The sequence below is a fragment of the Lipophrys pholis genome (genome assembly GCF_963383615.2).
Source record: "Lipophrys pholis genome assembly, chromosome: 11".
In the NCBI taxonomy this organism is placed as follows: domain Eukaryota; kingdom Metazoa; phylum Chordata; class Actinopteri; order Blenniiformes; family Blenniidae; genus Lipophrys; species Lipophrys pholis.
The window spans coordinates 21,340,419-21,395,678 of record NC_137631.1 but is presented as its reverse complement, the minus strand read 5'-3'; the positions used below and the strand labels follow the sequence as shown (position 1 = coordinate 21,395,678).

The 55,260-nt window shown below is 40.4% G+C and overlaps 5 protein-coding genes across 11 annotated transcripts; 1 reads left to right on the top strand and 4 right to left on the bottom strand.

Moving 5' to 3' along the window:
- Window positions 1–4,895: 4,895 nt before the first annotated feature.
- LOC308116866 (CD81 antigen-like) lies at window positions 4,896–14,564 on the bottom strand. Its single transcript, XM_080475320.1, has 8 exons — window positions 14,351–14,564; window positions 12,727–12,841; window positions 7,737–7,834; window positions 7,538–7,612; window positions 7,153–7,266; window positions 6,932–7,030; window positions 5,704–5,787; window positions 4,896–5,576 (listed from the first exon to the last, which is right to left on the bottom strand). Exons 1-8 carry the CDS (start codon window positions 14,414–14,416, stop codon window positions 5,517–5,519), a joined length of 711 nt encoding a protein of 236 aa, XP_080331446.1. The 5' UTR covers window positions 14,417–14,564; the 3' UTR covers window positions 4,896–5,516.
- A 1,070-nt stretch (window positions 14,565–15,634) lies between these two features.
- kcnc1b (potassium voltage-gated channel, Shaw-related subfamily, member 1b) lies at window positions 15,635–26,191 on the top strand. 2 transcript variants are annotated; one of them, XM_080475302.1, is made up of 4 exons: window positions 15,635–17,177; window positions 20,255–21,170; window positions 21,791–21,964; window positions 25,761–26,191. In XM_080475302.1, exons 1-4 carry the CDS (start codon window positions 16,614–16,616, stop codon window positions 25,868–25,870), a joined length of 1,764 nt encoding a protein of 587 aa, XP_080331428.1. In that variant the 5' UTR covers window positions 15,635–16,613; the 3' UTR covers window positions 25,871–26,191. The 2 variants fall into 2 exon arrangements, with proteins under 2 accessions (XP_080331428.1, XP_080331427.1); XM_080475301.1 differs by lacking the exon at window positions 25,761–26,191 and adding an exon at window positions 23,147–23,867.
- A 1,261-nt stretch (window positions 26,192–27,452) lies between these two features.
- sergef (secretion regulating guanine nucleotide exchange factor) lies at window positions 27,453–36,359 on the bottom strand. Of its 3 annotated transcripts, XM_080475318.1 has the most exons (12): window positions 36,274–36,344; window positions 35,892–36,030; window positions 34,609–34,761; window positions 34,376–34,470; window positions 34,191–34,251; window positions 33,992–34,105; window positions 33,824–33,886; window positions 33,293–33,451; window positions 33,024–33,190; window positions 30,877–30,913; window positions 30,698–30,718; window positions 27,453–28,506 (listed from the first exon to the last, which is right to left on the bottom strand). In XM_080475318.1, the coding sequence occupies exons 1-12, from the start codon at window positions 36,313–36,315 to the stop codon at window positions 28,334–28,336; spliced, it is 1,224 nt and encodes a 407-aa protein (XP_080331444.1). In that variant the 5' UTR covers window positions 36,316–36,344; the 3' UTR covers window positions 27,453–28,333. The 3 variants fall into 3 exon arrangements, with proteins under 3 accessions (XP_080331444.1, XP_080331443.1, XP_080331445.1); XM_080475317.1 differs by lacking the exon at window positions 30,698–30,718 and having other exon boundaries at window positions 36,274–36,359; XM_080475319.1 differs by lacking the exon at window positions 30,698–30,718 and having other exon boundaries at window positions 27,459–28,506; window positions 30,881–30,913; window positions 33,069–33,190; window positions 36,274–36,327.
- A 686-nt stretch (window positions 36,360–37,045) lies between these two features.
- tph1a (tryptophan hydroxylase 1 (tryptophan 5-monooxygenase) a) lies at window positions 37,046–42,223 on the bottom strand. 4 transcript variants are annotated; one of them, XM_080474331.1, is made up of 11 exons: window positions 41,995–42,223; window positions 40,118–40,252; window positions 39,777–39,960; window positions 39,591–39,691; window positions 39,438–39,505; window positions 39,158–39,354; window positions 38,926–39,061; window positions 38,707–38,833; window positions 38,508–38,603; window positions 38,153–38,286; window positions 37,046–38,028 (listed from the first exon to the last, which is right to left on the bottom strand). In XM_080474331.1, the coding sequence occupies exons 1-11, from the start codon at window positions 42,082–42,084 to the stop codon at window positions 37,854–37,856; spliced, it is 1,443 nt and encodes a 480-aa protein (XP_080330457.1). In that variant the 5' UTR covers window positions 42,085–42,223; the 3' UTR covers window positions 37,046–37,853. The 4 variants fall into 4 exon arrangements, with proteins under 4 accessions (XP_080330457.1, XP_080330459.1, XP_080330458.1 ...); XM_080474333.1 differs by having other exon boundaries at window positions 40,142–40,252; window positions 41,995–42,181; XM_080474332.1 differs by lacking the exon at window positions 41,995–42,223 and adding an exon at window positions 40,811–40,995.
- A 5,687-nt stretch (window positions 42,224–47,910) lies between these two features.
- saal1 (serum amyloid A-like 1) lies at window positions 47,911–54,888 on the bottom strand. The gene is made up of 13 exons (XM_080475323.1): window positions 54,763–54,888; window positions 53,789–53,988; window positions 53,562–53,663; window positions 53,196–53,279; window positions 53,011–53,090; window positions 52,853–52,912; window positions 52,665–52,780; window positions 52,114–52,279; window positions 51,910–51,992; window positions 51,641–51,826; window positions 51,360–51,517; window positions 51,187–51,279; window positions 47,911–50,117 (listed from the first exon to the last, which is right to left on the bottom strand). The coding sequence occupies exons 1-13, from the start codon at window positions 54,764–54,766 to the stop codon at window positions 50,040–50,042; spliced, it is 1,410 nt and encodes a 469-aa protein (XP_080331449.1). The 5' UTR covers window positions 54,767–54,888; the 3' UTR covers window positions 47,911–50,039.
- Window positions 54,889–55,260: the final 372 nt, after the last annotated feature.

Genomic DNA, 55,260 nt, shown 5'->3' with positions numbered 1-55,260 from the left:
ACATTTACAGTGAATTTCACAGCAACTAATCCTGAAACATTTTCACAGTAAGTCACTTGACGATGGGTGTTAGCCTCACACCTTCTCACAGTATTTCACCATTATCATGAGTCTGTTTCTAGTTATATGAGGTAACCTTGTTTTAACTGGAATATGGAGTGCTGTGTGAGTAACTGTTCACCTGTCGCAAGCTCCAGAATGGACTTTGCACTTTTTTTTTAAATCACACTAGACATTTATATAACCGTGTTTGACTTGACCTTACACGAGAAACTGCATGAAAACACAAGTGTGAGACGTTTGTCCACTTTGATACTGAATAGAAAAGAAAGAGAAAATAAGATCCTCCTGTATTTCCCAAACAGTGAAACCCCCCGCAAGCTTTGTTTGCTCCACAAAAAACACCTTTGTTCATAGATGTAGAGATTAGAAAGTTAAACTTGAGTTTGCAAAGGTAAAATATAGATTACATCGAATAGATTGATGTTATTATAAAGGGACAGAAAAATGTGTTACATAGCTTTTACATGACTTTTACAGAATTTACTGGAAATATTTTTTTCAACACCTTTTCATTTTTATTAGCTAATCCATTAACTCACTTTTACAGTTATTATTACCAAAAGTTACTGTCATTCTACTCATGCCCAGAAGGAAAAATCACAAAAATACTCACATCACTGTAATGAACTAGCATTTTTAGGGTACTATAGTTACTTTCAAAGCACTCTCTGCTGTGAGTGCTTGCTAACTTAAATCGATATTCAACACTCTCTGCCCCACAGTCTCCTTACATTTTCTTTTGAAAGAAAACAAATCATTCTTCACATTTCCATTAATTTTTCATCATGTAATCTTCATATTTAATGATTAGATGTGGGTCAGTTTGTTTAGCGCGTCCTCTGTCAATCGCAAGGTCGCAAGTTTGATCCTTCATCTGGCTTTGCACAAATATTGAGTGTCCTTGAGCAAGTTGAACCCCGATCCTCATTGGTGTGTGTGTGTGTGTGTGTGTGTGTGTGTGTGTGTGTGTGTGTGTGTGTGTGTGTGTGTGTGTGTGTGTGTGTGTGTGTGTGTGTGTGTGTGTGTGTGTGTGTGTGTTCTAGTTGGGGAATGGGGGCTCGCCAGCACAGTATATCAGTATATTTCAGGTGAACACATGCTTCGGGGTCAGACTGCAGTTAGGATCCAATTGAGGTTAAAATTAGAGTTGAGCAAGTGTGTTACTTTTCTTTTCTTCTTTTTTTGTTTCACTTTTCCGTATTCAGTTAATCTCATTATGACACACGTTCTAATTTCACCTGTTAAAACACAGAACACAAGTTTATATAACATTAAAGTGACAAACAGAAGAAAATGACGTATAATAAATATTAAAAAGAGCAGTGGAATGATGTTTGCAATATATCTATATTTTAATGATCGTGAATTGTAAGTATTGCATTGTAAACTTTTGTTCTGTATTGCATTGTATTGTTTTTACAATGAATAAACAATTTGCTGCTTTTCAAAATGTTGCCTTTTTTAAATGGACTCAGCTGTTTTCATACACATGCTATTTCATGTCACATGAAATAAGATCGCAACTGAGATGTAGATTCAAAATGTAGTTCCACTTGCTTGTTTGATTTTGATGACTTTATCTATTCATATGTCAAAATTACTACACAAATAATGGTAACCTTATTCTCATATTTGCCTTGGTAGGCTTCCTGTGTTTTGCCATGCTCGATAGAAGATATGTCAACAGTGAGGCTTATTGACTCAGCGAATTATCCACCAACTGTCGAAGGGGTTTGATCAAATAACATTTATTTTTATCTCAACACACACACATGTATATATATATTTAAAAAAACAGTTGAATCCACCAGTTGAGAATCACTGCTCTGAATCACAGACTACAATGATGTGTCATAGTCATTATAGTAAAATGTGAAGATTCCAGATGTCACTGTCATCAAAGACAACAAGAATTGAATATTTCAATTGCTTAAGATTATATATTTCTAAAATTCAATTCAATTTGCACTTTTTTATCACTTTGGAAATAAAACCATACTTTTGCCAACTATACAAATTGGTTTGAGGGTGTTCGATCCCCGATGTGCAAAAGTTGTGCCCAAACAATATTTGATATGTCTGTAAGTGGTTCAAGAGGACCTGGGGGGTCTCCTAATGTCAAACAACTAAAGGAGAAAGAAGGTGGCTGCATGCTTATCTCACTGGACAGATTATAAAGATGTCTGAGTGATGCCAGAGTAGGTGAGAGTGATGTTCTCCAGGGAAACCAAACAGCTTGAGTTTGAAGCTCAATGAATTAGACTGATTTGTTTGCCAACGTTCAACACTGAATTTAACCAGCCTATATGTGATTGATGATTGTTGATCAGAACCATATGTGTTGACTGAAGGTATTCCTATGAAGCCTGAGGCATTGATATGTCTCTAGAACAGCCTCCCGCTGTAGGGATTTGCTTCCATTTGCCCACAGTAGCGTTAGTGAGATCAAGGAAGGTCCAGTTTACAGACGACCCTCTATTTCAATCCATTGTTCAGAAGAGCATTGTTCTCAGTAAAACAGGAAAGGCGGCTTCCGGATGCGTGTTGTTGTCTGAATTTATCATTTTACACTGTAGCTTCAAGATTTCCTTCAACTGCAACCATTGAGTAAAGCTCAAACTCAGGCACCATGCCAACATCAGGTCATAGATAACATCCCATCTATTGAGCAATGTTAACCCCTTATTGGGCAAGTGACCATATTTGGTAACTTACACACTTCTTCCTGCTTGCTCCCACCTATATGTAAGTTGATGGCATTGATTGAAGACATGATTAAAAGATGGCGCGAAACGTTGAGATGGTAGGATTTCCAGACAGCCACCTTACTGATATATTCAGGGACGATTATGACAGCATGCTTGATCACAGTGAACACATAACCCAAGTCTGTGTGACGGTGCGCCAGTTATTATTCTGATGTCTCGTTCATCTAGTCCATCACATTGAGAGTTATTTTGTTTTATGGTCATCCGCATTATGTTTCATGACGATTCAGTTATGTAATGGATGCGGCAACAACAAATCCATACAATTTTTTCAGAAAAATGTGTGATCAATACTCATATACTCAATAGTTATAGATCAATATTTGGGTAGAAATGTGATGTTGGTGAACGAGTCAGTCGTTTGAATGGCTCTTTTAAGTGAACCACAGTTGCGAGCTGTTCGTATGCGCGAATTGCATTCGTGTGTCCGATGAGTCTGAGTTGCCCACGCTGCCTTCGCTTGAACGACAAAAGACATCTCTGAATTTGAGTTGTCTACAGTATGATCCATTCATGTGAATGCAGCTATGTATAAGTGCAGCTGGAGAAGTGACTAGAGAGTAGAGCAGAGCTGCGTTTACTTCTTTATCAGGTAGGAGGAGATATTAGTGGTGGAAAAAAGAAAAAAACAAAAACGTAAAATGAGCCAGAGTCAAAGGAAACGTTGCAGCTTTGGGATGCACTTTTCTGGGACGACACCCACGGCAGAGCACGATGACATTATGTCAGCAAAAAAAAACAAAAACCGCTCTCTTTCAAGTCTGGGTCAACAAGGAACTTACACCGCCATATGACAACTCAGCACCCAACAGTAAAAATGCCAATATGTCAGAACTGTCAGTTCCTCTTACAATGATTTTACTTATTCTGCTTCCACATTAGAGATGTGATGTTCGCGAATGAGCCATTTGAATGGCTATTCCAACTCTCTATATATGGGTGGTTGTTTTTTTGTGTGAGTGTGTTTTTTTCCCCCCAAATAGCTGACACTAACCTCAGTGGGTTGCAAACTTCCATTTTGAAGTATTTCAGTTAGCACTCTATGAAAGGATCTACTAACACAATAGAGCAAAGTCATTGGAAGCTCATAGGAGCAGCCGCCCGTTTCTCCACCTGCGTGTCCACCCATCCCTGCCCATGAAGACAACGCTTGACATGTTTGAGCTTGTGGAGTGAGTCCTGAAACAAATTCAAACTTCGTCGCATGTGGCGTCATTGCGCAGTTTACGCACACACGCTGAGATGAGACCATGAAGCTGTTTTTCCTGGACCAACGTGTTTCTGGGTGTGTCTGCTGCTGCCTCCACCATGCTGGAAATACCAGTCTGGTGACTTTTCAAGAGGATCCGCTGTGCTGCAGCCTGCCCCACACTGCCCCCAAGTGGTGCCAAATTGATGCTGCAGGCTCTATAATGAATCGCATGGACTTGGTACAGATCGAAGTTTGGAATTATGTGTATTCTGCTTCTTTGATAATCTCAAGAAACAAACCTAATGCTATTAACGACTTGGGACCCATTCTGTGGAGGGTTTGCATGTTCTATCTGGCCATATGTATTTTATATTTGATACTTGATCCACACATATATGCGCATATATTTAATTTCTTCTTCATGGTTTAGTTGAATGTATTTTATATTGCTTGAATCTTTAACCCATTTATATTCTAAACGTATTGTGTTGTACCATCCAGTGGGAGCTGTGGGATCAATCAGTATTCGATCAATCGATCAATATGTTTCCTCCCACATGTGTACAAGGTCAATAGATGACTCTAAATTGCCGGTAAATGTGAATGTGCTTCATGACAGACTGGGATCTTGTCCACAGTGTCCCTGCCTTCTCTACACCAGCTCCTCACAACCATAGGTTGGATGGTGTGACATAAAAGATGTGAAAAATAGAAAAATGAGACATTAAAACTAAATCGTGACATAGGACTCTTTTCAAGTTTTCATTTTTTTCTGCTTAATTTTGCAAAATAATTAGATTGTTCAAAAATAGCTATACTATAATAGAGGAGAAATTGATGAATCTAAGGAAACAAAAATCAGAAAACAGTGCTACAATATAGAAGGCATAATTTATTAGCATTCTTAACATCTTTTAGGAGAGAAAACAGTTTTTTTTCCCCGTACATCAGGAGTGTTTCTCTTGTTAAACAAAATAAGACAGCACGAGATGGTTCATCAGACTCAAATAAGCGATAGGCAGCTATAAACATCCTCTCCGACTCCTCTTCCTAATCATTATTAGAGCAAGACAAAACAATTTCCTACACCACTAAAGCCCTGACACTTAAATAACACTATCACTGCAGAGCCGGATGCTAGAGAAACAACCAAAAGGGAATACTTGGACTCTCCTAAGTGTTATTAACACTTGACAAGCATCTGTACAATTTATACATCCATAAAAACAGAATTAATCACCAACAGAGAACCATTTCACATCATGTATAAAAGATTCATCTTGCTGTATGATTAATAGAAAAATATCTCACCGCGAAAAGTTACTTTTGAAAAAATGATAATGATAGAATAACAATATCCAACTAAAACCCTAACCTAAAATATTGAAGAAATCTCCATCTCGTGCTGTAGGCTTGAAGAAGAGGAGCCGCTGCATAGAAAAACAATAAAATAATCCCCATACAGGCTCATGTTGCTGCTCATTTGAGTCGTATTATACAGGGCTGTTCCGGATCCCACAGCAGAGCACCATGGTGAAGATCATCTCAAAGATCTGAAGGTTGAAAAAGGAGATTGCGGCCATTATGCCTTTGTTCCAGTAACCATGTTGCATCATTTCCCTGAAGTTTAATGGAAACTTAATGTGAAACATCCATCTGCATTTTCAGTCTGACACTCACCATTATGACAGCGACCACCAAGGCAGCCAGACCAATCAGGTAGAGCTTCTTGGAGAACAGCTCGATCAGTTTAAAGTGACAGCTCTGAGGGGGAGACAGAGGCAGAATGAGGACACAGGCCACACTGCTGTGATGAATAACACGTTCAAACATTCACACATACACAGGAGCGAGCGGCGTGTAACTGAGAACAGAGGCTGCTGTCAAAACGGGGTGCTAAATGTCTGCTGGTCAGTACGTCTCTGAACGATTCTTCACATTTTATGATATCTGACAGCAACATGAACACAAACGACAGGAGAAGAAAAAGAAAAGGAGAAAAAATATTTGGGTTCCACATAGTGCAACAGTGGTTTTATTATTTCTGCCAACACTGTGTATGAGAAAGTGATAAATCGATCCTAGTCCATCGAGATTAGGTTTGTGATCATAAACAATCTTTGCTTTTTTTTGTAGCTCGCATTCGGACATCTGCAGTCTCAATACACAACTTTGACTTGGAGTAGAAAATGCATCCAAAAGATGAACGACAGTCATAATAATAACACAAGCTTTGTCCTATGTAAGGTCAAAGCAGACTGGTGAAAGTAAATGTGGGACTTTTTCTAAACCTTTATAAATATGGGACACTAACGCTCTGATGCTTGGTGGCCGTAATTCTGTAAAGCAAACTTAACAGTTTTTTCAACATAATACAATAATACAGTGTGTTTTGTCCTCCGTATTTAACCTTTAGCCATCAAATTGAAGGAGCAATGGGCAGACACCGTGCAGCGCAAGGGGGGCATTTGGGCATCAGAAAGACCCAAAGTGGGATCAAGGCCGTGGCTTTCACTTTCTCCACTGAAATCACATGCCACTCCAATGAATTGAACTGCTGGTTACAAGCCAACATTATAAAGTTAAGAAAGTATTGTATCACTGTTAGACTTAATCGCTGATATTTGTCATACTTCATATGTATTTTCTGTATTGAGCTACATATAGGGTGCAGATAGATATTGATTAAATATGACACATTAACAATAGTTTTCCTTCTTGAAACATACTGATCTTTTTTCTTAAGAATACTGGTGTGTTCATAAAAGTGGTTGTTTAATACCAATAAGTCAAAACAAACTTGTATGTTACACAAAACAAGAAAAATTATTTTCATACCAAAAATTGTAACCAAAAATGAACTTATTGACTGTTTTTATTGTGCACTACACCAAAAATTTGCGTGTACTTGAGATTTCAGGAAATCCTCCGCCGTCTTTCGAGGACACAAAGTGCCGGTGACTTGTTTAAAGAGCGGGGTGTCGTCTCCTTTTCCACAGCAGTCAAGCTGATGAAGAAACCATAGACCAGTGATGTCAATCACTTCACAACATGAATGACTAATATTGTTTACAACTACTTACAATCACAACAACTAAAGTATCCTTGAAGGTTTTCATTGTGACGTACCGTCGTGTGGAAAACCTCCAGCACCTTGATGGCGGCGTCTTTGCTGGGAGACCCTGAGACATCCACCGCCTTGATGTATGCCGAGTCGTAAAAATTGATCAGCTCTTTGGAGATCTGTGGACGGGCAGGAAACAGGCAGGTTTTTGAGAGATGCAACAACAAACAGAGGGAGTTCACAGAGCAGTGGTGGAACATCAATAAAAAAACATCAAACATGCAGCGAGCTGTGTGTGTGTGTGTGTGTGTGTGTGTGTGTGTGTGTGTGTGTGTGTGTGTGTGTGTGTGTGTGTGTGTGTGTGTGTGTGTGTGTGTGTGTGTGTGTGTGTGTGTGTGTGTGTGTGTGTGTGTGTGTGTGTGTGTGTGTGTGTGTGTGTGTATTACTCACAGTGTCCCTGTTCATGAAGCCCCAGATTGCTGCAGCCACTTCACATGCAAACAGGATCACCAAAAAGAAAAAGAACTACAGAAAAAAAACAACGAAAAAACCCCATCAAGAATTCATAGAGACCTTGAGATTAAATATTTAATTCATAAGGAAGAGTTGCCTCTTTTTAGATTAAAGCTGCACAGTTGAAAATACTCACCGTTCCCAGCAGGCACTGCGACTCCTGAATGGCACCAAAACATCCGAGGAAGCCCACAAGCATCATCACTGCTCCAACAGCTATCAGTATGTACACACCTGCCAAAAAAAGAGTGCAGAAAATTGAGAATCAAAAAAGCACCTCAAAGAAATGTGGCTCTTCACCGCAACAATGTGTCCTAAGCACCACAAGGGGGCAGCAGTGTAACCGCTGAAAGTGAGTTGTTGCCCCCGCACTGATCCTAACATTGTTTGGTAATGGACTTCCTGGATGTTTTTCCTGCTTTCCATGTAGAATGACATGACAGTACTGACATCCTGAAGATAAACAGCTCCCGGATCCTGAGTGAGGGAGGTCCATACAGCAGACCCCAGGAGGAAATGCCTCCAGGATGCCCCCCCTACCCCAACAATACCCCTCAGAGCTGACCTCTGACCCCTGGCATTGCCTTTTCCCAGGAAACAGAAGGGATCATGTCAATCAATAGTCTCCCTCCCTAAACACACACACACACACACACACACACACACACACACACACACACACACACACACACACACACACACACACACACACACACACACACACACACACACACACACACACTTTTATCTGACAAAACAACGTCTCAAGCTATTTCCTCCCGGTTTGACAGCTACTTTTGCCACAAACAAACTGACTTTTTTTCTGTCACACTTGCAGTTATTTTCCAGTTTAGCAGCAAACAGAAATGTGAAAATGTGCTACAGGCTCCAATTCAGGAAAACGTCAGTGAATGGTAATAAAGCTCTAGTTACAGCGGAGGCCTGCGTCACAGCCTCAGCAGCTGAGAGCAAAATGGTATGAACTCCGCAAAATAGCAAATATCTTTTATACCAGCAATCAGAAAAGGGAAACGAGCTTTCATAAAGTATAGTAGTTTGTTTCTAAAGGAGTTTGTCTTACAAATACAGACAGGTTTTATTTTTAGCCTGCTGACGTGAAGCCCCTTGTTTCTAAACTGTATCCAGATGGCGCTTAAATCTTGAAGAATGTATCACATTTTCTGGACACTGCATTTGTATCATGTATACACGCACACACTCCTTTACACTACTGGTTCTCAGTCTGAGAGTCAGCGGATAATCTCCCCAATCGCCAATATGACCAAACATTTCAGTGAAGCCAAACATGAGTGGACACACTCATTCCTTCAAAAGCAGGAGGCTTCAAAATGAAACGACTGGTTCACAGATTTGTTCTCCATTCTAGAAAGTGTTTTAATAATTTTGACCACCTCAGATCAGGCAAAGAACACAGCCAGCACAAATTCCTGCAATGTAGTGCTTTTTGTTTTCATTAGAGCAAGTACAGGAAAGGTTGGTGAAGGACAGATAAGAGGTTGTGTTGTTCCACTCAAACAGAAAATAAAGAAAAAGAATGATCTGCATGATTTAAATGATTGAAGGAGATACAGTTCCCCGCGGACTGTGGTTTGTTTGAACACAAATCACATGACTTCTACCCATTAACAGTTTAACTTAAACTGCTTACAAACAAATCCATCAGTAAATCGCTCACATTCAACTCATCTGCAGCTCTGTTCTGTTCAAAATGTGGTGAAATGTAATACTTGATTTACACTGGAGCACAGACGCATTATTAAACACCAAAAGAAGACTTTTCCACCCACTCCGTAAAAAGTACCTCATTTTGAATTATACTGCAGATATTTCTTAAAAGAAAGAGGCTCTGATTGAAAAAAGTGACTATGTGAGCTTCAGTCTTTAAAACTATTGAACATTTTTGCTGAGATTCTTCTAAAAATTTTAGAAAAAATATACATATTGTCTGGCATCAATATCTATTTATAAATTGATACAATGTCATACTTTTATCATTCGGCGTATTGCCTATATTCTAAAGAAAACATATGGATAAGATTTTTTTTTTCCCATTAACCACTACAACTTCAAGAGAATATTTCCAATTAATCTGGAACTCCTTGACTAAATGACCTGACAGTATGTAACATTGTGTGCTAATGTTTCCAACATAGTAAAAGATGTGGTTTTGTTTTCTGCCACTGCTTTTAGTGAGATGATCTGGGAACAGCCCCTTACTGGATTTTCTGTTCTTGTATACACGCAAGTAAAATGCACGAGGAGCCCCTAATGTAGTCTGACAGGGCAGACTGAAAGGGACAGACAGTCAGAGGCTGTGACTGGCCCTGCCCCTGCTACTGCAGGTCTTCAACACCTCACTTTATACCTCATTTATCACCCACAACCATTCCCCATCCATGCAGCTGCACTCCCTCTGTCGCTACTCGACACCCCCAACCACCCTTTCTTTTTCAGGACTTTGTTGTACTGAGAAACGGCTACGAGGGCCAGCAACCAGGCAATGCGGCAAAGCAGACATTATTTCCACTGCCTACCATTACTATGACAACACCCTTTGAGGTTTGAAGGCTATTGAGACCTTAAGGGAGACGGACGATTTGAAGCCCCCGGGAAGTTCATTTATTTCTTGTCTCGCAATGTAATCTCCAGAATGGATCGGGGGTGGGGTGGGGGGGGTGTGGGGGGTGTGGGGTGTGGGGGCTAAAAGGCCTACTTGGACTTCTCCCTTTGCTTCTCAACCAGAGTCTGTAAAGAATAAAAAAAATAAAGAGCCATGTCTACACTTCAGGCTGCATGGTTGAAGCTTGACACCAATAAACTGAGATGAATCCGTTCACCATGTCCAGCAGTGGTTAACTGAAGAGATGTAGATAATGAACTCCTTCATTATTTATTCTTCTTTATGATTATTAAGTATTTGTATCTACGTGTGAGTGGCACAATGATAATAAATTATATTCTGACTATTTAAAAAAAAAAACTGTAAAATCGTCTGGGTGCGTTTGCCCTGTGATAGACAGGCTTCAGGTCCTGTCTGCACCCTGCCTCACCTCGCGTCCATCTCCTGCCATCCTAGATAAAGCAAAGTGAAAAACAGACCAGACTAGATGGATGAGATAAACACAAACTGTTTCCAACCGTTTTTTTCATGCTTGTAAAATATTTTAAATAAACTGTGTGAATGTCCCTAACCTGCACCTGGAATTGTGTATAGGGAATAAAAATGATAATTACATATATAAATTCTATTGCAGTTTTTCTGAGAAGTTTTGTTATTTGCAATCTGGCATTGAAAGAGATTTGTGTTTAAGACAAAATGAGTAGAGATGGTTGCCAACAGAAATAATCATGTTCCCTTATCTGAGCTACTGGAGCCCGGCAGAGGGTATTTATTAGCGACAAAATAAACAGTTAGAATGAATGAGATTTTAATACCCCACTGGCCTTTGTTCGCCAGCTTTCCCATGTGGGCGACTTCTGTTTAGACAAAGCTGAACAAGTACCAACAGAACAGGTCCCAGCAGATGTGAAGCCAGGAGCAACTTCATTTTCACAGCCTTTTAGCTGTTTGTGTTTTTTTCCTTTTTAAGATTGAGTAGAGTCAGTGCATTATGCATACAGTGTACAACATGTTCTGTAACTCACTCACTGCATCTCCTTCTGTAAGTGTGTTACAAGCTGCCCAAACTGACGAACGCCAACAATAATGGTGCAGAGGTAGGAGCGTGTGTATTTTCAGTCTTACATAAATACCACTTTGGTGTGCCAGCATGCTAAAAACATCCACTCCAAACTCTAATTTGAAGGATAATGTGCAGATGTACGAGCTTATTTGAATTATGCGTGGGCGTATGTTCAAGGGACACAGAGGAGAGAAAAAAAAATCCCCCTTGATCTTGCTTGGGTGGGCCTCTCCTGCCGCCCTGCCTTTAAAATCACAAGTGTGCCTTTCCTCTATAAAAAGCATGGGCTTGCTCTTGCTCTGTATACTTACCAAGGAAAGAGTATAGGAGAGCAGCAGGAGCCCAAATGTAAATTAATGGGCTGACTAGAGTTCACCACCACAACAGACCAAGAGGATTGCCCTTTGAAATGTTGAAGTAATATCATGTATTGGAGGCTTCTGTGGCCGATCTCTGGATCTATGAGGGCAGTGAAGAGGACACGAGCGTGACCTATCATTTCAGTTCAAGTTGTGAGACAAACACACACAAAACCGACACACAAAACCCAAGCTGCAACACACTATTGCAGAACTGCTGAAAAATGGTTTTCCCAGAGCACGGACACATCTGTCTCAACATCTGCCTGAAACATCTGGCCTGTGGCTTGAAGAAACATTGATGGTAGACGTTTATGTCATAAACAGGTATATTCATGCAATCTGGCCTACAGTGTGTGGTCGTCTGTGAAAAGGTGACTCCTCAACTCTGCCGCGGATTTACGTAGATCCTGTTTCCTGGTCTTTTCTTCGAGTCACACCGTGCCTACTATTTCTGTTCGTTTCTTGCAGGTGAGCAGGTATTTCCATGAATTGGATAACTGTCAGTGCAGTGCTTTCTGTGAACTTGTATCACATGATGAATAAGGAATAAAGGGGAGAAAAACATCCAGACGTGAGATCAGTCTCAAGGAAAACAGGCACACACAACAGGAAACAGGAGGGACACATAATTATATATGAGCAGCTTACAGGAGGGGGAGTCAAGGGACAAAGACAAAGTTGTATAGCAACTTTATAATAAATCCTCATTGTGTTTAGAGTATGATCAATGTTCGTAGGAAGTTTAACAAAAAGATGAAGCTTGGGATATCTAGAGTCGTTCTGTGCCCGTTGTGTTTCTTGTTTTGTTTTTCTCTTTTTTTGTGGTGTGATACTTTGCTGGATGCTGTGTAGGCTGAGATGGTAATCTGAAGTGGTAATGGTGGAAATCTGTGCTTTTTTAAAACCTCTCTGATTCTAAACAGACATAACAGTGAATAAACAGTGATGTCATTGATCCACAAGGCGGATCTTGCTAAATTAGTTCTGTGTATGTTATTATCGACTTCTGACCGACTTCAACAGCAGCGAGAAGGAAGGTCACTGAAAGACTGATACTCACTGATATAGAAGGTGTTTGGTGCCTGGTGGCCTTCAAACTGAAGTATGAGGAGGTTGCTGGTTTGACTGTCATGGCGTAGCCACAGGGCCACTCCTAAGATCACGCCTCCGGCCAGCTGTTCCACAGAGAAAAAAGTTATTATCATTATTCTTTGATGAAACCTTTAGTATGATCACACTTCTTTATTTGTTAGAAACCCCAAAGAAACTGAGACATAAATATCAAAATAGGCTACTAGAAAGATGAAAGACTTTTTGAAATGAGTCATTGTTGTCTTTTTGATGTGACGATTGCAGAGAGTAGAAGGTGTCGCAGTTGTGGCATTTGAGAGGAAAAGAAGAGCAGATTCTACAAAGATCAAATCAGTCTTCCCCTTTCTACCAATTTTTATCTCTGTGTCTGCTGCCAAGCAAAGAAAGGACATCCTGACACCTCGGTGACCTCCACCAGAGACCCTGACCCTGCTCACAGCTTTGTTTAAAGCCAACTCAACAACTTTGTTGTTCAACTTTACCTCCCAGACAAAGCAGAAATAACCTGACAAGTGTTATCACTCGAAGGCTGGCGGACCAAGAGGCCAAAATTGAGTGTAGTTTTCTTGTTCTCATGCCAATGCCAATGTTTATATGAAGGTATCTGCACATTTTTTTTACCCTGACTGCACCCCATTGTTCTCATAGAAACCGGAAACTGAATCCTTGACGTGAAAAATAGCTAAATGAGGAAGAGAGTGCTCAGAGTCTCTTACAATGACAAGCACAGCCGCAAAACCAACAGAGGAAACGTTCAATCATGTGTGGTGTGTCCAGGATATGGTGACATTTACCTAAAAAAAGAATAACGCTTTGGAATCGACAAAATACTGATCAAAAGTACAAAGTCACAGATGAATACAAAAAGTGATTGACACAGCAACAGGAAACCACAAGCCATGAAAGGAGGCGTAAAAACTATACAGCTGCAGCTGGCTCCTCAGTGCTGCTGCATGTTCTGTCTGCAATGTACAGAAATAATATACCGCCAAAATGTGAAGTGGTGAACAAGGATAAAAGTAGCAAACAATTGGTCCATGTGGGAACAAAGGAAATGTCAGGGAACCAGACCTCCCCATCCCCCATCAAAACTTTTCAATCTGTTTTTTCTTTCATGTCCATTAACATGGATTCAGGTCCTTTAAGCAGGGTGGTTTAATTTAGTACAGAGGAATCTGATTTGTGCATAAGTTCAGTGAATTTTATGATGGATGCAAAATTAATATGAAATAACCAGAAGGTTTTTTTTCTTTTTCAAATTACAGTTCGTCCAGTGCATTTTGCCCCCAGCAGCACTTCCAGCCCCTCACACTGGTGCTACCGTGTTGAGGAAGAAGCATGTGCCTGTTGAGAGGATGGATGCTCCTGTGCTCCCCAAACAGAGCAAAGCCAGACAGAGCAGCATAATTTATACAACAGTCAACTCCTCCAGGGTTTATTATTTATGAATCTTAAGTTCTGAGCTGCACACATGGGTAAACATGCAGCTGCGCACACAAAAAGACAAACTTTTTTTTTCTCTAAACGAAGCAAAAACAGCGTTCAGCCGCCAACGCAGACACAAATTCAGAGTGAAATATGTTCAAACTCACCCAGAATATAAAATTAAAGAAGAATAACATATATTTAATGCATTTCGTGCATCCTGCCACAGCCATGTTGTCACTTCGTTATCAGCCCGTCCTTGTGGATAATTTGTGAGAGCAGTCGACCTCCTGGGATCACACACACAGTCCTACCAGTGGAGTCCGTTATTTCAGGCCAGTTGGAGTATAGACGCGTCTATACAGCAAACTCCTCCTTTATAATGAAGAGTGAAAACCGAGACGGAGAACTGCCCACCGACTGGCGCACAGGAGAGGGATGAGGGCGCAACAAGCCCCCATCAGAGTGCTGGGAGCGCAAATACACCTCTGCAATGTTTAAAAAAATTAGAAAACATTGGAGGATGTTAGATTATACAGTATTTGGGCAAATTTAACTCAGCGCTGTTCTTGAATTTAGTGAAAAGAAAGAAAGAAAGAAAGAAAGGTTCTATTGCCTGAAAAATACATCCAAAACCAGCAATATAAATGACCATGAGAAGACATCTTTCCTCTTGACACCAAACCAGTGACAAAATCTAAACCCAATGAGTAAATTTGAAAAGAAATGTTCCTCTTTTTCTTGAATTTATTTTGTTGTTTTTATGCAAAGGCACCAAACTTTGAGTCTTGAACGGAGGAAAAGTTACAAAATCCATCATAATTTCTTCACTTCAAACGAAGAGAAGAAGAAGATAAAGCATACTTCGCTTTTTTTTTTTCACCAAAGAGATTAAACACTTAAAAAATTTCTGTAAATGTTTTTTTCTGGGTTGTTTATCATATTTAATGAGGAAAAAAAGTGGCAAGCGAAAAACCCCCCCAAAAAACTATGACAAAAACCAACGTCTTAGCACTGAAACCAAAACGCTCTCCAAACAATAATTTGGTGTTATATTGCACCGATCAAACAATCATCAACAAATAAATGAAAAGTTAAAGTTGAGATAATGTGTAGAAAGTAATTGCGCCCTCTGCTGTTAAAAAGGACGAGAGCAGCGGGCTCGTTGGCTCATAATTACACAGATTAAATGAAGCACGGAAAAGAGGCGCAAACATTAAATTGTTTCAACTCCTTGTATCAAAGCATTGGAGTTTTGTGTCCTATCTGAGAAATGTCGACAAAGACACGACACATTGCATTCATTCATCCGTAAATCACGAGAGTTTGAGAGGGTTGAATGATGACCGTGTTTTTGATGTTATGGGCGGATCTGCGCCTTCATGGCTCCAGGGTCACACCTTCCCCAGCCAGCTGTGCGTAAAGATGATGAGCCCCCTCCTGTGAGTGATGCAGACGATCAATCGACCACAGCCCAACACAGTGGGACTGAGACGGAGGACAAGTATGCAGCAGTGACAATTTCTTAATTGTGTTGGTTTGACAGGCTGTTTTTTTAATAGACGCAGGGTCCTCCACTGGGCATGCTCCATGTGATGTGAGAGGAGAGGAGCTGGGCGAACAACAGGCAGTTGTTTGGGCGTTTTTTGGAGGAGGTCGATCTCCCTCTCATCTCTCTCATTCTCTTTGTGAGGCTGCAGCGCAGAAAGCAGGACTGTCTTTCTCCTCAGACCGACATGTATGACTGACAGGGGTGGGTCTGTGAGTGGGTCACAATCTTTCTGCTGAGACAAAGACCTGCTGTTCAGCGTTAGAGGCGGTGAGGGATCAGGGCTGAGTGTGAAGGAGGTGAGTCTGTAGGCAGCAGCAGCAGCAGCAGAAGGACGGAGGCGCTCCGAGTCTCCATCAGGCGCTGTCCGCTCAGCACCACCGCAGTCACCTTGCTGTGAAAGTCATAAACCTGCTCAGGACTCAGCTCATCAACCGCCGCAACCTGGTGAGTCCAATGAGCTGGATTTATCTCAGTGTCACAGAGAAAACTGCCAGCATTATGTCCCTTTATCTCGACATCTTGGGTTTACCGACGATGTGACGTCCATTCTTAATGCCATGCCATTGGCTGCGATCATTTTGGATTTCGATTATATACCATCCAGCGAGTCTGGCAGCTGTACGCTTTCAGGAGCCCTCAGTCGTGTGACAGGTGCTTGCAGAAATCACAGGGTATAAAGGGGGTGTAGCCTGATGCGTAATCAAACAGGTCTGATTTCTTTCACAGTTTGGTGAGAAACGACAGGCTGCTTTGAGCGCTGCTCTCCTTTTGTAATTGTCGCCGTCAATCTGATCACTTGTGTGCATTTAGTTGCACAGTGCGCCAAGACTTACCATTGCGATGAAGGGAACTTATTGGAGAAATGCCTAAGGGACGCAATGGGCCTGAGCGACGACAAGGATCGCATTGTGATAAACGTGGGAGGGATCAGACATCAGACATACCGCAGCACCCTTCGCACCCTACCTGGCACCCGCCTGTCCTGGTTGGCAGAGCCTGATGCGCCCAACCACTTTGACTATGATGCCAAGACCGAGGAATTCTTCTTCGACCGCCACCCTGGCGTTTTTGCACATATCCTTAATTACTACAGGACAGGTAAACTGCACTGCCCGGCTGATGTCTGCGGGCCCCTCTACGAGGAGGAGTTGGCCTTCTGGGGCATTGATGAGACAGACGTGGAGCCATGCTGCTGGATGACCTATCGCCAGCACCGGGAGGCAGAGGAGGCCCTTGATAGTTTCAGCGGGGGTGGACTGTTAGACCTGGTGAACGACGATGCTGAGCCAGAGGTGGAGCATGCCGAGGATGATGTGGATGAGATGACAAGGAGGCTGGCACAGGCAGACTGTCATGACACCAGGAGCGGGAGCCTGTGGAGCCGCTGGCAGAGACGCGTCTGGGCTCTGTTTGAGGACCCCTACTCCTCCAAATATGCAAGGGTGAGTAATTTTTTTTTAAGATACTCTCTTGTGCTGGATTATATAAGTCTTTATCCGGTTTTTACCAAAGAGTTTGGTTCTTTATTCATTTTTTTTAAAATTAATTAGCTCAAAAGTATCTTAAAATCATTAACTGGTTTGAAATAAGCCAAGCTGACTGATTCTCCTCCTTTATGGTGGAGCTATTGGTGACCTTGAATTTGCACTCCCAGGGGTCTCCACAGCAGGTCGATATGATTGCATCAAGAAAAAGGAGGGGGGATCAACCAGAGTCATAGGTTGTAAAAACAAAAAAGAAACACATGGTAAACATTAAAATCAACCATCTCTTACTTGAGAGAGATGACAAAGAAAGGCAGTTTGTCTCCCACAGGTCTTGGGATTGATTTTTATAGGACATAAGGTTCCCAGGTCTGGCTGGCTCTTTGCTTAAATGGGCCAGCAACACATTAGGAAACCAGATCTTTGGCACCACCATCATTGTTATGGCAGACCTCCAGAAAAGAATGAGGTTGCTGTTTGAGGTGACATTTTTAGTCTTTGTCATGGGCACTTTTCCATCCAGAGTAATGTAACTTGTTGGTGACAACAAAATAACTTTACACCATTTGATTTCTTTTGTTGTTGCTTTTTTAAGTGACCCCCCCCCCCCCCCCCCACCCCCCACAAATACCAATGTGCTGCATGCTGCTTTAACAGCTGTAGCAGTGTGACAGTGACAATTTGCTATCAGGCCTCATCCAGCAACAGTGAACATTATCGAGTCTCACTATTTGTAGCAAACATAAGAAAAAAAAGAAAGAAAATATCCCACATTGATCATTCAGAGTTTCACCTTCATCATGTTGGAATATAAAACCCACATACACCACAGCCGTGCCCTACATTTGAAAATGAGCACAACAAAAGCAGAGCAAGGAGGATTGACAGAGCTCCACCAAGACTGGCAAGGAGATTAATTAGAAGTGAGCTTCAGAGTTAATTACAGACTCTTTTCAGTAGATACATCAGTGGAAAACCCTTGTCACTGCATATCACTGTAGGCCTGTAGTTTGCCAGCAACAGTGAAAATTAGCCAATAATGAGCAAACAGTCTTCGCCTGCCACCCTCCCTCCAGACCTCACTGTCACAAAGATACATCATTAAGAAGGTGGTCTGATGAGATACAGCTTCATTTCAACAATTTGAAAGTTTGTGTATAGGGAGCATTAACAGTCACCACTATAATGGCTTAAAACAACGACTGGAATGTGAGTAGTTTTGATGTATGTTTATTTTCATGTAGTCAAGCCTATAAAGCTATTTGAGATGTGGTCTTATATTCTGCAAAAGTCTTAATGATTTATTTCACCATGTTGAGATGTTTTGTCCAACTGTAGAAAAAAAGTAGAAAAAAACAACAACTATGAAACCAGAAGGTGATATAAATGACTGTTATGTGTTGTTTGTTGCAATCAGCGTTTCCAGTGTGGTTGAACAGAATAGCATGATACTGCAAGAAGCCCTTGTTATTTTGTACAGTGCACACTGTAGAGGGGGTGGAGAAAACAACCATATTACACAATCTGTTGAAAGCACCACTTATTTATGCTCAAAAACCCTCCTGAAATCGCTCTTGTATTTTGCCAACAAAACCTGGACAGTATCAACCTCCCAAATGCTTCAAAATGAACTTTGATTTGCATCAAGTATTACTGTTATTAACACACTATCTTAATGTTGAAATGTTGAATCTGAACACGATTACAGTCAAATACTACTGTGCAGTGATCTATTTGCTGTTAAAGAATTTTCATTTTTGGGATCCTCATTATGATCTGTGATGTTGTCTGATCTGATCAAAGCAGACAGCCCATCTCGAGTAAACATTTAGTTTCCCTTTGGGCCCTCGTACTGACTTAAAAATGAAGCAGACATTCATAAAAAGTTATTTCCTCAATACAAAGCAGTGAATTGCCATTGATGAGCTGTTATGATGAGGGCCTGTTTTCCCGTTGGTGCTGCACGCCGTCGTCAGCGACACACTGTGAATGAGCATGACTGACAGGGACGCAGTGTTTCCTTGGCTCAGTGGAATACACAGATTACTCAAGCCCAGACCTGCCCTTTCTTAACTTACAACGTCTGTGATGTTGTTTATTATTCCTCCCTGATGTTTAACAATGCTGCGCATTAGTTTGAGAGGGAGTGCAGTCCCTCTCTTAAAGACTTCGCCATGCATGAGCGAACTACTATTGATCCAACTTCTGCATTTCATTGAATGATTAAGTACCTATCCTCGCTTCCTCACTGCTACTCTGTACACCATCTCTGATCTATTTACCTCAGATTATCATTGAAGATAGGCACATTTCTCTCCTGCTGAAACTACAGTATGGTCAGAGGAACATGCATGCAAGACTTCAGTCAACCCAGGGGGAATACTGTCTCTGTTACACCCATGTAGTGCGCATGAGAAATATCAGAAGCTAAATGTGATGAAATATGATCACCTAATCAATAGACAATGAAAGGTAAAGTACTCTTTTTGCCATTAAGGGAAATGTGGGTTTCTCTCAGCTCAGCTATCCTGCCAGCTTGCTGTTATTCCCAAGAGTTGATCATCTGCACAGCATGACCTTGTGTAGGGGAAGGCATACAGTTTTCATGGTGCTGAAGGGAAGATCCCCTGCTAAATTTAGTCAACAGGGTTGACCCTAATGGCCCGTTTGCTCCTTCTATTGCAGGCTCTTTAGAATTCTGCATGTAGCGTACAGTTTAGAAAAGCAATGACCTTGAGGTACAGTAGAGGGACAAGAAGGAAGCTGACATCGATTGTCCCTTTCACAATGACACTTCAAAGCCAAGACACAGAGAGCGGGGCATGGTGGTGCTGAGGCGTGTCTGCTGCTGACACTGTCAGACTAGATTCCATTTTCACATATAATAGATTGAATTGCATTGTGTCTTTCTAGGATTGGCTGCTAGGCCATCAAGTTTGATGACCTGCATGCATTTCTGTGCTCATTCCCCTCTCTGTCCTTCTCCTCTCTTCTCTCCATTTCTGTGTTTGCACTCCATATATTATCCTCCTCAGTGGGTGGCTCTGGCCTCGCTGTTCTTTATTCTGGTGTCCATCACCACCTTCTGCCTGGAGACCCATGAGGCCTTCAACCCCATCATCAACCGCACCGAGGTGGAGCTGGTGGACAATGTCACGGTGGAGAACATTTACCAGGAGACGGAGACTGCGGCCTACCTCACCTATATTGAAGGCGTTTGTGTGGTGTGGTTCACTTTTGAATTTCTAATGCGAATAACTTTCTGCCCAAATAAGTTTGACTTCATTCGGAACGCCTTGAACATCATTGATTTTGTGGCCATCCTGCCCTTCTACCTAGAGGTGGGCCTCAGCGGGCTCTCGTCCAAGGCAGCTAAGGACGTTCTGGGTTTCCTGAGAGTGGTCCGCTTTGTTCGGATCCTGCGTATTTTCAAGCTGACCCGCCACTTTGTGGGGTTGAGGGTGCTGGGCCACACTTTGAGGGCCAGCACCAACGAGTTCCTGCTCCTCATCATCTTCCTCGCCCTGGGTGTCCTCATCTTTGCTACTATGATCTACTACGCTGAACGAATTGGAGCTAACCCTAACGATCCTCGAGCCAGTGAGCACACACACTTCAAGAACATCCCCATTGGATTCTGGTGGGCCGTGGTTACCATGACGACCCTTGGCTATGGAGACATGTACCCTCAGACGACCTCTGGTATGCTGGTTGGAGCCTTGTGTGCCCTGGCAGGCGTGCTGACCATCGCAATGCCCGTCCCTGTGATTGTCAACAACTTTGGAATGTACTACTCCCTGGCCATGGCAAAACAGAAACTACCAAAGAAAAAAAACAGGCATATCCCACGGGCACCCCAACCAGGTTCTCCTAACTTCTGTAAGGCAAGCATCAGCTCCCAACCCCAGAGCCCTATTGCCCATGACGACGTTTTCGAGATAAAATTTCAAGGTAAGAAATACGTATGACACCATCTCTGATGTATTGTTGAATCATTACCTCTCGGTCCTCCAGAAACAGGGGCATTACTATTCAGCTGTTTTATTCTCTGTCTGTTCCCATACTTCAATCAGCTGATGATTCAGGCACAAGATTAAACAAATGAATTTCCCACCGAAAACAATCAATGAAATATGTGATGAAAAGATAATTTGATTCTGGATAGAAGAGTAGAGAGATTGAGGCAGACCGTGAGAAATCTTGCTATTGATTTTGTACTTCTTAACACCGTGACTCACTCCTCCTCTCACTTAAGACTAAGCGAGAGTATGTATTTGTAACGTTTAGAACTAGGTAAGTAGATACTTAGAGTCACTTGATGCCCCTCTGGTGCCATTAGTGCAAAGACCTTCAATTTAGTTTCAAACACGCATAACACAACAGAGCATTCATAAAACAAAAAAAACATAAACATGAGACAACTGCTGTTGAAATGTGTGTCAATCCCCAGGTGTTTTATTCTGTATGGTCAGTTATATCAAAAAAATGCTGAATTGAATTAACAAAATAAGCTGTGTATGAAACCAGTTTTCTTGTTTCTTTTTGGTTTCTTTCATTGATTCTCTATTTAGATTCCAAGCTGAATGGTGAGGCAGCTAATGCAGCTTTGGCAAATGAAGATTGCCCCCATATAGACCAGGCCGTATCTCCAGAGGAAATCTTCAGCCCCAGCGAGAGAGAGCGGCCCTGCTTCCTGGTCACCACTGCTGAACGCCCCAACCACACAGGGGGCAGAGTGAGGAGGGGTACGTACAGTAACAGCCAATCACAGGCCCCCCTGAGACACTGACACCCTGTAGCCCGATAGACAGGACACTCTCCTTTATGCCTATTTGCTGAGTGTTACACCTCAGTAATTAACAGGCGGGCACACACACACACACACACACACACACACACACACACACACACACACACACACACACACACACACACACACACACACACACACACACACACACACACACACACACACACACACACACACACACACACACACACACACACACACACACAACAACAACATCAACAACAACAACAAACCTCTTATTACAAATTGCACACACTTTAACAGCAGCTGCTTGTCCTTATTCAGTTATTATGCTGGGATCTGTACATATTTCAACTCACAAAAACATATTGTTAGGACCAAGCACAACCAACCATAAATGTCGAGAATTGTCCACATCTACATAATATATTTTTTGATACCATTAACCTTATTTATTTACTAGTAAGAAAGCTATTTTCGAGATTTATATGATCTAGAATGTGTTGTTGTCTTACATGAGTAAGAAAGTATTTATGTGCTACATGTGTACCATGTATGTATATGTGTTTTAAAGATAAATATCATGCGGGATCCTGACTTATGAGTACATTGCTCTTGACCATAACAGTGCATGAAGTGTCTTGCTGTTGGGTGCTATCAGTATGGTGAAGGAGCACAACACAAATGGATGAAGGAAAATGTTCTTAAGATTAAATGTCAATTACTGATTTACCAATTTCTACACTTTAATGTGGGATTAAACTCATTTTTATGCCAAAATATTTAATATTAAAATTCAAAACATTCCTCTTAGAAAATCCTAAAAGCCTCCAACTGTGTGCAGTAAGTTGTGCACAGTGTGAATTTCCTCCTGTAGCTGAAATAACATTCCCTGCCTGAGGTGCCTAACTTTCTTAGTCTTTCACAGTGTTATACTCCGAACCATTCCAGTACCACCCGGTGCATGCTGTTGTACTCCTGATGCACTCAATGCATGGAGAATAATAATCTGTCTGAAGTCTGTGTTGACCTGTTTCTTTGGAGACAAAAACAAGAAAGCAACAGGTGTAGTATTACCAGTGAGGACCACCAAAACATTCTGTCATGGATTCAGTGCTGCAGTGTACTCAGAACGTTCTCTGTTTTTCAACTGAAGGTTATGAAAAGCCTTGGAGCCTTAACAGCATGTCTGGCATGAGCGGGGATGCCTCTGGAGTGTCCTCAGTGTCCGCCCTGCCCTGCAGCCCACCCTGTCTAATGCAGCACTCACATTCTCCCATCCCATCCATTATGTAGCATGGTTGAGTAGCAGACACAATGCCATTGGAAGGCCAGTCCACACTCTTCTAAACGTTACCGTCAGACTTTGCTTTTACACTTGCCTTCGCACCTGCTTTGTTTTTTCATCTTTACTTTATTTTATTTTTTTCCTGAAAAAAAAAAAAAAAAGATTGTACTTAACTGTGCTTATACTCAAGCTTCCCAAGTGTTTCTCCTTGGGTGTGTCATCATATTGTAGAGTAGGAAGCATTGGGACATGCCACTCTGCATGGGTCACCTCAGATGCAGACAAAGCACTGTTCTACTTTTACCACAGGCTAACCCTTCTCTTTTCCCTGTGTTTATATCATTGCCTGTTGCTCTGTTGCTTTTGATCTCTCATACTCCTCTGCCAGTAACCTTTATCTCATTTGCTTTTTATAATTTTGTGAAAGAAAATTTCATAAAATGTAAACCCTGCTAGTGGTATGCTGGACATGGCTTTTAAACATATCCTGAAGCTGTTAAGGGAACTACTCTTAAAATGCTTTGCAAAGTAGAGACGTTATCATTCTGAAAGTGCAATCCAGACTCAATGCTACCTGAGGGACCATTGGAAAAAAAAAAAGAAAAAAAAGAAAGAGAAATTGAACGTCTTGTTCACGATTTCCAATGCAATATGGAGATGAAGACGATTTCTTTGAAACCAGTGATGACTACATCTAATGTCAACTGAACTAAAAGTGTTTATTCATTTGCATGCACTGCATGAGAAATTATGTTCAGCGAGAAGCTAACTGTATTGCAGTATCTGTAAAGAAGCATTTTACTTTGAAAAAGCTTTCAAAGCTTTGTCATTTTATGCATTTTGGAACAGCTTTACAAGAGACTCAGTCACAGCAGAGATGTTTATGTAGCCACCATTTTTTGCCTTTCCCCAAATTCATATATTTATTTTCTTGCTATTATTTGACTGGGGCCTCCAACCGAAATTGATTTAACTTGAAGAATTATAAAGCCAACCGATGCTGTTATGAGCATAAATAGTTTTTATACAAATATATTTACTGGTAGTTTTTAAGCTGTTTAAATAGTCTACAGCAACTTATTTTACTGCTGTGCTGCTAAATTAAGATAGAACTCATGAATTATGAAATATGGTGCCTTCATATCTGGTGAGGCAAAGTAAAAGCGAGGAATACATTGACAAAATATTACAGAAGTGCTCCTAGTGTAGCATTCTTACACTTTATACCATGCTCATAACAGTGTAACAGACACTTTATTTTAAAAGGGGCACTTTGAATGTTTTGCAGCACCCTTGAATACTTAGTCATATTTAAAAAAAAAAATCCCTCTTAATTATTGATCTACCACTGAACACGTAGTACAGTATAACATTTAGATGAGTAGTTACATACAGCACAAAGAAAAAGAAAAGAAACACCAACCTCAGATTTTTGTATATTAAAGCACAAAATATTATGAATGGGGACCAAGCTGAAGCTTTCCAGAGCCAAACTATAACGACTTATGATTAACACGAGATGTCACAATGAATCCTGCAGTATGTATGTCTATTGATTTAAAATATCAATACTGTTACTGTTACATGTATTGATCTTAACCCAATAATTATGCACAAGATTTTCAGGGCACTTTAACAAATTTCAGAAATGTTCATTTCTAGAAAAAAGATATAGTAATTATAGCAAGTCATCTCTTACATTTTGTTTTGATTCTCAGTGAACAGTTTTACATTTTGAGTCATGTCTCTTGTGGTAATTAATGGTCGTTATATATTTAAGGAAAAAAAAAATCGTGTGAAGATTTGATGTGAAGAGATGCAGGTGAATTATATGCTCATGCAATTCAAGTGGAAAAAAAAAACAAGTACACTAAGATATAGTGTTGTGGTTCTACTTGGGGAAAGGTAAATGCATGTATTTTACATTTATGCAACAAAAAAAGTATTGAAATAAAATATGTAAATATAAGTCCTTGCATGTAATAAATTTTATATACAATGAGTGTTTAGACTCTGTTTTTTTTTTTCAACAGCACTGCATACATACATCTTTCCTTTCCCACTAGCTCATGGCTAGTGTTTTCAACTGCTGTTTGACCCTTTGTGTACCTGTGTCTGGGTCAAAGAGAACGTTAGAGAACGAGTTGACTGTGAGAGCATGAAGCAAAGTTTACAACCGCATGACAATGACTGATATACTGTACATCAACCTGTACAAAACAGCATGATCGGGCATGTTTGATTAACCTACTCAGAGTCCAACATCTGCACACAGACAGTACATTGGTGTCTGACGCCTTGGCTAAGCATGGGAATTACATGGTAAACCCAAAGTTTACCATGAGGAACTAATGGAGCACATTTTCTTTACTCTTCAAGCTCAGTCTCATCTTGCCTCTTCCCTCATCACCGTCATCATTTCCACCGTCACATAATTTGTGTAATAATTTATTTTTGTTATTGTTTTTTTATATGTTTATAGAGAACCAACGACAGCACCGGAGCAGACAACCAACAGAGTCAGTTTGTGTTATGAACCATGGTGTACCAACCACTATGTGTATGACCCATAATGGCCCATCACCCACCTGATAGTGCTGTAGCATTGTTTTGTGTATACTTAGCATTTTTAAATGGGTGTGACAGTGACAACCTGTACATCACAAACTCAGCATAGATGTAGCACTGAGAAAGTTTTGTTGTCAAGCCTTATGTAGCTCAGTATCTGTGACTGGTTACTGTGTTGTAATTTGTGTGCCTCTTTTTGGTGTGTGCCAGTGCTGTAAATATGCTTTTTTTTGTGTGCTGAAGTTGTGTGTACCAATGTTTTGAGCGATCATCAAATATCTGTGTGCTTCTTCTGTTGAAAGGAAAAAAAAATGTTGCTCCGACTCGATACACATCCTCTCCAGCAAAAAACAAAAAACAAACAAAAAAAATTGCCACTTGTCAGCCAGACTCACTAGTTGGAAACAGATCGATAACTTTGCACTGTCATGGTCACATTTTTGTAGACTTTTTGCACTGTTTTGCACCAGTGAACCTTTGACATTCCTTTGGTATATTTTCATGCATTAAATAGATAACTTCCACAATAATAATAATAATAATAATAATAATAATAATAATAATAATGGAAAAGGGGTCCATCTTCAGAAAAGACCACTATAACCTTATTATCGCTACATTACTATCACAAGTTGTGCTGTTTGAAATTGGTTATTAATGTAGATGAAATTCAGGATATTGAAAGAGGAATAATAGTCATCATTGTTGATTGTTGATACATCTTTACAAGTAGCTATACTTTGTTTCTACAAAGACAGTTTATCGATCAAATACATAAATCCATATTAGTCAGGCCATTATTCTGTTGAACAGAAGTAATAGTTTGACAATCATTTTTAATTGGATTCTTCGTTGTGCACATGTAAATTGGTATATGAGTATGTCATACAAACTAATGCCAAATCATTATAATCATCATACTGGACAAGTGCCTCTGTTATGCAAATTCTTGTTACATTCAGGAGTATAGCTTGAGCTACATTCTAAACCAATCTACATGTTATGTTAAATTAGCCATTAGCCACCAGCCACTGACAAAATGATGAAGCTCAGTAGGCAGAGCAAATGAAAACGGGAAGGACCCCCATCGGGATCAGCTTCTGAAAGCTAGCGATGAGCAAAAATAATCAAAACAAATGACAACTGAGTAAAAGTTACAGATCCAGATTGTTTGCGTGGAAAAGTTAGTGAGAAGGGACCAACTTTTTACCAAACACCTGCAAACACACTGCCGACAACTTGCTGAGATCTGCATGCAGTCAGGTGACGCAGATCTAATTCTGCCAATAGAGCTGAGCACAAAAGGGGGGGGGACAGTGTGCCTATCATTGTCCAACACAGATGAAATAAAAGACAACAGCAGCTACTATCTTGAAACGGATTCAATAATGCAACTAAGAGGCAACTACTGTGTGCCATTTAGTGAGATTACAGAGTGTGTGTTTTGAACACCATGCATTTTGTGGTTAGTTATCTCAATAAGGTGTTCAGTGATCGTTTCAATTGGTTTGTTGTTTAGGGAATTTTTTGTGTCTTTTTTGACCAACCGAGTTCAGACTTGTACAATAAATAGTGATAAATAAAAAAAACACAGAAATCAATTTTTCAACGAGTGCTGGTTTATTTATTTTTTTGTTCCAAACTAATCAAGGTAAAACCTCTTTAATTTACCTAACATAGAATTTTAGCATGTTTTCCCACATTCGATTTGCATAAACCACAGTAATAAAATTATGAACCTCTAAAATCAAGTAAAGCAATAATAAGCCAGGAGCTTTCCTGAGTCTTGACATTGTCTTCGACCAAAGCCTGAGCTTTACAGTTGCAACCGGTCCCCAGGTACTGCACTGCGGCTGTACACCACTTATAAATATGTAGGCTGGGTCACCTACTAGAGTCCCCTTTCATTATGCATTAATGAAGTATGAAAGCACATTAAATAAAGTGACACACTGGCTACATATAAAGAGATGGACAGGTGAAATTTGTATGTGTAAGGGGTAAATCATAAGATGACAGATTTTCAGTGTGATGCACAGAGATTGACGGCCTCCTGACACCCAGGATCACAACAATAAAACTGCTGACATGTGAAGATAGAGCTGTAGCAGCAGTCCAGCCCATCCCTCACAATTTCTAACAGCTTCATCCAGGAAGACAAACATCATAGTTGAACCTGCAGCCACTGGTACGGCCATATCAATTGCCCTCATCATGTCCATCAAAGTAACGAGCGGGCCAGAGAAATGACCTCTGGCACACGCAGCATAACTCAGCCTGGGTCCAACAATACATACAATATTTATGACAAATACAGCCTGTTCAAGCAGCTTGGATGATCTTCTTTATAAGGCGAAAGTTACTGGACACAGTTAAGGATACTTGATCACAAGGAAACAGAAATATGTTTATCCTTCAAATAATCATTATTTCTTATTTCATAGTGTCTGATTGCTACGCTGAATCAAAGTCAGTGCTCTGCTTTATTCAGTTTAATCCTGAGCCTGTTGTCACAGCGCTCACTGCTAAGGAGTGTCCGGCTCCACAGCCGATGAGGAGAGGTCTTAGACCAGACACGAGCTGTGGATGGAAGACGTCTGTCTGGAAACTGTCTCCACACATGCCGTGTTCATTCCAGCCCCACGAGAGGAGACAGCCTCCTGAAAAGAAGAAGTTTCAGGGGTCAGTGAGGCTGGCAGGAGAGCATTAGGGCTTAGAGGCTAAAATTAACAGCCTAGATTAAAATAAAAAAAAATTATTTAAAAATAGGAGATCGGTGCAAAAACAAAAAGGAAAAAAAATAGAAACATGCTATCGTAATCACGCACGCACACAATCTGTTCCCAACGTTGACAGTTGACCAATAATGAAGAATCCTTGCTCTTCACAGCTGGGGAGCTTGTTGGTGGGTGTGGTCAGGTCTGCATCACCGCGGAGACACGTGCCATGGCAACACAGTTACCTAATAGGCTCCATTGCCATGGCAACAGAAGCGAGCTTGCTTTCTCAAGGGTAACACATCTTCAAGCTTTCCCTGTCCTGCAGCCGTGTGCCTTTCATGCCATCGTTTCATTTATTTCATCAAGGGGTTCCTTTGTCTTCCGTCTTTTCACTGTCAGTCTCTGAATGTCACGTTGGGATTCGACAACAGACATATGTTTTCAGAAGGTAACAGACCAGGATATCATGCCAGCAGCTTATGTCGATGTGACAGTCTGCCAGATAAGGCACACGCATTATAGACACACATGTTGCCTTGTACTTAATACTCTGCATATATTTATACCTGAAGTGTTTGACTCAGTTTGAACTGTAAAAGTCATTCAATAGTGACATTTTGTCAGTAAGAAATTCTTGTTTTGGTGCTCTGCTGTATTCCATGGACTCACTGACTGAAGTAGTGCACATCAGTGTTTCCATGGAAACCAAGTGCCTTCACAATATTCTGCACACCAAATGGAGATAAACACAGAAACACAAACCAAAAATCCATTTCTTTTGTAAATAAATCCTGCCATTGTTTCTTCACCGCTTGACAGTTTCAAATTTCACACCTAATTATTGACACCACAGAGGGACACAATCTGTGGGAGTTGGCTTTTTTTTTTTTTCTTCTTTTAAATAATGGCATGACTTGCATCATTCCACAAATACAATTTAAAGTGAAATCTAATCTGAAGTTTTTGTGCTTCTACAGTCCCCACTAAGTGGAAAATGTTCACATAAACGCACATCTCTCCTCAGATTGGATGAGCTGTGCCCACAGAGTCTTTGGCCCATCTCCCACTACTGACCACCAGTGATGAATTTCAAATATGAGGAACCCTGTCTCAGGTGCAAATGGGCAAAGGCTGAGGAGGCAACAGATATCATGAGCAGCGTGCAATGCTCTCCGTTCCTTTCCGCCTGACCTACTTCAGCACCAGAAATAGCAGCACTCAGGTCTCTGCTTCCAATCCCGTTTTGCTCTTTCACTGCTCCTGCCACCACGCTGGAGACAGGAGGAGGAACGGAGGAGATCCTGGTGAAGGAGCAAGATGTTTGAGGTTCACAAGCTCTTTCTTTACTGATTCCCCTTTCTCATCCAGTAACTTTTTTTTTTCCAGTGAGACCCACGTTTTGAAACAATTGGCAGTGTGATGGGCAGTCATTATAATTTCTTAATTATAATAGCATGTCCGTTATCCTTAAATTATTTCGTCAACGCATGACTTGAAAGCATGTACAAACAATGAGGTTTTCTCTGATGGAATGCTGCGCTTTTATTTCAGTGTTGATCTGCGATATTTATATTCATGCTGATGTTAAAAAAAAAAGAAGAAAAAAACTGGGTCAGTGTTCAAAATTTAATGCCAAAGATCTTACTTCCAAATGTTTGTACAGTTAGTTGGCGACAATAAGAAAGTATAGGACTTTAGGCACAGCAAGAAAAAAAGCACAGTTAACATCTCTGTAATTCCAGGGAATCGAAAAGATAGTTTTGTCGTTTAGTTTTCTTCGGGATGTGCACAACTACAGTGTTTTTGCTTCGCTCTCTTTTTGGTGGTGGCGGGGGGTATGAGGAGATTTCCTTTCAAACATCTGACAGGAAAAACATGCTTGTAATTGTGTGTGTGGTTAATTCGGCTCCTTTTTTACAGGCCTATTGCGCATAAGTGCTTTTGTAAATGACACTCATCTATCCGTGCTATAATTACATTTTGATGCCAGCCACAGAGGGATGGGCTGACCTCAGAAATCCTCAACAGTATCATCAAGATTAATTTTTCACACTCATGTTTGAATTTAACGTAGTATCAGTGGCTTTATGATCCTTTAATACAGAGGAAAAGTGAAATAGTTTAGTCTCACCTATGTGTATTCTCTTTTCCTCTTTGTAGTTGGAGTCATGTCAGGCCGGAGAGAATAAAGTTTTTACTTTCTGTTCAGTGTCTCATTAAAATATTTTGCTTCAATGGTATTCCTTCTTTATTTGCGTGTGACATTTACAGTGTGGCAATTAGTTGCAATCGCATTAGTATGAGACTCACCTACAATGGCAAGGTTATGCTCAGATCCACAACTTATCTGTAGAGAAGAAGATTTCAAAAATATGTGTAAATAACTGAGGTGCACACAAAATTTAAAGCTCATCTTTGAGACTTGTCATCTCAACATATACATGAGAAACATTACACATTTCAATGAAGAACTACAATGCAGATAACGTTGTCAATTTCCATCCTTCAAACTTTTGTATGACCATAACGTTGGTAAGTATTTTGTCTGTAAATGAATCACACACAGAAACAGGAAGGAGGGAAGCGAACACCAGGGGAAATAGAGGAGTAAATGTAAAGCCAAACCGTTCACAGTTTAATGTTTTGCTCCCTCTTCTTTCCCCTGCCTAACAGGACAGGAATGAAGAGAACTCATTGAAATGCTAGTTAATTATTGATCTTGAAAAACAAAACCCTTTGAATGCAGCTTTAAATAGGCAGACCTTCATTGCTCAAACAATATTTGCTTCCTGGTGCAGTCTGAATTGCTTTGTTTGGAGCACACACCTGTGACAAGCCATGAAAAGATTCAGGCCTACTGATTGCCGAACCATTGACATACTGTAATTAGTTTTTTCCAGGAACACCCTGAATAAATATTTACTCAGAATTTCCTCCATGAACGTACATGGACTAATACTATGAGGTGGGCTGAGAGAAATTTACGGCCCACTCCACTAATTCATCTTGCCTTTACACATAGAGGTGACAACGCTTCAGCATACGTCAGTGTTGCTGCAGTGATCGGTGCGCAGATGGAGAATGATTCGGCCCCTACCTTTGCTCATCCCTGACATTCGAGTTATTGGCAACGATTTCCTACAATAGAGTTGCCATTTAGACTACAGGTTAACTGCTGCAGTCCCGTGACACTCTCACGTAACTGTCCCCACGGGAGAAGGAAGCACAGCCTTTACTCAATGGAAATGGTCGTCTCCCTTCTGGATAATAATGGCAGTGTGAGTCTGCACACTAGCTATTGTGATGCTGCTCATTAGGAACCTTCTCTCCAGGGGCACTGTGGATCATTTCATGCTAGACCAGGCTGAGCTGTGTTTTTGGTTGTGTGCTGCCTCCTGGTGGTATCTTACAGACCTCAAACAACAAGCTGGCTTCCACATTGATTAAAAAATAAATAGAAGACATATCAATAACAGACTGGAGTGACCGAAGCATCTCATTTTCTCTGACATGTACAGTTTATCCAGGAGGTAGAGTGGCTGTGATATTAGAGAATTTCCTCCAGGGATTAATAAAGTGATTCTGATTGAGAATAATACATTGAAATCATCTGGTTTGTATTAATTTCCAAAGAACTACTAACAATGTTTTTAAATTGACAGTGGTTCTTAGTTGTGTGTGACGTAATTATCGAGAGGCTGCCTGGATACGCTCACATAGAGGGAGCAGATGTCAGAGCAGCATTCATATCTACAGACCAAATGGTTGTTATCCCAGTATATTTGTGAGGTTACGTTTATTTATTTTTTTGCTTACATTCCAACAACAAGAAAATAGTCATGAAAGTCAAAACAAATGAAAGAAATTGCCATTTTAAGCATAATAAACCATGTTGAGTAAACTCTGAGAAATCTTTCTGAAGTTGTATATTTGATAATATAGAGATATTATTTTGGTATACAACAAAAATGTCTTTTCATACAGTGGGGGCATAGTTTGAATGTATCAAAATTGTAAGGTCCGTCTGAATAACCTTCAGACATCATAATGTATGTGTCCTCTTTTCAATACTCTAAATTAATAGTTCATTTCAGTAGTACTTTTCATAAAGAAGTCAGACACTGCTTCACACAATATTTAAAAACGGGAGTACATGGGACTGATTTTAAATTCAGATTACTGGCCTTAAGGGATAGAGCAAAGGAATAGGTTTGCAGGAGTTCTATCACGGTAACTATTATAACATGTGCGTGTCTGAGTGATGTTCTGTCAATAGAAGTAGTTAAAACTGTATCCTACATTAAACTAAAAATACTACATGTAACTCTGTTCATTACAACTTATTTTTCCATTGTTTATATTTGGACAACCAGGGAGATGCAAATTCTCACCATGCAAACATGCAACTGAAACATAATTTAGCTGTTTACAAATAGGTGGAAACACAGATGTCCTACCTGTGTGGCTCCACAGAGCTCTTTAACCTCAGCAGGTGTGCAAACCTTCAAGCTGCCACCGTCTGCTACAGGGCCTGCTGACTGCTGCTTTGAGTCTGTACTTGTTGATGCTCGTTGGCCCAGCTGTCCATAATCTCCTCTGCCCCACGTGAACACCCTGCCGCTCTCTGAAAGGAATTACAACCTATTCAGACAGAGCAACTGTCCCTTAAATCCCACTAAAACTGGTAACCGCAGCATGTATGATGTGTATAATGGTGTCTGCATACCTGTTTGAGCAACAATGTGTGTCCAGCCGCTCCACACATGAATGACTTTCTCTCCGTCCATCAGAGATCGTCTCAGGAGAGTGGGGCATGGAAGAAAGGGCTCTGTGGTGGCCAGCTGACCATGCTTGTTGCTTCCCCACAGGAACAAATCACCATCTCCTACGCACACGCGCGCACACACACACACAGGAGGACCATTACTTTTTATACTGCAGAGGCAGCAACAGAAAAGCAATTGAGAAGCACTGGTCAACTAATTAGGAGGACAGAAAGGATGTCAGATTGATTTATGAACATGAGGTTGAAGACAAGTCACTACTACACATGTAAAAGCTCCCTATGGAACAGGAGAGCAAACACATAATGGATCTGTTAATAGAATATAGCCTCCGCCAATCATGTTTGCTTCTCTGATATGCAATGTCGTCACTGTATTTGCTTTGAAGCCAATTGTAAACATCTTCTATCTGTAAGGAATAAGGTACAAGCCATTTCTATCAAAGTCAACATTCTGTACAGGTATGTTCATACCTGTAAGGCACACACTGTGAGATGAGCCTGCTGTTACAAAATGTGATATCCTGTGATCCAGACCTGCAACATGAACACAACACTATAAATAACCACAAATAATAAAAAAAAAAAACTAAACCAGATAGCTAGATAGCTAGATAGAGATATAATGCCAGCTTAACTTACCTGGTACCAGTGAAGGCTCCTTAGAGCTGAGATGTGGTGGAACAGGGTGTGGACTGAGAGCTCTTTTACCATGACTGAAAAGACCCAACCCCCACTGATAAACGGTGCCAGAGTCTGAAAGCCAGAGGCAAGATATTAAGTGTTTTATCAAAAGTAAAATGAAACCTGGCCATGTGGAGAGTTTATGGCACTACCTTACCAGTAACAGCAAGTGAGTGTCTCAGTCCTGCTGCTACACTCACTATGGGCTTCTTCAGACTCTGGAAAAAAAACCCAAAACAAAATGTTACGAGTGCTTTGTTCAATCTGATGAAACTGACCAAGTGGGGGTTGGTTCAAGAAAGCTCTACACTAATTATGCAGGTTCAGGAAAATTGTGTTTACCTCAACAGCAAGCAGCTCTGCAGAGTGTGTGAGTGTCTGTCCAACACCCAGTTGACCAAATGCATTTGATCCGCATGCCAGTAACTGACCACAATCTGTTCATGGGATATTAAAACGAGAAAAAAGATATTCTGTAAGTAAAGCATGATAATACCATTTGAATTTCCTGTCATGAACAATCAACTTCAAGGGTAAGGAAAAATAAATACTTCTGAGAATTAGAAATTGCTCACCACTGAGAAAAAGAGTAAAATCCCAACCACAGGCTACATTTGTGATTCTGCTATTCAGGACAGGGCAGAGTTGAAGAACTAAGACGTCGGTACTGTGGCCGAGTCCCAGCTGGCCTTTGTGATTCTGACCACACACGAACACTTCTCCATTCTCTGTTAAACACAAAAGTGTAAAAATTTAGCAAGGCACAAACTTTATAAACTGAACAGCTAAAAAAGGAGACAAAAAGGTCATCAGATTGATAGTTGATGACCTTGCAGACTCAGGCGCCTAACAAACTAGAAACTGAAATAAAGTTGTTCCCAACACAATTAGGCAGGATAAAGTACAAGGTAGAGCATATATTCCCATGATTCGTCTATAATTGACTTTTTTTTTATATCATAATTTACTTATTTGTCAAATGTATCAGTATCTAAGTATCAGAACAACTTGTCAGAATTAAAAACAAACTGAGTTGTCTGTACGAGTCAGTCAAAGGCGGTTATTCAATCAACAGTATTTTCTTTGCACTGGCCACACCTTTGTTGTAGCAATACATTTAGCTTTATCCATTACCTTCAAAACTCAGCCTTGCTTAGAGTCATAAAATCTGAATTGTTGTATCCAGGCAGGTTTTAGCATGAGGACAGGTACATTTTCCCTGGATTCTCTGGGAATTCAAATGCTTGCCAGGCAGAGCAGGCACAGCAGCTTACACCATCTTCTAACATTTTAATATGGGGTGTATTTTTCTTGAGGAAGCACCTCCACAGGAGTTCTTGTTTTTCATGTGTGACAAGCTGTAAAAAGAATTATAGAATTTTATGTGAAAACTGTTTCTTGTGTCGACACCCAACAATGTGCCATTGAGATAAGGTACAGGCACACTTTGCTCGAAGTGACTTGAACTTATTTGTACATCCAGAAGTAACTTTATTTTTCATACTAGATTCATCAAGTTACAGTTGTAGCACTCAAGAGCAATTTCAAGGTGTTTATCAAAACTCCATCCATCCCTCTTCTTAACTGCTTAATTCGGATGGGGTCGCGGTGGCAGTGCATAGAGGAAAGAATCACTTTTCAAGAAACCCTGATCATGATCTGGGCTTCTTTAATCAACACAGCATCGAGCTGAAAACACAAATTACATTTTGAAAAACGAATCTGTCTGTCTCCAGGAGGAGGCGCCAGGTGACCTGTGAAGGAGTTAGCCATCTTGAACACACGTTAAGCATCAGGTGGGCAGATAGGAGTTATTGGCAGTTTGTTTTCGGGGGCAGACACACACACACGACCGTACCGGTGATCACTGCGGTGTGTCCTCCGCCGCCGCTGATCGCCCGGACCGCGCGGTTCTGCAGAGCCGAGGTGTCAGAGAGTCGAGGCACGGGCTGATCCTCCACATCCCCCTGCCCCAGCTGCCCGTAGCTGTTGGCTCCCTAACAGTAAACGACATCAATCACAAACTATACCGGGAGTAATCGGAAGAGCTCTCGGAGCTCCGGCCACCGTCAGTCCCACGTCAGCCAGCGTGTTAGCAGGCTAAGCTAACGTTCGCAGCAATGCGCAGGGTCGCTGTCAAAGTGACACTTTACGACTGGAAGACGGTACCAGGGTTGATTAAAGTAAACGACCTGGGGCAAAGTGTTCGGAAAAGTTACTGGTGGAGAAAACAAACTTACCCAAGAGTATAAACAAAAGTCCAGCTGTGAGCGTGTTTCCATGGAGCGCGGAGGGGTAGGATTTACGGCAGTGTCGTAAATCATCAACAACTGCAACGTGTGCGGCGCGGAGAGGTGAGCTCATGTCAATCCCCCACAAAAAGTATTGCTTGATACCTTGTTTTTAAAGGGGTACTTGAAAACTAAATGACACTGATACACGTTTTCATTCCAAAGTTGCTGTTTTTAGAGCTTTCAAATAACGACAGAAGAGGCTTTATTGACTGTCGCTGCCTGTTGTAGCTGACGTATCAGCGTTGCCGCCATATTGGATGAGGACTGACTGCGCCTCTGGTGCGTTCACTTATATGGAGATAAGACGTCCAAGTGATATTAATAGAATAATGTCGTTAAATGTGTAACTTATTTTAACATAATTTGGGTTGTAAGAAACTCCAGAAATGTAGAATAATGAAGATTTTAATAGATTGCAGAGCTTTCTTTGTCCGTGAAGCACTGAGAGTCACTCACCGACAGCATCCATTCAAGCCCTACACTTGTGATTTCCATCTTAAGAACAGTTCGGTGGTTTAGCGTATTTATATTTTCTGTAGTAATGTGTTCAGGTCAGAGAAACTCTTTTTGAAATGTCAGGAACCGACTGAACGTCAGCATTATCTTTTCTTTCAGACTCTTGCTGTTGCTGCTATATAATGAGCAACAGCATCATTATAATGAATAAATATCTACGACCTCATCATCTTTTGGAGAACACAAAGTCAGTAAGTAAAGGCACATTTGACATGCTGTGAAGACACAGTGAATGTTTTTATTTAATAATTTTTTTTTCTCATACATTGTCTACTTTTATGTCTATAATTTTTTACAGTAGAAAAATAATGTTTGAATTTTCAGAGTACTGTAGGTACACTCACTTCAAGAGGAGGTATTCAAAATCATGACTGAAAAATAAAATGCGTGCATGGACCAGATCTGTCATAATCAATCATGAAAGCATCTCTATTACACTAGTCAAAGTTTTCACTCTCATAAGTTCCCTCAACAGCACAAAAAAAACATGATACATACATCAAAATGAATACAAACAAGGTACATATTATACATATCAATAAATTGTGGAAGATTAAATATAAAGAAGTTGAATTAAGTGAGTTACAAAAAGCAAAGAAGAATCACAAGATCATACACGTTAGCAAAGTTAACAACAGGAAGAAAGAGCCACATATGTGTTTGTAACAGTTGGATGTTTAAAAGTGTACTGAAATACCTTAAAAGTACATTAATTATTTGTATTACAGAAGCTAATAGAAAAGCAAGAGGGTGTCCTTGGATTAAACAGTATTTTGGGTTTGTGAAATTTACTGAAATTAGAGGCCAAACATGACAAATGCACCTGCAAGTAACATAAGCGAAACATCAAACAATGAAGACAACAATGCACTTTGCCAAAAAGTGATGCACATTCATTGTACTGACAGAAGGGTGAAACACAAGCAATATCTGAACAGTGCTGGGAAAGGACACAGCAAGCGTTGATGGGCTGTAGGCGGATGACTTCAAATGAATTGTGGGCGATCAGATCAGACACCCAGCTGTTTGTTCAGCCGGCTGAGCGCGTCACCGACGATGTCAAGCTCGTGTCGGAGCTCCTCCACCACGCTGTTGATGCTGGGAGTGTCTTTTAGCACGTCCACACTCTGGGTGTATGGGTTGTAGCGCACTGTGAAGGGACGCTTGATGGTCTTGGCAAACTCCCTGATGAAAACACAAAATCGTCACTGAATAATGTGTACACACTCGGAAAACACCATGACATTTGCCAGGTCATATTTATTCGACAAATACTGGAGGCATTATTGTATCAAACAGTGAAGCGCACCTCATCTTGACCTTTGCCTCCTCAAAGCTGTCTGACACAAAGTAAACCTCCTGAAATGTTGTGATGATGCATTCCTGCTTGGATGTGACTTTTGGGTCAAATGGCATTATCCTTGAATTGCCAGAGAGTGCATGCTGTAAATGAGAAGCACAGTACAGATTAAAGTGAAACGTTCTATCAGGGAATAACAAGAAGCTCACCAACAAGAGATGTATTTGTCGTCTTAATTAAAACATTTAAAGAGGTGTTTGCAGTTTTCAATTTTATATATTTTCCAGTACATGACACAAGATGGAAAAAAAGATTGATTGATTGTTAATGTGCACACTGTATGTACTTGTTAAATCATGTTTACCTTCAGCTCACTGATGGATGACAGCAGTCCGGCTCCATATGCTCGCAGCTGCCCTTCTTGTTTGCATAGGCCAAACTCCACCGTGAAGAAATAACACTGTAACAACATACATCATGTTTTTTGTATGGTTCACAATAAGAGATCTGTTAAATAAGCTTGATTTAATTTGTGTAAATTGAGTTCTAGATGTGATACTCACGGTGGCCAGTTTCTGAACAGAGTCATCTGAGGCTCCTAATGAAGCCAGACCAATCTCTTGAGAAAACTGAGCAAAGCTGGGCTCTGCCAGCAGCGGGACGTGACCCAGCAGCTCATGGCATGTGTCCCTGTACAATACAAAATAACACATTATTAGACCTGTAATGTTGCGAGAATGTTACAGCCACACATTCTTAAAATTATTGTGGAAGTTACTCACGGCTCAGGGGTGTACAAGGGGTCGGAGCTGTGCCGCACATACTGGGTACAGTGGAAAACACGGAAGGCCAAACCAGCAAGGAAGTCGCGTGGCGACAGGTAACCTGCTACTGGCCGGATCATAAATCCGGTACGCTCTGAAAGCATATTTAGGTTGTTTGTGAGCGATCACATCCAAACAAGTAAAACTCACTGCATTTTAGATTAAAAAGGAATCTGTTGAGGGCACTCACCCCTCAGGAAGCGTGAGACGTCTTCCAGCTGAGGGATGTTGTCCTCTCGACATTCACAGTATTTGGACAGCAGCGGCAAGTTTTTCAGGTATTCCCGGCAGGCGTGGGTGGGATACAGCTTGTTGAGCTCCCTGTAGACAACTCCCCAAGTCTTCACTTCCTCCTCTGTGAACTCAATACGAGGAATAGGATCCCCACTGCAGCAAGATAGAAAAATCATTATGGTAAAGTTAAAAGTGTCTTTTCTAATCAGTCATTTGAATATATATACAAAACTTACTGTTTGTAAGCCATGGCCAGATCAGCAAAGTACTTTCGTCTTTTACGGTAGACATTGTCCTTGAAACCCTGATAGAGACAAATATGACAATTAAGTGCCTCATATTTAAAACAGTTTGCACTTTGTAAGTGAGCCGGCAGACTGATAACATACCGGATGGTCAGCGTCCAACTCAGAACCATACATCAAGACACGATTTGCACATTTGTCCAGGTCTGAGATCTTCTTTGGGAACCAAGGTACATTATACATCTCTGTTCAGGAAAGAGAATCGTTTATAGCAATTCTGGTGTTTTTAAACTGTTATTTCTGTATCTGTTTATTTGCTAGTTTTCTCACCATCCTCTTGAAGACAGGAGTTATCTGGGGGCTCCATGTCAACCACGTTTACATGCTTTCGGAGCAGCTGAATAATCTCATTCAGTTGTTCGTGGTTGCTGTCACAGTCCACATAAATTTCAAACTCAGAGTTGCGTCTCTTGGATTTCCTTGACTCTATGTGAACAAGGTTCACATGGTTTTCCTGTAAGATACAAAAGCATAATTTTGTGTTACCTTAACCAGTTAAAGAAACACACATATATTTATACTTAAGATGTGACTACAGAAAGGTACTCTGTGATAAAACAAATATGTACTGCATTTATCCATCAAAGAAGAAGAGTGCACTCTAACCACACCTGGAAGAGTTTAAGTGCCTTTACCAGTCCTCCAACCTCATTCTTGAGGGAAAAGATGATTGTCGCTCTCTCTTTCTCTGATGTGTTTTTCTTTTCTGTGTTTTCTTCAATTTTTGTGAAGGTTGATTTGTTTATCTGAAAAAAGCAATTGAAAACAGATTAAGGGTTGGTGACCTTACATGAATGCACAGCCTGTAATCACTTATTCAGCCATCCAAAAATCCTTTCGTGGTCTTGGTTTATGCAACACTTGCATAGCGCACTGAGAGAGAGGACTTGCAACCAAATCATGTTTTTTCACTGTGAAAGAAAATCAGCTGTTGAAAATCCAAACTCTGTAAGATTGAGATTAGTGCGTGCTGGAGGCTCGCAGCCCCGCTCTTCCAAATCAGCACCTCGGACAGCGCTCTCACGTTGACGCGTGTCTGTGCGCGCTGCACACGCCAGGAGAAAATGATTTTAATCCTGCTCCAGATTTCCAGAGGTCTTTAACACGACAACACACCTCGAGTCTGTGAAACCAGCATGTTTTAACTGGCTTGAGCCTTTTCCGTAGCCCTCTCACCCTTAACATGCAACTAAATGAGATATTACGCACACATACATTAAACTGTATTTGTAGTCTAAACGCATATATGAAGACGCGATAGAGCAGCAGGCCGCTAAATTAAAATCTTTTAAGTTAGTTCCTACCATATTTCGCCCTTTTAGCATCGTGTAGACCGCACAGCAGAGTGGTTTTCGTTGAAACCTGGTTGGGATCCCTGAAAGCATTAGTGCGTGCGCTGGATCAGGACGTTGGCTGGGGTCAACTCTTTGCGTCTCGGTTTAACGAAGATGAACTTGTCTCTGTCTCAAAGGATCGCCTTAAAGCAATCTCCTTTAAAGAGCGGGGAAGCCTATTATTAGCCCCCTGCGCGGTGAAATCTGAGCAGACATTAGGCAGCTTTTTATCAGCCTCGCGCGCACGTGGGGTGATTTGATGTCCTATATTATGTTTGTTTGTTAAATCGGTCTCTATCAAAGCACGTGTCTTTTTGAGGGACCTACACGAAAGGATTCAATCAAAGTATTTTAAATGTACGTTAACTTTGTGTTTTGAGCTTATTTCGTTTACTCATCTGCATTTCTTTTCTTATTTTTTATCATGGGAAAATTTGCAGCATTATTATTTGTGGAGCTTGATATAATAGACTGTATCCAAACATCACTGTTAATCACTGTTAATCCCGTCAGAGACTTAATCCATATAATTTGTAGATTTGCTTTTCAAATGCATCATTTTGCGCGCATTGTTGGCACGCGTGCTTTTAGTTTAAAATTTACTATGGTTTAGCTTATATACTTTATTCAAATTATGTTTATTGTTTCTATTTGTTGTCGCACTTTAGTCAATGTTTTTTTTATATATTTTATTTTCACTTTCCAAATCCATAACTAAAATTTAAATTATGCAAATATAGTTATTCTCGTAGCACAGTTTTTTCTCCGTGTTTCTAATAATGGCATTAGACAGACACACATCTTTTGTCGTTTACGATAGAAACGCGTGATGGATATATAAAACAACAACAGCAACCTGAGCGAAGACACCTTTATCACATGAAATGTTGAGGTTTCTCCTTCCTTTAACCCTCTTAACCCTTTGACGTAAACTGGCTTAAATTAATCTGCGATGACGAAAGTGAATGAAAGCTTATTGATGAAGATAACCAGGACCGATCTCTCCACCTTGTGTCCGCAAAGAACACCAAAGAGATCACATGCAAATAAATAACCTCCCATCTTTACAATAAAAGTCACACATTAGTATTCACTGTAGGAAAATACAAACTCTCAACACGCTCTCTCCGTTGTTTTGCAGACAAAGCTCTCACCTCGTTGTTGAGTAGTTTTTCTTCAAAGCCAATGTTCATGGAGTCAAAAGACCTTCCTCGGCGTGGTCCCTCGAGTTTGTTCGAGTACATGATAATTTGCAGCAGTTTTTATTCCCTCTTATAAACCCTCTAATCTGATTTGACGCAGCTGATTAATGTTCTCCAAGGTAAAAGTGGGTTGTCTACCCCGGGGAGCAGCGCTCATTGCTATTTAACCACTCACAGAAACAGGAGGGGGCAATAATCTCACTCACAACAGCAAATGGAAAAAGAGCAGCACCGCCCACCTCATGAGGGGGAAAAGGTTTCCTTTTCCTTCACTTAAAGGCCTGAAGCAGCTTCAGTAAACTCAATCACGAAGTCAGATTGTATTTAGAGAATAAGATGAAATGCTGAATATTGAGATGGATGCTGCTGATTTGCCTCTTTTGCTTTGGCAAAGCATCTCTTCCTCTCAGTCAACATACATTCAACATAAAATGATTTGCAAATATTTAGAAATTGTGCTTTATGCACATAAAACGTGTATTTTGAAAAGTTTCCCAAATGCTCCATGCTTCATATTTATATTTGTACTTATTTTTAGGTGACAGCTGCTGCTAATAAGCATGACGCTTCATTTTTTTCCACTGAAAATCCAGTGAGAGAATTAATTTAGAGCTTTAGATAAAAAATGGTGAGATCTATATTTGTGTAATTTTGGTTAGTTTATTAATTTTCAATTAATCTTATTATATTTATATTGTATATAAGTATGTTTATTTATACTGACTTTACTATGTTGAAGTTATTAAAAACCCAGTTTTTTTTTCTGCTCAGGTTCTTTGTTTTCCATATTTAACATTGGTATTTGAATGACTGCCTTATAAGGGGTTAAGGAGACAAGGTCAAGGTTTAAGAGGATTCAAGTGGAGCCCACCTGACTTCATTGTAGGGATCCAAACCTGCCCCCTTTTTAAAATCCACCCTCTGCACCGTAAGCACCTCAGGGTTGTCGAGCTGCACATGACAGCTGGGGGTAATCAACATTTTCTTCTTTGTTAAATGGCGGTCTCGCTTTGATAAGATCAAGACAATCAGTCGAAAAGGTTTCAGACAAGGGAGCAGTGAAAGACCTCATTACTTCAAACAGGACTCTAAGCTTTAGTCACCTTACCAGTAGGACAGGTGAGACTTCTCAGTCTATCATCTTAGCCCCTCACAGCTCTAATGCAGAGGTTGATGCATGTGGCTGATGCACATGCTATTTGTCTCAGGTGGTCCTGGCCTGTGTCACTCGTGATCTGGATTGATGCTTTACACAACCCAGGAGGCAGTGAAGGGAACTTCCCCTTCTGACAAACTGAAGCCAGATCTGTTCTCAGATCTGCTCTCAGACTGCGGTACTGACCAGCTGGCAAAGCATCACAGCAAAAACAGACATTCATCTAAAGGACTAGTTCACCACGTATTTTGTTGGCCTCCAGTTGATCCTGCTGATGGGTTTAGTTCACAAACATGTCTGTTTGTTACCGCTGAAGGATGATTCCTAAATCGTGAAATTTACCAGGCGTCAGATCACAAGAGCAAGAGTGAACACTGTGACGCGGCTGCTATCTTAAGCTCCTTATTTTTTCCACCTACGCAAACCAAGAATTTCAGTTCAGGGTGCAAACACAACCTACACTGCCTGAGCAACAAAACAAAACAAAACAACATAGTGATTGTCAGGACTCAACACACATTATTTCTTCAGTCAAATGAACTATCGAATAAACAAGACATGTAAATAAATACATTTGAACATCACAGGTATTTATTTGTTATTTGACTATACTTGTTCATAAAATAAATATACATACATGATGTATTTGTACGTCTTTGTAGTAAAACAAAACAATATTCATTATGCTAAGATTTTACTGTTTTTGTCACGGCAGAAATCATTTCAAACAAATTACAGGACCTTTTAGTTAGTTATTTCTAAAACTATTATTTACTCTTTTAAATTTCATCAAAATGTCTTTATTGTGTTGAATAGAATAATCGTTATTACTTGCAATTACAGTATTACTGGCAACCATAAAAATGCAACCATAAAATTATTGTTTATGAATATGATGTATATTTCATTGCTCCAAGTCACTGCTGGGAGCTCTACGGTGTTTCTAAATATATTTTACCATCATCACTTTTAAACTGTAGATACTGTGGTCACATTTTGGATCTCGTAAAGTTTGAAGAAGAGGTTCCTTCGGTGACATGTTGCATTTGTCTATAGCTGTCTGCATTCTGCCATTAGGAGTTGCTACCGCACATTTTGTTATTTTCAATACCTCCGTTCTAATGTATCGTTCCTTCTGCATGTCCTCCTCAACGCATCTGTCAACATCCTCTCCTTACCTGGCAGCTCCATCCTCGGCATCCTTTTCTGTACAGTTCTCTTACGTGACCAAATTTTGTCAATCCTATATTGTCATTTTCTGACCGAAAAGTCTAACATGATCTGTCTGCCTCTCTAATCTAATATTTTTTTAATCTGGAACCCTAAATGCCTACTCACAGGGAAAACACTGTTTTGGCAGGGGTCAAAAAGGAGCATGAACAAGACCGTTTGTTACCCAGGTCTTTCAATCATCTCACTGTGTGGCTGTTTCTGAGTAATTAGTTTCTAGGAGGACTATTGAGCACATCAAGGTAATGAGGTTCTTCAAAATCCCAATATTCACAGTATGAACAATTTCCCACAGTATATTTTACAAAATGTGCAAAATTTAGTATGCAAGGTGCAAGATAAATATTCTTCAGACATGATTGATAAATGCAGCAAAAATGATAACTCCTTTAAAAAAACAAGATGCAAAGTGAATGAACAGAATCAAACTCATGAATGAACAGCTGCAGCTTTTTTCACACTGAAACTACAACTTGAGTTAAAATAATGAGACTTAGTAGTGTTTTTCTTGCAGCTGCTGATAAGACTCTTACTGCTTCTTTGCGGTCAGATATTCACACGTCCCATGACTGTAACCTAACCTACTTTTGAAGACTCCCACTGTGGGAAGCTGTCTGAAAGCTGAGCGGCTGTCCAGGTCGGTCAAGTGTCTTTCAATACTGAGCTGACTCTTTTGTCGAAGGAATGCACAATGACTTATGAAATTTTTTGAACAAGCTCACCTTCAGGAAGTTTGAGACAGACATGTGTGATTGTGTAATAGCTGCACCAAAGCCAGTCTGTCCCAGTTCTGTTCACTTCAATCAGAGGGATTTATTCATGTCTGAGCATCAAGCTACAACAGATCTCACAGGCTAATCTCACCCATGGCACTAAGAAACTGCCCAACAGGAGCACTAGACATGCCACCTGCTGATGCACTGTCTGACCCTACCTCTCCTGCAGACCTGCAGGGCGGAGGTATTGAAATGTATTTATACGTGCTACTGTTAGAAACACTTGACAAATGTGTAACAGTCAATCAATGACACGGCAGACCAGGGTGTAACGTTAATAGTGCACTGACAAATCCTCATTTGACAGGGAATAATACAATAGTATTTGTGTTGTTCAATTAAACTGGACAAAGATAAGACTGAATGTTCGTTATAAGCATTAACATCATGCTTGCAACTTTCACTGTTGATCTGATTTATTGTTAGTTTGTTTTTTAAGTTGTTGTTCTTTCATTGACTTTGGCACGTGTCAATTGTTATGTACAAGATTGAGAAGTAACATACAGTATTGTGCAAAACATTTAAGCTGGTGTGAAAAAAATGCCACTCATCCACAATGTAATTGCTGGCCCAGTGATTGCCTGGAGGATAAGAGAAGTGTCCCAGGTTTATATCTTACTGCCAACAGAAAAACACTGTGGGTCCCTAAACACACCTCATTGATCCCTTAGCAACGACAGCGAAATATTCATAGAACTGAATGTGTAGTAAAGCATTGAAAGTGACTAATTGACATAATTGATACATCCAACCATCTTCTATTGCACATTATCCTGTTCAGTGTTGCAGAATTTTGGAGGAGACAATCGCAGCAGAAGATGAAGAATCTGAAGCAGCTGAATCAGATAGATTGATGTAGACTTGAGGGTAAAGTGTGATCACAAGAAATACTGACTTATTTAATTCCAATTCAATTTGCATTAAATGGATAAGATAAACTATTATGACCATCCTGAAATTTTGGCACAGCTTAGCCGATCACAACAAACTATTTGTGCAAATAAAAATCATCTTTATACTTTAAATAGGAACAGGAAGCAGGAAAGTATGTCTATTATTAAAATAGTAACATATGAATTAAACTTCACAAACATATGAACATTTGCATTTTAAATAAGACGGCTTATGTCATATCTGACCTTGTATTTTGCAGATTTCTGGATGTTATATTTACTTTGCTAAAAAAAAGCAGTGACTCTTCTTCATTGGGAGATCTAACCTACCTTCCTATCCACCTCATAATCATCGCAGTGTTTGAATTTCCAGAAATTCAAGGTCTTCTAAAAGCACTTCATCAATAGAATTCCCATCTTTTCCTGATCCCCAGCCTTGTTTGAACAACTAACTAATCAGTTCAGTGAATGGTCTGCTTACGTGCACTTCCTGCCGTCTCCTTAATTAGCTCCAATTCTTTCATTGCAGAACAAACAGCAGCATATGCCACGTGGTGACAGGCGTCAGTGTACACAAGAATAGGACAGAGCCGCACACGTAAACACCTGCCGCAATCAAGATAGGTGCGTTATACAAGATGCAAAGAATTATCATTTTAAAAGTATTGTGTTTCTAAAAATACCGTGCTTTTTCCACTTAGAAACCTTTTCTTTTGGATGATCCATTTTTAATGATCTTGAACAAATGGAGTTTTATAGTACTGGCACTGGCTGGCATTCATTTAACATGGATGCCAGAAAACACATTTTCTCTCATATTGAGGATTTAAAATATAAATCACAGCTATAGCTATTTTACATAGCAGATATGTAGGGAGATGCCTATTTATATATTTACACAGTATTGTTGATTCATTTATTTGTTTTCCATGCACAGCAGGAATTTTTTTCTATGTGACTGAATGCCTTCATCTGTAAGATCAGAAATCCAGTATGTAAAATATGAGGGCTGGAGACATACGTAGATAAAGCATGCTTACTATACTGTAAAATATAAATTTGTGCATTGGTATATCTGTGTGTATGTCATATTTTAAATAATTATTAGTGATTTTATGATATTTAATGCCTTTTCTACATATGGAATATACCGATAAATTACCACTGACTAGGAATACAGTGTATAAGATCTTTACTATCTCGTTTATAGTTACAATATCCTATCAGACAAGCTGGCTGAGGAAACAGAACAGTGGCTGTTATAGTCACTGCAGATATCAGGATCACGATGTTTGTTTTCAGAGGTGGTTAAAGGTCAGTGTCTTTGATGTTCAGGTACTGCATAAGGGGAAATGTCTATTGACATGCGATAGAAACCGAGGGAACTCAGGATATGAGCTGAAGCTGAAGCTCCGACGGCATCTACTGGCATTGTGTGTCTTTATTAACACGCCTTGACCAGGTGGTTGTGAACAAGCTGAGCCTTGAAATCAAAAGACGGAACGTGACACTGCACATGCATTCTTCACTCCTTCATTATTACTCCTGCTCACCCAGCAATAGCAGCAGGGTCAGAGGTTGTTTCATTTTATAAAAGGTCATTCCAAGTCCTTAAGTATGACGTAAGAACTGAGCAAAATGTGGTACCTTCGGGAGACATTGCTGCTGATGTGCAATAACAAACATCCATCCTGTCTGGTTAATTCAGTCTCTTAATCACTTTGACTGTGGTAATCCCAGAAAATACCAAAGTTCAAGGCATATTCGTATACTCTTCACAAGAAAAATTAATGGTCTGAAAACAGCAAGATTTAGAACAAGGATAAGGAAGGGTTTAATGAAGAGTCAAATATATGACAAAGGAAGATAAAGTGATAGATTACAGGTTATTCAGACAGGAATTATGGGATTCGATGCTGTTGCATTTGTAAAGTATATAAACTACAGTTTATATTCCTTATCATGTTTTACGCACACTTTGACCAGATGTGTATTCTCACATGAACGTGAGATAAAAATAGAAGACGTTTCATGGTAAATGTCAAGTCATTTTAGAGAACAGTGAATTGTGTGGGCAGAGTTCAACAGACGACTGAATAACTGGCATCCAGCATCAGCGTCAGAATAGCCTGACATGCCTCGGCGCCGATGATGTCCATAATGAACCAAGCACACCAGGAGCCCCTTGTTATGTTGTGTTCATGGAGTCAGATCATATTAATCTGTCAGTGAGACTGGCAGGCCGAAAATGAAGTTTGTCAGGGCAACAGGAAGCATCTGGGCTTCATCTGGATCTCTTTGACATGGCATGCCCGGGAGCGAGGCCTGAAGACAGGAGCAGCCAGCAAAGTGCGAGTCACTGGCTACGAGCAGTCTTAAAGGCCAAGCACGATTGCGCCGTAAACATTTTCAACGTAAACACAACGTGACTCGCGGACCAAGGCATCGCTCACCTATGTGCATTAAGGGTTCAGTCAAAGCCCACATTGTGTCTATAGACAGCATCCTTTAAAAGACTCTGCCTTTTTCCCCATAGGGAGATCTCCGTCCAGTGTACGCGCAGACCATCTGAGGATTTCCATTAGAAAGAGTGTTCTACATATCAATCCAAGCTTTAATTAAAAAGCTACTATATTCAGGGAGCCTTCGTAAGCTTGCTGGAAATGCGCAGGTCGTCCTCCTCTTCTCCATGAGTGGGCGAAATGGCACATTTGGAAACCAAATGAGTTTATTGTTGCCAGGCTTGAGCCTTTCATCTGATTTTATTGTCCTTACCGAGTGACTGTCACCCTCTGGTAAACACTTGGTGCTGTCATCAGCATTACCACCATTACTCACATGCTTAACAAGGTGGCTCAATGTGTAATCAAATGCAATCCTATCGCACGCAGAAATTTTGATAAAATAGCTCGAAGAGTTAATATCCAAGGATTTAATTTTGAAAAGCTTTCAATCCATTTTTTTTTCTCCCCAAGAGTGGGCGTGTGAATCTTGTAAAAATTCTCAAGTGCATACAGGTGATCTGAGTTTCGACAGCATGTGCATTAACCTCCAATGGTGTGTGAATGGGTGAATGTGATGAGCTATGTAAAGCACTTTGGGGCTGTTGTCAGCGAAAAGACGCTATATAAGTAAGTCCATTTATTTATTTTTATTTAACCTTCTACCATACAAGCTCCTAGTAGCTGCGGTTCAGAGCTGCAGTGTCCTGGCAAAACGTATGAACAATTGTCCTTACAGAACATCTTAAGATGAGCTATGTTGTCAGGATAACTACAGTGAGAGGCTCTGATGGCAGCGTCTCATCATGGAGGTCGACAACTTGCTCACATACTGCTGTGGAAACCTTCAACCAGCAATTATCACAAGTCAGCCAACATAACATAGTTGGTCACTCTGGTACAAACGGCATACAAAACCTTTCCCACATCTTCACATACACATGATGCCCATGGAGTTATTGAATCTCAAATGACCTGATCCTGAATATCTTTAAATACCAAAGCATGAAGCACCGCAGAGAAATGTGTTTTGTATGTAAGTGTTACAGTGACAGATGAGAAGTAAAATTTTTGTTCAGAATTTCATGTTTGAATCACTTCTCTACAGTTGTTTTTGCTGTTGACCCTTAGTTGGTACCTCCGCCCATGAGTATAACAATCCATCGGAACTTAGTGGGAAAGATTATCTTTAATGAAAGCCTGCCAGTAACTGAATACAAAAATAGTACTTTGAGAACAATTACAAACACAACTTTGTTTTTACGGACGTCAGTTAGGAGCAGCAATTTGGAGGTGACGGATCCCATTTGTCAAGCAGTCTTTCCAGTGGAAACACAAATAGTCTGAGTCGAAGCATGATCTTTGGAGATGAAATACGGGCAGCTATAAAAAGCACAAATGAGAGTCTGAATGAGTGCTGAACACTGATCTGGAGGATGCCTCAGACAGGAAACTGTCTCCTCAAAACATCTGCCAATTGGGGATCAGTCTCTGACAACATGGCCTGCAGGTGCTGAAACTGCAGAAGAGGAAGAAGGAAAGAACAGACACATGACGTTAATTTTCCACAGGAGCTGGTGGCACATCGCAGCAGCCTATCACACATCCTGATTGGACATAACCTCCAAAATCAATCTTCAGAAGCAGTTGGGAAACTCTGCAATCTTATTTCAACTTTTAAATCGACTGCCCTCTCATAACCTGCACTCATTGAATTTTAGAGATATTTAAAATGTTACTTCTGTTTGCCAACAGTGTCAGAAAAACTACTAAATCTATTAGTTTAAATCTTTTCAAAAGTGACATGAATAAAAACAACAATGTCTAGTTTGTATCAGATGGAAAATATAAAGTAGAATAATCAGGATTTCTTGGTGAACTTCAACCATATATACAGTACCTTTAAAATCTTGGAACACAATTGGTTCAGATGTAGCATAGTTCAAAAACCTTTTTGGACGTGTCCCACTTCATTTGAATGCGATTTACATTATTTGCATTGTCCCAAACTTTAGGATTCATGGTTATATTTGAAAAGAGTTTTTTCTCGGTAAAAATAAATTGAACATGTATTACATTGTAAATCTCTGTGATCTTAACTTGAATAAAGTACAACAGAATATGCATATATGAATGGAAGTGCACAGTAAACTAAAACAGAGTCCTCATTATCAAAGTATTTTTTTTTGCCAGGGTTTGAAAATGAAATATTTACACCTTTTGGGGTTTTTTTGTATTATATTTACAAAATTACGTAAGTAAATGTTTCTCAAGCCATTTTTTTCAATCATGCTGTTGCACATGACGTTTTTCTTAAAGCCTTTTCAGGTTAAGCTTCTTAAAGACTGGTTTGTCTCTACTGTCAGAAGACATCTGTGACCATCAGACACACGGCTCCTCAGTTAAATACATTTACATTGTGGTCGATGTTGTAACTCTCTGTTCTTTGACCATCACTGGGTCTGTGTAAATGTGCACCTGCACATTGAAACCTCACTTTGAAGGCTCTTATTTGATTTAATCCATCACTGAATGTAATATTTCACAATGATCGCAAACTAAAATCCAAATAGGAAGAAATTACTTACTGAGGTTTTAAACTCTGGAAGTAAAGTCGCTGCAGCTGTGAGTAAAGTTTTCTCTGTCAGGTAGCCTTGCTTGACCAAATCTACAACTGTGTCCTGCAAAAAAATAAAAAATAAAATAAATAACAAGAAAAAGCGGGTAACTCAGAACAATGTTCAGCATTAACGAACTTTACCTTGGTGATATGATTGCAGAGGTGTGCTAAAAACTCAGCTGTGATCTCTGCAAGAGTCAGTAGCTGTTCATCTTTTGTGTCCTCTTCGTTTGTGGAGCTTTCTTTGCACTCAGTGTGGTACTGGCACACTCGCAGGAGGGTCCCAATAAGAGGTAGCACTGGAGATAGACACCACGTGCATGCACGACATGGTGAATTATTATTATTATTATTATTATTATAATTATTATTATTATGCAACTGAAAAACAGTAAGTACGGATCAAAAAAAAAAAACCTTACTCGTGTCACTCTTGTTGCATTGTTGATGCTGACATTCACTAAGAGTCTGCAGCACAGCGAATGACTGAACCAAAATGCTCTTCTGTTCATGCAGGACAACAGGAGGATCGCTTGGTTGGCAGAGCTCCTCACACACAAGACCACTGACAAAGTCCCAAACCGGTTTAGCCGGTCCTTCAGGGGACGCTACAGGAAAAAAACAACTCATTTTTAAAAAAAGTGACGACACTTTAGAACACAGCTGATGAAACTTCAAGAATTGGCCTCACCAAAAACTTGAATGCCCTCGTCTATAGTGGTGAGGAGTTGGAGGATGTGAAGATAAACCTCTACGCTGTTCAGATTCTCTGATCTGTGAAAACAAATCAAAGCTGTCTTCAGAGTTTTGCACTTAGATTGAACTCAGGCCACCACATTAGGTAAAATGGCTCCAAACTAGAAACAATGCTTCTTATTCACTTTCAGAGTCCCACCTCAGCTGCTTGGCTGCTTCAAGAAGGCACAAGGTCACATCCAGATGGCTTTCACTATCACCCTCCTTCTCCTCGCTTGGCTGAGCCGTGATCCAGGCCTTCATCAGCTCTTCGTCCAAGTCAAACAGTTTGTCCACCAGCTCGCCCACCCTCTCAAGCAGGTCAGCTGTGAAACACATGACTTCCTTAAACCCCTTGTTGTGCTCGGGTTAGTCACCAGCAAGTGATAATCCATCAACAAATACCCCTCTGAATTCAAAAATAGTTACATCAATTCAAAATCACTTGTTTATAACACATAGAGAAAGTGTAAAAACTGGTGCACATAAGACGGTGGTTAAAAGGTGTGACACAAAAAAGATGAATACTTTTGATGCATTGTGCTTTTTAAAGTCAAAATCAAATGTTCCAGTTTTCACTGGAAAGCAAAAAATGTTGTTCGTCGGAAAGACAAAAGGAGGGTTTAAAAACACTGTTAAGAGGCAAAGAATGACCTAAAAATTAATGTTGGAATGCAAGCAATCCAAAAGAAAGAAGTAAAGGTAAAGTACTGTTGGTCGAGCTGCACATGATGAAGCAAAGGTTGTTGCGCACAGATGTGTGCTGTCGTATCCTCTGAAGCCACAGGGAGCAGACATCTTTCTGAGACATGCAGGTCAGCAGCAATCTGTAAATATCGATAAAGAAGATGAATATCTCAGTTTTAGTGTGAATTGCTTTACAGAAACACAAATGTCACCTGCTTGTTTCCAGAATTGTGGGAGGATCTGTATCTCCGAGGAGCAGCAGCAACACAGAACTGTTGGTACACAGGGTGTTGCATTAATACCAGATGACTCATAACAACTTTTTTTATTTTTTTTTTTTAAACAAGTAGAAATAGTGACATTCACCCACCCCAAGTCTTCATTTTGGCTGAGAGTAGCACAAGTTTCAGGAAAACATGCAATGTTCCCAAGGATTCCGACACTGATTTCCTAGTACCAGAGAAAAACATGGATTGTCTCAGAAACATAATTTACATACATTTTTTGTGATTATATTCTGGTGTGCAATCCATGAAAGTGGAAGATTTTACCCACTGTGAGACGTGGACAGCGAGATTTGGCTATCACTCCGAGAAAAATGTCTGTGGCTTTAAATTCTTGCAGAAAACCAGCCACATCCTATACAAAGGATATTTAAAAATCAGTTAATGAGCAATTGAGCGTGTAGCGTTTAATGTAACATGGCTTCAGGGATTAGTAAAGTTGCATTAATGACAGATAACAGACAACCAGATCCGCTATCTGGGCTTCAAAGAAGAACTTTTTAGAAGTCCTGATGTATTTTCTTTTTCAGAACATTTACCACACAATAAACAACTGAATCCATCAATCCACTTCACCTAATCCTGGACAAAGCAGTATGCTTAATGGATATCAGTTTTCAAACAAATAGAACAGTACCTTGTCTATCGCCATATCCCAGACTTTACATAGATCCCCCTCATCATCATCAGAGAGCTCCATCTGACCATCAGAGTTTTCTTCTGATTGCTCTGTGACCATCTGTAAGACACAATTTTGGAGATACACACCACACTCAATTGCAATTTCTACACAGAATATGTCAATCCATGACGCAAGTTCTGAATGAAGTTCATCTAATATAACTTTTGAAGAAGTCTTCCTACATGGATAAGACGAGTAAGGGTGCTGAATAGCCAATGTTTGCTGTAAACTGTGTCTCCGATGGCATCAATGTCTTCTTCCTCCACTCTGTCGGTTGCGTCCGGGGGTGGTGACGGGTTACGGTCCATTACAGGAAAGTCTGATCCAGTTGGGGACGAGGAGATCTCTTTTCCCTCTTGCTCAGCACCCTCAACACGGTTGTCTGAAGGGAATAACCAGTGGTGTGAAGTACAATCAGAAACATCTGACATTAGGCATCAAGTGTGCTCAAAGCTGAAGTGTTCGAAGCAGGAAAAATGTGCAGGTGAAAGGAGTTAATAAATGACGAGACAATGTGGCAGAGCATCACCCAGACTGCAGCTCTCATGGGCTGTTTCTGCTCTGCAGTAGTGAAGCTCAGCTCAGCTGAGTTAACAATTCAATGTTTACAGCCCTCATTAACAAAAATAAAATTGCGAGCCGAACCGATAATATTTTGAGGGATCTAGTATGAATGCAAAAGGAAAAAAATCGTATTATATTCAATATTATATTGTTATTAATGAGTATTGGTGTCTGCAGGGATGTAGGTTGTCTGCGTCTTCGGCTGCTGAAATAAAGGCTTTTTTTTTTTTTTTAAAGGAATCGAGAAAGTGCCAAATAGGCAGAATATCACGCACACTGCTTGCTGGTTCCATCATTTTGTTTACATAAAGTATTGAGCAAATCCTAGTAATCCTCTTCAATCTACTCTTTTCAACTGTACTTGCTCACACAGACTGTGATCATGAGAAACAAACTGGTGAATCTCGGACAACGAACTCACTCAGACCTCGAAAGATAAAGTTCAGTATATGTTAGCTGTGACACACCGACACAACAGCCAAACGATCCATCTGCACCACAACTGTGCAGCTAGCGGCCTTGAGTCGGTCTAAAAGGTGATTTAATGTCTCACAGCGGCCGTCAAACTCGAGTCTGCAGCGTGTCAACTCACCCATGGTGCGGTAACTATCTAGTCGGGATCAGATGGGAGATCAACGCATGTTTTTCACTCTTTTGAGCGCACAGCAACATTTCAAACAGCCTCCATTTGGAATCAGTGCTCTGCTGCGCATGCGCCAAAAGGGCGGCAGCGTACGGCTGCGCAGTAGATTCGAGTTCATCTGAAGCGACAGTACACAGTGCCCTCTGCAGGACACAGTGGGAGCTTCAGGCGCATTGAAGACTGGCAAGCAGTGGATTTAATCTGAAGGCCTGTAGCAACTCTTTCTCGTAAATGATTACATTTTTATTGAAAGTAAATGACACAATACAAATTATTACACAAACAAATAAGCTACATAGTCACTTCCTTTAAATCAGTCCATAAAACATTAATTTATACCAGGCTTTCCAATAAACAATAGATTTAAATTATTTTAAAATGTTTCCCACAAAGTGCTTACTTTGTTTATTTCCCTTTTTGTGCATTTCATAATTGTTTTGTTTGAAT

Bases quoted from the DNA above. Each gene is read 5' to 3' on its own strand.
- sergef (XM_080475317.1), bottom strand. From the start codon at position 36,357: ATGATTTACGACACTGCCGTAAATCCTACCCCTCCGCGCTCCATGGAA. The intron at 34,762-35,891 runs GTACGGTCGTGT...TGTGTTTAACAG, and splicing joins ACACACCGCAGTGATCACCG to AGAATGGAGAAGTGTTCGTG. The intron at 30,914-33,023 runs GTAGGACATCTG...TCTTCTCTACAG, and splicing joins AGCTCTGTGGAGCCACACAG to ATAAGTTGTGGATCTGAGCA.
- tph1a (XM_080474331.1), bottom strand. From the start codon at position 42,084: ATGTACTCGAACAAACTCGAGGGACCACGCCGAGGAAGGTCTTTTGAC. The intron at 39,692-39,776 runs GTGAGAAAACTA...TTTCCTGAACAG, and splicing joins CTCCTGTCTTCAAGAGGATG to AGATGTATAATGTACCTTGG. The intron at 38,029-38,152 runs GTGCGCTTCACT...TGTTTTCATCAG, and splicing joins GAGGCAAAGGTCAAGATGAG to GGAGTTTGCCAAGACCATCA.
- saal1 (XM_080475323.1), bottom strand. The intron at 51,993-52,113 runs GTGGGACTCTGA...TTGTTTTCACAG, and splicing joins GAAGCAGCCAAGCAGCTGAG to ATCAGAGAATCTGAACAGCG. The intron at 51,827-51,909 runs GTGAGGCCAATT...TTTTTCCTGTAG, and splicing joins CGAGGGCATTCAAGTTTTTG to CGTCCCCTGAAGGACCGGCT.
- LOC308116866 (XM_080475320.1), bottom strand. From the start codon at position 14,416: ATGGCTGTGGCAGGATGCACGAAATGCATTAAATATATGTTATTCTTC. The intron at 7,267-7,537 runs GTGAGTAATACA...GCCCGTCCACAG, and splicing joins GCTTCATGAACAGGGACACT to ATCTCCAAAGAGCTGATCAA. The intron at 7,031-7,152 runs GTACGTCACAAT...TTTCTTCATCAG, and splicing joins TGGAGGTTTTCCACACGACG to CTTGACTGCTGTGGAAAAGG.
- kcnc1b (XM_080475301.1), top strand. From the start codon at position 16,614: ATGGGCCTGAGCGACGACAAGGATCGCATTGTGATAAACGTGGGAGGG. The intron at 17,178-20,254 runs GTGAGTAATTTT...TATCCTCCTCAG, and splicing joins ACTCCTCCAAATATGCAAGG to TGGGTGGCTCTGGCCTCGCT. The intron at 21,171-21,790 runs GTAAGAAATACG...TTCTCTATTTAG, and splicing joins TTTCGAGATAAAATTTCAAG to ATTCCAAGCTGAATGGTGAG.